Source organism: Mytilus californianus, unplaced genomic scaffold (genome assembly GCF_021869535.1).
Source record: "Mytilus californianus isolate M0D057914Y unplaced genomic scaffold, xbMytCali1.0.p SCAF_1, whole genome shotgun sequence".
Lineage (NCBI taxonomy): Eukaryota > Metazoa > Mollusca > Bivalvia > Mytilida > Mytilidae > Mytilus > Mytilus californianus.
The window spans coordinates 28,887,428-28,959,516 of NW_026262581.1; the positions used below are offsets into that span (position 1 = coordinate 28,887,428).

Here is a 72,089-nt window from a genome sequence, read left to right on the forward strand (position 1 = left end):
TTGGTGGAAAGATATTTATTTCTACTCTGACACACTCAAATGATAAAGATCCACAAAAATTTGTGAACTGCTTATTCCCGAGGGCATCACCAGCTTCGATGCTGACATGATTTATAACATACTGTTCTTAAAGTCTCCGTTGACAAAATAAGAAACAACTAAATATAGAAAATCAAGGTTCAAAATCCCATCAAGCAAAGTTGACCTATGATGAATTTGGCTATTCAGATTGCGTCGTTTTTTATCTTATAGTTCCTCACTTCACTTATTCAAGTATTTCTGCGTTATATGCTTTCAAATGTTTTGGTTTGAGAGTATCTAATGACGATATTCCAGACGAAATGTTCAAAGTGTTATGTCCATTGTATTGAAAATACTTGTTCATATGGTTAGACAGATTAATCTTATAAAACTATAAGCAGTTTATATTGCTGTGATTATGTCCACTCCGAGGCAAAACAGTTGTGATTTCGATACTTCATATGCAGGTCATTCGGGTATATTGCTGACCTGAGAGGACAATTCACTTCTTCGAAACAATAATCATTCCTATAATCATAAATTTATTTTCGTAGAGTCTTTCCATTTCAATTAGATATACAATGAATGCTTTTATTTACCTTGAATTCTCTGTTGTATATTATATACAATAATGTCAAAATATGCGTCATACCAAAAAATAATAATATATATACTTTCTGTCCTTTTCATTCAAAACAACAGACGGAAAACTCATCAATTTCAGTCAAAATGATTTTCATTTGTGTTGTCTTTCTTTGATGTTTAAAATTATTTTATTTACATTCATTGGTAAAAACCCATTTCTAAAAATAACATAAACATTTTGTTCATTGAAGTTCTGAAATGCGATTGATTACATAAACAATATTTTCAACGTTTTTCATGTTCAAAATTAATGTCGATGTAGAAGTCAATTTGCTAGTTGGGATCAGATTTTCAGATTTTGAGGTTTTGAGGGACATCTTCGAGAAAATAACCCCTTAGTTAAGAATTGTAATGATAAACTAGTAATTGCATTGTAAGTCATAACTGTGACGTTCTAGTTTACTTTGTAGATAGACTTGGACAAAAATAACCCAACATTCATACAATCGTTCAGAAATAGACCACTATAAATGCTTTGTGGAAAAGTTATTTTCCATTAAAAGCAGTAATAGCCTCAATGACTGAAAATAGTGGTAGTGGTTTGAAATGCAAATGCTATTTGATTAGTCAGAACGGTAAAAATTAAGCAACAAATGTATTCACTTGTATGAATAAGAGCAAGGAGTATAACCGTAGATGGCGTTTAATGCAACTGAAGAAAATATGAAAGAATTGGTCGGGACACGAAATCTATCTTTTTATATGCGCTCTTTTAAGTCCCATCCCAGACCACCATCTCAAACACTAAGTCAATGAGACAAAACGACATTGGAAACACAACTCTTTTATTTGTGGAGCAAAAAGATCAATAAACTGATGAATGTCTATTGTTCAATTTCCAGTCGCCAATATTTTATGCAAGTAGGGGAGAAATGGTAGAGAGGGGACATTTTGCCTTCTGTAGCAGATCCTAATATTTCAGAAATCTACAAAAGAAATAGTATAGATTCAAAAGACATTTCGTAAACGTTTGCGGTAATATAAATAAAAAATATTATCTTTTTTTATTTGCAGAATTACAATGGCTATCCCGTTTATAGACGACGAGACAGATCATGATACTTCAATGCACTTACACGAAACAGCATTGATTTTTTGTACCTTGACATTGTTTTTGGTTATTCCTGTTATCTTTTCTATGTACATGTATTATTGTTTATAACACTTTTTGTAAATTGTGTATTTCCTGCTTAGACGTAAAAAATAAAAACATACTCAGAGGAAGAGACTCGGATGTCAAGTGCATGTGAGGCGTGATAAAATTATTCAGATGATTAGAAAATTAGTTTTGACGATAAACTTTATCATACTTCTTGTATATCAAAGGATGTAAAACGAGGGATCATGAATACAACTCGATCGTCTTAAACTTATACAATATGAAAAGGACAAATTTCCCTGAGTGAAGCAGGCATTCCACGAATGACACAAAAAGTTTTTTACGGAAATTCTGAGGTAAACTCATTAACCAAAAATATCACATTAACTTTCATAGGCAGCATTTCCAACAATGTACCAGCAAGGTTTGCGTCAAAAAACAATAAAAAAAGAAGTGTATTTTCAGAATAAAAAGTGTTCGGAGTATTTCTTGATAAACCGAAGTATTCGAAATACAACATTCGAGTTGATTCATTTAAACATTTCACGAGATGTATGGCACAGCTTCGGGAGGAAATTAGCGTTGACGGATTCCTTTTAACAGGTGAAAAGTTATTTTTAATGACAATATTTATATTAAAAAAAAACATAACTTATAAACGTGTTCTATTATTCTGCTTTCTTCTCTGAAATTCTATAGTCTGTATCGAATAACATTTAAAAAGATATAATTGTATGTACTAATATTTGTGTAAACTGTCCTTTATATAGTAGGTCAAATGTATCTAAAACCTGACTTTACATCAATCGATCATTCGATTGTGAAAGATACAAATACATGCATGTGTACCAGAACAATGCTTATTAAAAAGTGTCAAATTGTAAAAATTCAACTTGTTTTGACTTTCCACCTCACAATATATGTTTGACTTGCCTTTACTGCATCACCTGCATTCCTAAGGGAAACTCGTTGCAATTGATCTATGAAGATATACAAACATGAGAAACATGAGCAAACTAGACGTTTTTATTTTCATCAGTAGAAGAGAATTGACGGTACGTTCTCAATGTAATTGGTTTAATGAGCTGAAAACCAACTGATCAATCCTTAACAATACATGACAATTGGTACGAAAAAGAATTGTTAGACTCTATAGGGCAGCACCGTCTCTAAAATATCTGAGTATTAGACTTAATAATTTCTTATATACATTTAGTAAAAATTATAATGAACCTGATGTGAAGGATTTGACTCAATAATTAGTTAACATTTCTTGACCTCAAAAATTTGAAATGAAGTAAAACATTTAAATGCGGGATATTCGTTGTATTCATGAACTCCATCTATTCGTTTTAGCTAGCTGTGTCTTTTTTACTCCACGATTCGTCCTAAATTGAAATCTTGCTTTATTTTGGTGTGTAAGAAGTGACGGTTTGTAAGTACAACGGATAACTTCTTTTCAAACAGAGAGACAATTGATATTAATGTACATTAAGCAATTAAGACTATGTTACATGAAACAGTATGAGACTGGGAATTGGTTTAAAAAAATCATTTACAATTTGTCCATTTGTCTAGAATAAAATCTTATAGATCTGTGGTGTTCACTACGATACTTGAGGCGTAACTGAAACCAAACGGAAAATCAAAACTCATAAGCCAAAGGAAATTATTTGTTTTTTTTTTTTAAACTGACAGAACCACATCGACAACACGTCAATAAGACAATCAGCAGTCTTCTGAACACTCCTTCCGCAAGGAAATAGAAACATGGTCACTTTGGTCTTTTTCCGACCGGCTGTAAAACCCTCGCCAAAGTGGATCGTCCCTTCTGGCTGTGCGGGATGTATACGTATGCAGACACGTTCGGTCAGAATGGGGATTTTAAAACCAATGACTCGTGTAAAGAGAGTGTCACACTCTCTGCATGTTTAGAACCTTGCTACAACTCTTTGCGGAGCCCGTAAAGGACATGTTGCAAAGCAAAATTTCTGTCTCTTTCCAATATTCTGACATTTTTTAGTACGAGTCAAAATTTCCCCGACCGTCAACCCAGACGTCATCTTTTACAAGACCTACCTATTGTATTTTTATTGTAAATTTGTTCTCGTCCTGAAATTACATGAAATATTTGCCACTGGACGTTTAGCAGCAAGCAATTATTCAACCAATCAATCAAAACCCTACATAAATAACTAAAGTGTGAGCAACACGAATCCACCATCACACCAGGGGTAATCTCAGATATAAAATTTGACATTATCAACATTTTTCCAAATAGAAAATAAACATTTTATGTGTATTGTTTTATATCAATAGTAATAGCGTGGGAATTTCGGTTAAAGAGACTCGGAAACTCTCAAGTTTTAATGGAGGAAAACTATCGAACGTTCCGGAAAACTTCTGAAAGTACTACACCATCGAATTCCCTATTTGTAAACATAGAATAAATCAAAAGAGCCGATAAAAATATGTCATTTTACATTTAGAACATACTCACCCATTCTCGTCCAATGGAAAATCAGCATTTTCCCTTCTATTTTTCATAGTACATGGCTTTCCATGCACTATAAAATGCTACACATGAATGACTTTTCATTGTAGATTAATTATGAAAGTGAACTCTTTAAATTTGCACTAACGAAGTGTACAACCCCCAAGGCAATGTTCAAGGAAAAAGAGCAAAAGAAAAAATCATGAGTACTGTTGTTTGTCTAATCACCAGGTATTATATATGAAATCAGGAGAATAGAACTACAAAAGCATTTTAAGTTTTGATTTCAACATTGTAAATGTTAATTAATGGTACATATATAGACCCCAACCCCGAAAAAAAGAAAAAAAAAGGAAAAGGGTCAACGGCGTAGGTAAAATACATGAAATATTTAATCTAATTTTTATACCAGACCTAAAACTCAATGTTTTAAGAAAAATAAAAGGAAGTTTATGAAGAAAAAAAACAATACATTCGTCAATAAAAAAAGTAAGCAGCTGATGTTGAATTGATTGTAAATCAAAATCTATTGGTGAAGTTTTGTCCTTCTTTAAAAATTATACAATTTTAGAAAAGCTGATTTATATAATATTTTGTGCTTTTAAAATGAAGGAATTTTAGATATACAAGATTAAATTTTACCGGAAGCAGAAGAAATCTCCATTTTTGAGTAATTTATCCTTTTATGTTATCACAACACTATCTCATTGCTCTTTCATTCCATCTGTTGAAATAACCATTACATGATTTACATCCCTTTTACTAAACATGTTAACACTTAAAGTGAGCTAATATCAAAGTTTGATTATTACAATGAGAGGCTAATTTTGTTATGTCACTCGAAGGTGTGAATATGTTCTAAATTGGTCAGACAATACTTGGTCATGTTTTATCTAACCTATAATTATTAAACACTAGTGCGTCATTCAGTTCAAGGTAACTTCTGCTATCGTGTTACACGGACACTTTTTATGAAGTTACACGGACACTTTTTATGAATAAAGTAACTCGTGCATTCAGTGAGTTTAATCTTTTAGATTTTGATTAAAATGTTAGTAAGGACTAAAAAGTGGGTACCTGTTAAGTGCGAAACGGAATAAAAACGAAAAGAATATTTTCTGAAAAACTAAATATAATATAAGAAAAAGGGTAGCGTGTTTGATCAACAGGGTGTAAATGAGAAATATGTTTCTTTAAATTGAAAAATAAATTAGTAATACCTGATTTTGACACACTTTGATTCTCTAAATAAATGAACCATATGCAGAAATTACTTGTCGACTTTGTGATTACTGCTCTAAATGTGGTTATGAATTGTATATGTAAGTATATTTGACTTACACGACGGCTTCAATAATGGTACATTTTTTTAAGAGCAAATAAAGGGAAACGGGATATTCGCTTTTTGTATTAAGCTTAGGGATAGTTTGTTATATGCACTTTTGTAAGTTATCGTACGACAACCAACTTTGAGCAAAGTACAAGTAAGCAGCCACGTCCAGTCAGAACAGAGCGTGTAAAGAGAGTGCCACAGACTCTGTACTTTAAGGACCCTTGGAACAGCTCTTTGAGGGGTTCGTTGGTGCCTGTTGCAAGGCAAAATTGCTGTCCCTATCCAATATAGTTTACCCTCATTTTTCAGTGGCAGTCTTTTTCTCGACATTCATTCCGAACGGACCCTATTACAGGACATACCTATTGTATTTGTTGTTAATTTGTTCTCGTCCTGGACATGCATGAAATATTTGCCACTGGACGTTAAGCAACAAACAATCTATCATCTACAATTGGCCGTTTATGAATTAAAAAATTATAAAGAAACTAAGGTTTCAACTACCTCAGGTAAAGTTGACCTGAGATGGATTTTGCTATTGTTTATGTCCCTTTTGGTCTATTGTGTCGGTTCTTATACAACCTTGACTTTCAAATATTCAGCTTTGGGCGTTCCGGATGTAGGTAAATACAGACAAGCGCTTAGGACGCATGCAATCAAGTGTTGTTTTCATTTATTATTGGATATTCCATGCAATTCAAATTTTATCGTCAATGGGAAATAGTACATGGGCGGATTAAGGTTTTTGTTATACTTGCAATTTTTGCGGGGAGGCCTCTTTTAGTAGAATATTTGTGTTTATATTGAGTTTTCTGATTTTTCAGATTTTTTACAGCTATTCCTTAGTATTCCTACCTATGTTTTTAAAACTCGGGAGTTCGCCACTGTAATTATATCAATCACAAACTATTATTGACTGTAAAAGCAAAGGTTGCATGGAATGAAATCGAAAAGATTATGAGTCCCCTGTACTCGGTTCTATAGACCGTTTTAAAAAGCACCTAGTAAATTCTTATATATCGTAATACTGCAAGGTTTCAGTACAATTATCATTAAATTAAAAAATGCTCAAGTTGATCAATATTGTAATATATTTTATGACTTAATGGGAATATATACTATTGTTCTCCACTAAATAACAGTTATAATCGAGGAAAAAATCAGTTTTAAATGCCAACAGTGTCTTCTTTCTTATTCCCATTTTCTTAAAGAAAAAAACAGCCCATTTGTTAAAAAAACCAGGACGCTTTAAATGTTCTCGCGAAAGAACCCGGAAAACGGGAAACGTTGGATTTTAAAAAAGTCAAGGAAATTGTGCGTAGTTTGTGCCTCAAATATGTATAGTATTCGGAATAAGATAAACAGTCATGAATAAAACCATTCTACTTGGGAAATAGCATTAAATCGATTTGATCGTATTTAATATCACTCGAAAAATAAAATTCTCAGCCGGACACTATAATACCTACCGTGTTACATGACATGATAAAATGAAACAATCAACGGCTTAGATTATACTTAAACAACAAACGAAAAGTAAATATGACAAAAAGCAACCAAAACAGTTTACCATTAAAATTGGTCACTACAACTTATTAATATGTTTATCGGTGATGTGAACTTTAAAAACATTACATCAATTCAATTACGGTTTTACTTAACAATGTGTTTTTCTTTTTCAAAATATACCAAATTAGGTTGGGCATAAGGGTAAGCATCTGCGAGCCTCTTCTAGAGAGAGAAAACATCGCATACACAAACTTAGTATGACAACACACAACATTATTTCATTATCAAAACTAGCTTACAACTGAATCGTTGAAATAATTAGAATGGTGTTGCGTACGTATTTTAAACTGATGGCACGCATCAAACAAAATGTCCACAGCTACATATGGATAGAAGGGCGCTTAGTTTACAGCGGCAACTATTACATGGATATTCAGGCTGATTTTTTTTAATGTGATATGTTTATGTGGTATGAATGTATTTATGTTTCACAAGACTATCACACTGAGTTGGATATAAATGGTCTATCCCTTAGCATTATCCTGACTCCCAGCTACTAATATGTGGTATAACTCTTAAAGGCAGCGTGTATACCGGATAAGCAGTGAAAAGCAGATACTTGTATGAAAAAAAATGATTTAATCCGACTGCAATCCAATCCACAACCTCCCACATTCGAGGCGGGCAAAACGTTCATTGCGACACCTCTAGTTCCGTATTTCTCATACGACTAATACTTGGACTTGAAATCAATAATTAAAGGCAATAAATAATCGTTATGTAATTGATAAAAGACTAAAGATGATCTTCAAAATATACGTTCAATTATTCAATTCGCCAAGCCGAAAAGCAAAATAAAAAATCTGAATTTAAATTTGATGGAATACACGTGTGTTGAACCATTTTGGTTGTGTCAGCATTAACGTACAGCAGCAAATACTTACATACTCAATCTTACACATTATTCGGCATACTGCGAGTTTGCCAGTTTTTACTGTTCTCCTAAGTGATTGGCGCTTTCATGATCAAGCACGTGTGGGCAAATGTGTAGAACAAACACAATTGTAGAACAAGATTTATCGGATTCAAGATGGGCGAGGCTTAACCGATTCGCTTATCATACACCAGTCCATCTCTAGACAGGTGTTTTGGGATAGACTCATCAATAAAGTGTCCAGTTGTGGTCATTGTTCCAGTTAAAATATGTAAACACTATTAGTCTATATGTGTATTTGCAAAGTAAATAGTGAGACACAGCTGTTGATTTTCTTGTAAAACGGAATTTAAAAATATGTAAAAATTGTTACAATTTGGAAATTAGGGATATGAAAGTATAACTATGACGACGGCAGTTGCTAAAAATACATATGTCGCTATTCTAGAACGTTTTGATACACTTTTTTTCTTCCTTTTATTCCGAATGCATTTTTTTTTGGGGGGGGGGGGGGAAGGGGGCATATAGTATAGTATTGCCTCGATAACCAGGGTAGCTACTGCAGTTCTCTTTGTACAGAAATTAAGTGGAGTGGCAGTCGGTTGTTGAAAGCTGTATATTATGATCATATTTAAGGAAGGAAAAATAGGGTACAAATATTTAATTTTTTATATTTAATTTTCATAAATCACGTTTAATATTGATCTCGCATATAGAAAGGTTTTCAACAGAATAATACAATAGCCGATACTTTAAAACACTTAGCTATAGCACATATAAATGCTATCAAATTTAAACTATTTCATTCGTCCCATATTATCATGATAATACACTCATTTGGTGACACTATTAGGTGATTATAAACCAGTAATAATAATTATAACGATAATCATCCTTATCACACACATGAAGGCCATAACTGTATTATTATATATACTGAACTGGAAGTAACGATATAATTATTAAATCAGAATAGGGTTCTTTTCCTGATGTGCACAGAGTCTTTTTGAAAACGAATATATTCTAAATAGGCAGTGGCGGATCCAGGGGGGTTCCGGGGGTTTGAACCCCCCCCCCCCCCTTTCTCTTGACGATCAATGCATTTGAATGGGGACGTATAGTTGGACCCCCCCCCCCCCTTTATCCTGGGTTGGGAACTCCCTTTTAAAAATGGCTGGATCCGCCCCTGATAGGTATAAATCTACAAGACAATTTTGTAGCCTCCGCCATTTCTACCCGACGACAATTTGTAATTTGAAAAGACATGCAGTCTGCCGCCAAAGGAGTTATTTGTCTACGTGCTCGTTCACAGTTTGTTTCTATTTTGCCTACACGCAGTTTTCCGTGAAAAATTAAGGGGTTATTTTAAGACACTCATTTTCCCTTACAGTTATTCTGCCTACGCGCAGTTACCCGATAGAAAGAGGGGTTATTTGTGCTGATTATTTTATTAGTGGTTACTATAGTAAAGTATACAATATAATATTTGTGTGTAGGTACGGTTTAGATACAATATTGTTTTGTTAGATTTTTTTTCAATACAGAATGGCTTTGGTTTTATTGATTTTTTAATACAATCCTGTCTTGTCCTAAAGTATGAAGGACATATTCATTTTCATCGTGTTTTTTTTTTTTAGTTATTGCCAAGCTCAGTTTTTCATTTTCAAAATTTGTACCTCTTTGTTCTTCCAGCAGCAATACATAAAATAATCATTGGTATAAAATTTAAATCATCATCGAAAAGAAAATCAAGCACAGGATAACTTGAAATATCCATATTCTCATTAATTTCATTTATAATATTATTTGGTCTCCAAATGACTTCAAACACTGAAACTAAAACCAGTTTTCTTTAACAATATCGGTTTTTAGTTTTAGCGTTTGATTTCATTTGTAAGTTTTTGAAAAACCGGATTATGAAACCGTATCTGGTTTTCTTGTAATCAAACACGACCTTAGACTTAGTCTCGATTTCCAGACGCATATATAAATATAGCGTCTGGGCTGATTAACTGGACTGGTCAGATATTTAAAGGGGGCGTAACTACATGTAACAATTGAATATAGAACATAATCTATAAATAGCACTTACGTTATCCCCAAAATGATAAAAAATAAAGTAAGTAGTGTACTAGTATATAATTATGTGATTATTAAACTAAATGACATTCTTGTAATTCACGCTGTGATGCCCAGTGTGCATTTTTAATACAGACATGATGTCAAATAAATAAAACGGCTTCAAATACCACTTCACACGTATTCTTGGCTTAGTGGTTAATATACATTTATTTAAGATCTATAGTCAAAATAAAGCCTTACACCGTACTTATTCAGTTTTCGGATATTTTTTTCGGTGATTAAAATACTTAAGTTTTAATCTTTCTTTTGTCATGATTTTTATCTAAAAGACTTATCATTAACTACTTTTCTAGCTTTAATTTCTACCAAAACGATTATAAACTGTAATTAACGGTGACTTTTTTTACCTGAATTTTGTACATGTACATTTTTTTTAAGAAAACAAAAAACTGAATTGGTATATGCACATAAAAGATCAATCCTATAGTTTTCCAATATAGAACGTGAAATAGTCTCTTTTTTTATATTATAGCACTCAAGCATTCTCCACTCTTTATATTCATGATAGCACGTACACCATTTTTCTCATCTCATTTTTATTTTTTGTTTTATAGCACACCATTATTCTCTATTCTTTTTTTTTTTTAATATCATAGCTCACCATTATTCCATATTCTTTATATTATAGCACACCAATATTCTCTATTCTTTATATTATAGCACACCATTGTTTTTCTACTTTTTATACCCAAAGGGTGACTGTGGAACAGAAATATGGTCACTTTTGGTCTTCTTCCGACCAGCAGTAAAACCCTTGCCAAAGTGTCGTCCGCTTGTATTTATTTAGGGATGTACAAGTACGCTGCCACGTCAGGTCAGAATTCGGACGTTAAATCCGATTGCTCGTGTAGAGAGAGTACCACGCTCTTTGTGCGCTAAGAGAGGGGTCCGTAGGTGGACTGTTGTACTCAAGGCTAAATTTCTGCCCTATACAATATACCATAATTTTCTAGTGACAGTCATAAATTCTCCGACCTGTTAATTTCTTTTCGTCCAGAACATGCATGAAATGTTTACCACTAGACGATAACCACGCACCCAACAATCAATCTATTCTTATATTATAGCACACCACGGTATTTTCTTATCTTCATACTATAGAACACAATTATTCTCTATTCTTTATATTGTAGCACACCATTATTCATTTTTCTTTATTTTTAAGGTCTTTCCTTTCTTAATGGAAAGACCTTACTGTATTTCGTTTGTTTATTAAGGTCTTTCCTTTCTTAATGGAAAGACCTTACTGTATTTCGTTTGTTTATTATTATTATTATTATTCTTTTTCCTCCGCCGTTTTCAAAGTCAAAAGTCAAGAAAAGTACGCAACATATCAAAATGATCTTTGGTACCAAGTATCAGGTTAATAGAAGCTATCTTGTATTAGGGGCACCAAAGTGTACTATTTTACCTTATAGGAGTTATCTCCCCAATTACAAAAAGCATTGTTATCGCTACTCTTCATAAACTATAAGAGTTAGCGGCAAATGGTTTTTTTTTTAAATGTTCCTTGCCACATGTCGCAACTTTAAATAATTTTAACCGAAGCGATCCAGTGACTTCTTATAGGAGTTATTTCCCCTTGAATATTTTACTTTTCAATATGCATATGAATCTCATGAACCGTAAGTTGTAAAGACCTATGGTCTTTTGATTTGAGATCATTGGACCATAACTTGAAAATATAGGTCAAGGTCAAAGGTCAAGGTCATATTTTAGATTTTTATATGTCTTTGATTTCCCTATAATTCCCGAATGGTTGTAGATACAGAAAATTTACATAGTGAAAAATTCTTGGCACATGAAGGGGCAACTTTGTTACATTATGACTGTTTTGATTTTACCAATGTGTAAGGGACATAATCAATCCCCATTGATGGTTTCTAAAAAGACATTATTAGGCAAAACTCTTAAACAAAAGGTCCCAGACCCATAGGATCTTTTGTAATGACATTGTGGACCAATGACCTTGACCAAGGTCACAAGGTCAAAGGTCAAGGTCATGTACAAAGAGGCAAATTATGTGTTTTTGACACTATTTAAAGAGTTTGATGTGTGTTTTAATGCTTTTGTAGGTTGACATTGACATTTGACCTCACTACTTGTTAAGGGATCTCATGTTTTGAGATATAATATCTAGGCTTTCAATTCCGTATTTGCATGATCCTAGTTGCTCGGTTCTATGTGTTTAATCAACTAATTAACAAACCAACCAACCAACCAGCCAATCAATCAATCAATCAATCAATAAGTCAATCATTGCATGCATGTTTCCGTCTCATGTGTTTAATATGGGATCCAAGATCTCATTTGTTTCTTTTTCGCTGTTTCAAGAGACCCTATCCAACGTGTTTAATCAATCAATCAATCAATCAATCAATCAATCAATCAATCATGCAGATCTTGAAACAGCGAAAAAGAAACAAATGAGATCTTGGATCCCATATTAAACACATGAGACGGAAACATGCATGCAATGATTGACTTATTGATTGATTGATTGATTGATTGGCTGGTTGGTTGGTTGGTTTGTTAATTAGTTGATTAAACACATAGAACCGAGCAACTAGGATCATGCAAATACGGAATTGAAAGCCTAGATACTATATCTCAAAACATGAGATCCCTTAACAAGTAGTAAGGTCAAATGTCAATGTCAACCTACAAAAGCATTAAAACACACATCAAACTCTTTAAATAGTGCCAAAAACACATAATTTGCCTCTTTGTACATGACCTTGACCTTTGACCTTGTGACCTTGGTCAAGGTCATTGGTCCACAATGTCATTACAAAAGATCCTATGGGTCTGGGACCTTTTGTTTAAGAGTTTTGCCTAATAATGTCTTTTTAGAAACCATCAATGGGGATTGATTATGTCCCTTACACATTGGTAAAATCAAAACAGTCATAATGTAACAAAGTTGCCCCTTCATGTGCCAAGCATTTTTCACTATGTAAATTTTCTGTATCTACAACCATTCGGGAATTATAGGGAAATCAAAGACATATAAAAATCTAAAATATGACCTTGACCTTTGACCTTGACCTATATTTTTCAAGTTATGGTCCAATGATCTCAAATCAAAAGACCCTAGGTCTTTACAACTTACGGTTCATGAGATTCATATGCATATTGAAAAGTAAAATATTCAAGGGGAAATAACTCCTATAAGAAGTCACTAGATCGCTTCGGTCAAAATTATTTAAAGTTGCGACATGTGGCAAGGAACATTTAAAAAAAAACATTTGCCGCTAACTCTTATAGTTTATGAAGAGTAGCGATAACAATGGTTTTTGTAATTGGGGAGATAACTCCTATAAGGTAAATAGTACACTTTGGTTCCCCTACTACAAGATAGATTTTATTAACCCGATACTGAATACCAAAGATCATTTGGATCTGTCGCGCACTTTTTTTGACTTTTTACTTTGAAATCGGACGAGGAAAAAGAATAATAATAATAATTAAAGTTCAATTCTTCTTGAATAATTGAGAGGTCTTTCCTTCCATATTTTTTTTAAATATACTGTCATAAATATACTGTCATACACTTGTCGCACTAACATACTGGTGTTGTCCCTTGATAGGGGGAATTTAGTTGTATATCCATGACTAACGCTAAAATCATGTAACACTCCCTTACACCATGGGTCCCCAAGTTGTTTACATTTTTTGAACCCCTGCAACTGAGGTTTAAGATTTAAATCTAATTTTGTCTTTCAGAAACCGTTTAAGGAGGTTATGTCCCTTACAGAAAGGTTATATTTCTTCGGTCCAAATGTAAAAAGTTGCGCCTTAATGACCCAAATATTTTTCACTATTTACGATTCCTGTAAGTATAAGGATTCCTGAGATATCCCTTAACAAGTATTAAGGTCAAAGGTTAATGTCAACCTACAAAAGCATTAAAACACACATAAAACCCTTTAAATAGGGTCAAAAACACATAATTTGCCTTTTTTGACATGACCTTGACCTTTGACCTTGTGACCTTGGTCAAGGTCATTGGTCCACAATGCCATTGTAAAAGACTTTATGGGTCTAGGACCTTTTGTTAAAGATATTTGCCTAATAATGTCTTTTTAGAAACCATCAATGGGGATTATGTCCCTTACACATTGATAAAATCAATACAGTCATAATGTAACAAAGTTGCCCCTTCATGTACCAAGCATTTTTCACTATGTAAATTTTCTGTATCTACAACCATTCGGGAATTATACGGAAATCAAAGACATATAAAAATCTAAAATATGACCTTGACCTTTGACCTTGACCTATATTTTCAAGTTATGGTCCAATGATCTCAAATCAAACGACCATAGGTCTTTACAACTTACGGTTCATGAGATTCATATGCATATTGAAAAGTAAAATATTCAAGGGGAAATAACTCCTATAAGAAGTCACTGGATCGCTTCGGTTAAAATTATTTAAAGTTGCGACATGTGGCAAGGAACATTTAAAAAAAAAACCATTTGCCGCTAACTCTTATAGTTTATGAAGAGTAGCGATAACAATGCTTTTTGTAATTGGGGAGATAACTCCTATAAGGTAAATAGTACACTTTGGTGCCCCTAATACAAGATAGCTTCTATTAACCTGATACTTGGTACCAAAGATCATTTTGATATGTTGCGTACTTTTCTTGACTTTTGACTTTGAAAACGGCGGAGGAAAAAGAATAATAATAATAATAATAAACAAACGAAATACAGTAAGGTCTTTCCATTAAGAAAGGAAAGACCTTAATAAACAAACGAAATACAGTAAGGTCTTTCCATTAAGAAAGGAAAGACCTTAAAAATAAAGAAAAATGAATAATGGTGTGCTACAATATAAAGAATAGAGAATAATTGTGTTCTATAGTATGAAGATAAGAAAATACCGTGGTGTGCTATAATATAAGAATAGATTGATTGTTGGGTGCGTGGTTATCGTCTAGTGGTAAACATTTCATGCATGTTCTGGACGAAAAGAAATTAACAGGTCGGAGAATTTATGACTGTCACTAGAAAATTATGGTATATTGTATAGGGCAGAAATTTAGCCTTGAGTACAACAGTCCACCTACGGACCCCTCTCTTAGCGCACAAAGAGCGTGGTACTCTCTCTACACGAGCAATCGGATTTAACGTCCGAATTCTGACCTGACGTGGCAGCGTACTTGTACATCCCTAAATAAATACAAGCGGACGACACTTTGGCAAGGGTTTTACTGCTGGTCGGAAGAAGACCAAAAGTGACCATATTTCTGTTCCACAGTCACCCTTTGGGTATAAAAAGTAGAAAAACAATGGTGTGCTATAATATAAAGAATAGAGAATATTGGTGTGCTATAATATAAAGAATATGGAATAATGGTGAGCTATGATATTAAAAAAAAAAAGAATAGAGAATAATGGTGTGCTATAAAACAAAAAATAAAAAAGAGATGAGAAAAATGGTGTACGTGCTATCATGAATATAAAGAGTGGAGAATGCTTGAGTGCTATAATATAAAAAAAGAGACTATTTCACGTTCTATATTGGAAAACTATAGGATTGATCTTTTATGTGCATATACCAATTCAGTTTTTTGTTTTCTTCCCAACCCAGGATAAAGGGGGGGGGGGGGGGGTCCAACTATACGTCCCCATTCAAATGCATTGATCGTCAAGAGAAAGGGGGGGGGGGGGGGGGGTTCAAACCCCCGGAACCCCCCTAGATCCGCCACTGCCTATTTAGAATATATTCGTTTTCAAAAAGACTCTGTGCACATCAGGAAAAGAACCCTATTCTGATTTAATAATTATATCTTTACTTCCAGTTCAGTTTATATAATAATACAGTTATGGCCTTCATGTGTGTGATAAGGATGATTATCGTTATAATTATTATTACTGGTTTATAATCACCTATTAGTGTCACCAAATGAGTGTATTATCATGATAATATGGGACGAATGAAATAGTTTAAATTTGATAGCATTTATATGTGCTATAGCTAAGTGTTTTAAAGTATCGGCTATTGTATTATTCTGTTGAAAACCTTTCTATATGCGAGATCAATATTAAACGTGATTTATGAAAATTAAATATAAAAAATTAAATATTTATACCCTATTTTTCCATCCTTAAATATGATCATAATATACAGCTTTCAAAAAAAGTTTTTTGGGGATTTACGTGTGTATGTTTTATCGCTTATTAGATTTTCTATTTAAGCACATCATCATTCTGTATTACGAACCATGGCAGAGCGTAAGAAGATACTTTCCCCTCAGTCACATTTTAATAGTATACAAATTGTCAAAATTTTCGAGTAGCAGATTCAGCAACCGACTGCCACTCCACTTAATTTCTGTACAAAGAGAACTGCAGTAGCTACCCTGGTTATCGAGGCAATACCATACTATATGCCCCCTTCCCCCCCCCCCCCCCCCCCCCCCAAAAAAAATGCATTCGGAATAAAAGGAAGAAAAAAAGTGTATCAAAACGTTCTAGAATAGCGACATATGTATTTTTAGCAACTGCCGTCGTCATAGTTATACTTTCATATCCATAATTTCCAAATTGTAACAATTTTTACATATTTTTAAATTCCGTTTTACAAGAAAATCAACAGCTGTGTCTCACTATTTACTTTGCAAATACACATATAGACTAATAGTGTTTACATATTTTAACTGGAACAATGACCAAAACACCTGTCTAGAGATGGACTGGTGTATGATAAGCGAATCGGTTAAGCCTCGCCCATCTTGAATCCGATAAATCTTGTTCTACAATTGTGTTTGTTCTACACATTTGCCCACACGTGCTTGATCATGAAAGCGCCAATCACTTAGGAGAACAGTAAAAACTGGCAAACTCGCAGTATGCCAAATAATGTGTAAGATTGAGTATGTAAGTATTTGCTGCTGTACGTTAATGCTGACACAACCAAAATGGTTCAACACACGTGTATTCCATCAAATTTAAATTCAGATTTTTTATTTTGCTTTTCGGCTTGGCGAATTGAATAATTGAACGTATATTTTGAAGATCATCTTTAGTCTTTTATCAATTACATAACGATTATTTATTGCCTTTAATTATTGATTTCAAGTCCAAGTATTAGTCGTATGAGAAATACGGAACTAGAGGTGTCGCAATGAACGTTTTGCCCGCCTCGAATGTGGGAGGTTGTGGATTGGATTGCAGTCGGATTAAATCATTTTTTTTCATACAAGTATCTGCTTTTCACTGCTTATCCGGTATACACGCTGCCTTTAAGAGTTATACCACATATTAGTAGCTGGGAGTCAGGATAATGCTAAGGGATAGACCATTTATATCCAACTCAGTGTGATAGTCTTGTGAAACATAAATACATTCATACCACATAAACATATCACATTAAAAAAAATCAGCCTGAATATCCATGTAATAGTTGCCGCTGTACACTAAGCGCCCTTCTATCCATATGTAGCTGTGGACATTTTGTTTGATGCGTGCCATCAGTTTAAAATACGTACGCAACACCATTCTAATTATTTCAACGATTCAGTTGTAAGCTAGTTTTGATAATGAAATAATGTTGTGTGTTGTCATACTAAGTTTGTGTATGCGATGTTTTCTCTCTCTAGAAGAGGCTCGCAGATGCTTACCCTTATGCCCAACCTAATTTGGTATATTTTGAAAAAGAAAAACACATTGTTAAGTAAAACCGTAATTGAATTGATGTAATGTTTTTAAAGTTCACATCACCGATAAACATATTAATAAGTTGTAGTGACCAATTTTAATGGTAAACTGTTTTGGTTGCTTTTTGTCATATTTACTTTTCGTTTGTTGTTTAAGTATAATCTAAGCCGTTGATTGTTTCATTTTATCATGTCATGTAACACGGTAGGTATTATAGTGTCCGGCTGAGAATTTTTTTTTTCGAGTGATATTAAATACGATCAAATCGATTTAATGCTATTTCCCAAGTAGAATGGTTTTATTCATGACTGTTTATCTTATTCCGAATACTATACATATTTGAGGCACAAACTACGCACAATTTCCTTGACTTTTTTAAAATCCAACGTTTCCCGTTTTCCGGGTTCTTTCGCGAGAACATTTAAAGCGTCCTGGTTTTTTTAACAAATGGGCTGTTTTTTTCTTTAAGAAAATGGGAATAAGAAAGAAGACACTGTTGGCATTTAAAACTGATTTTTTCCTCGATTATAACTGTTATTTAGTGGAGAACAATAGTATATATTCCCATTAAGTCATAAAATATATTACAATATTGATCAACTTGAGCATTTTTTAATTTAATGATAATTGTACTGAAACCTTGCAGTATTACGATATATAAGAATTTACTAGGTGCTTTTTAAAACGGTCTATAGACCCGAGTACAGGGGACTCATAATCTTTTCGATTTCATTCCATGCAACCTTTGCTTTTACAGTCAATAATAGTTTGTGATTGATATAATTACAGTGGCGAACTCCCGAGTTTTAAAAACATAGGTAGGAATACTAAGGAATAGCTGTAAAAAATCTGAAAAATCAGAAAACTCAATATAAACACAAATATTCTACTAAAAGAGGCCTCCCCGCAAAAATTGCAAGTATAACAAAAACCTTAATCCGTCCATGTACTATTTCCCATTGACGATAAAATTTGAATTGCATGGAATATCCAATAATAAATGAAAACAACACTTGATTGCATGCGTCCTAAGCGCTTGTCTGTATTTACCTACATCCGGAACGCCCAAAGCTGAATATTTGAAAGTCAAGGTTGTATAAGAACCGACACAATAGACCAAAAGGGACATAAACAATAGCAAAATCCATCTCAGGTCAACTTTACCTGAGGTAGTTGAAACCTTAGTTTCTTTATAATTTTTTAATTCATAAACGGCCAATTGTAGATGATAGATTGTTTGTTGCTTAACGTCCAGTGGCAAATATTTCATGCATGTCCAGGACGAGAACAAATTAACAACAAATACAATAGGTATGTCCTGTAATAGGGTCCGTTCGGAATGAATGTCGAGAAAAAGACTGCCACTGAAAAATGAGGGTAAACTATATTGGATAGGGACAGCAATTTTGCCTTGCAACAGGCACCAACGAACCCCTCAAAGAGCTGTTCCAAGGGTCCTTAAAGTACAGAGTCTGTGGCACTCTCTTTACACGCTCTGTTCTGACTGGACGTGGCTGCTTACTTGTACTTTGCTCAAAGTTGGTTGTCGTACGATAACTTACAAAAGTGCATATAACAAACTATCCCTAAGCTTAATACAAAAAGCGAATATCCCGTTTCCCTTTATTTGCTCTTAAAAAAATGTACCATTATTGAAGCCGTCGTGTAAGTCAAATATACTTACATATACAATTCATAACCACATTTAGAGCAGTAATCACAAAGTCGACAAGTAATTTCTGCATATGGTTCATTTATTTAGAGAATCAAAGTGTGTCAAAATCAGGTATTACTAATTTATTTTTCAATTTAAAGAAACATATTTCTCATTTACACCCTGTTGATCAAACACGCTACCCTTTTTCTTATATTATATTTAGTTTTTCAGAAAATATTCTTTTCGTTTTGTTTCGTTTTGTTTCGTTTTGTTCCGTTCCGTTTTTATTCCGTTTCGCACTTAACAGGTACCCACTTTTTAGTCCTTACTAACATTTTAATCAAAATCTAAAAGATTAAACTCACTGAATGCACGAGTGACTTTATTCATAAAAAGTGTCCGTGTAACTTCATAAAAAGTGTCCGTGTAACACGATAGCAGAAGTTACCTTGAACTGAATGACGCACTAATGTTTAATAATTATAGGTTAGATAAAACATGACCAAGTATTGTCTGACCAATTTAGAACATATTCACACCTTCGAGTGACATAACAAAATTAGCCTCTCATTGTAATAATCAAACTTTGATATTAGCTCACTTTAAGTGTTAACATGTTTAGTTTAAAAATGGTTATTTCAACAGATGGAATGAAAGAGCAATGAGATAGTGTTGTGATAACATAAAAGGATAAATTACTCAAAAATGGAGATTTCTTCTGCTTCCGGTAAAATTTAATCTTGTATATCTAAAATTCCTTCATTTTAAAAGCACAAAATATTATATAAAACAGCTTTTCTAAAATTGTATAATTTTTAAAGAAGGACAAAACTTCATCAATAGATTTTGATTTACAATCAATTCAACATCAGCTGCTTACTTTTTTTATTGACGAATGTATTGTTTTTTTTCTTCATAAACTTCCTTTTATTTTTCTTAAAACATTGAGTTTTAGGTCTGGTATAAAAATTAGATTAAATATTTCATGTATTTTACCTACGCCGTTGACCCTTTTCCTTTTTTTTTTCTTTTTTTCGGGGTTGGGGTCTATATATGTACCATTAATTAACATTTACAATGTTGAAATCAAAACTTAAAATGCTTTTGTAGTTCTATTCTCCTGATTTCATATATAATACCTGGTGATTAGACAAACAACAGTACTCATGATTTTTTCTTTTGCTCTTTTTCCTTGAACATTGCCTTGGGGGTTGTACACTTCGTTAGTGCAAATTTAAAGAGTTCACTTTCATAATTAATCTACAATGAAAAGTCATTCATGTGTAGCATTTTATAGTGCATGGAAAGCCATGTACTATGAAAAATAGAAGGGAAAATGCTGATTTTCCATTGGACGAGAATGGGTGAGTATGTTCTAAATGTAAAATGACATATTTTTATCGGCTTTTTTGATTTATTCTATGTTTACAAATAGGGAATTCGATGGTGTAGTACTTTCAGAAGTTTTCCGGAACGTTCGATAGTTTTCCTCCGTTAAAACTTGAGAGTTTCCGAGTCTCTTTAACCGAAATTCCCACGCTATTACTATTGATATAAAACAATACACATAAAATGTTTATTTTCTATTTGGAAAAATGTTGATAATGTCAAATTTAATATCTGAGATTACCCCTGGTGTGATGGTGGATTCGTGTTGCTCACACTTTAGTTATTTATGTAGGGTTTTGATTGATTGGTTGAATAATTGCTTGCTGCTAAACGTCCAGTGGCAAATATTTCATGTAATTTCAGGACGAGAACAAATTTACAATAAAAATACAATAGGTAGGTCTTGTAAAAGATGACGTCTGGGTTGACGGTCGGGGAAATTTTGACTCGTACTAAAAAATGTCAGAATATTGGAAAGAGACAGAAATTTTGCTTTGCAACATGTCCTTTACGGGCTCCGCAAAGAGTTGTAGCAAGGTTCTAAACATGCAGAGAGTGTGACACTCTCTTTACACGAGTCATTGGTTTTAAAATCCCCATTCTGACCGAACGTGTCTGCATACGTATACATCCCGCACAGCCAGAAGGGACGATCCACTTTGGCGAGGGTTTTACAGCCGGTCGGAAAAAGACCAAAGTGACCATGTTTCTATTTCCTTGCGGAAGGAGTGTTCAGAAGACTGCTAATTGTCTTATTGACGTGTTGTCGATGTGGTTCTGTCAGTTTAAAAAAAAAAACAAATAATTTCCTTTGGCTTATGAGTTTTGATTTTCCGTTTGGTTTCAGTTACGCCTCAAGTATCGTAGTGAACACCACAGATCTATAAGATTTTATTCTAGACAAATGGACAAATTGTAAATGATTTTTTTAAACCAATTCCCAGTCTCATACTGTTTCATGTAACATAGTCCTAATTGCTTAATGTACATTAATATCAATTGTCTCTCTGTTTGAAAAGAAGTTATCCGTTGTACTTACAAACCGTCACTTCTTACACACCAAAACAAAGCAAGATTTCAATTTAGGACGAATCGTGGAGTAAAAAAGACACAGCTAGCTAAAACGAATAGATGGAGTTCATGAATACAACGAATATCCCGCATTTAGATGTTTTACTTCATTTCAAATTTTTGAGGTCAAGAAATGTTAACTAATTATTGAGTCAAATCCTTCACATCAGGTTCATTATAATTTTTACTAAATGTATATAAGAAATTATTAAGTCTAATACTCAGATATTTTAGAGACGGTGCTGCCCTATAGAGTCTAACAATTCTTTTTCGTACCAATTGTCATGTATTGTTAAGGATTGATCAGTTGGTTTTCAGCTCATTAAACCAATTACATTGAGAATGTACCGTCAATTCTCTTCTACTGATGAAAATAAAAACGTCTAGTTTGCTCATGTTTCTCATGTTTGTATATCTTCATAGATCAATTGCAACGAGTTTCCCTTAGGAATGCAGGTGATGCAGTAAAGGCAAGTCAAACATATATTGTGAGGTGGAAAGTCAAAACAAGTTGAATTTTTACAATTTGACACTTTTTAATAAGCATTGTTCTGGTACACATGCATGTATTTGTATCTTTCACAATCGAATGATCGATTGATGTAAAGTCAGGTTTTAGATACATTTGACCTATTGTATAAAGGACAGTTTACACAAATATTAGTACATACAATTATATCTTTTTAAATGTTATTCGATACAGACTATAGAATTTCAGAGAAGAAAGCAGAATAATAGAACACGTTTATAAGTTATGTTTTTTTTTAATATAAATATTGTCATTAAAAATAACTTTTCACCTGTTAAAAGGAATCTGTCAACACTAATTTCCTCCCGAAGCTGTGCCATACATCTCGTGAAATGTTTAAATGAATCAACTCGAATGTTGTATTTCGAATACTTCGGTTTATCAAGAAATACTCCGAACACTTTTTATTCTGAAAATACACTTCTTTTTTTATTGTTTTTTGACGCAAACCTTACTGGTACATTGTTGGAAATGCTGCCTATGAAAGTTAATGTGATATTTTTGGTTAATGAGTTTACCTCAGAATTTCCGTAAAAAACTTTTTGTGTCATTCGTGGAATGCCTGGTTCACTCAGGGAAATTTGTCCTTTTCATATTGTATAAGTTTAAGACGCTCGAGTTGTATTCATGATCCCTCGTTTTACATCCTTTGATATACAAGAAGTATGATAAAGTTTATCGTCAAAACTAATTTTCTAATCATCTGAATAATTTTATCACGCCTCACATGCACTTGACATCCGAGTCTCTTCCTCTGAGTATGTTTTTATTTTTTACGTCTAAGCAGGAAATACACAATTTACAAAAAGTGTTATAAACAATAATACATGTACATAGAAAAGATAACAGGAATAACCAAAAACAATGTCAAGGTACAAAAAATCAATGCTGTTTCGTGTAAGTGCATTGAAGTATCATGATCTGTCTCGTCGTCTATAAACGGGATAGCCATTGTAATTCTGCAAATAAAAAAAGATAATATTTTTTATTTATATTACCGCAAACGTTTACGAAATGTCTTTTGAATCTATACTATTTCTTTTGTAGATTTCTGAAATATTAGGATCTGCTACAGAAGGCAAAATGTCCCCTCTCTACCATTTCTCCCCTACTTGCATAAAATATTGGCGACTGGAAATTGAACAATATACATTCATCAGTATATTGATCTTTTTGCTCCACAAATAAAAGAGTTGTGTTTCCGATGTCGTTTTGTCTCATTGACTTAGTGTTTGAGATGGTGGTTTGGGATGGGACTTAAAAGAGCGCATATAAAAAGATAGATTTCGTGTCCCGACCAATTCTTTCATATTTTCTTCAGTTGCATTAAACGCCATCTACGGTTATACTCCTTGCTCTTATTCATACAAGTGAATACATTTGTTGCTTAATTTTTACCGTTCTGACTAATCAAATAGCATTTGCATTTCAAACCACTACCACTATTTTCAGTCATTGAGGCTATTACTGCTTTTAATGGAAAATAACTTTTCCACAAAGCATTTATAGTGGTCTATTTCTGAACGATTGTATGAATGTTGGGTTATTTTTGTCCAAGTCTATCTACAAAGTAAACTAGAACGTCACAGTTATGACTTACAATGCAATTACTAGTTTATCATTACAATTCTTAACTAAGGGGTTATTTTCTCGAAGATGTCCCTCAAAACCTCAAAACCTGAAAATCTGACCCCAACTAGCAAATTGACTTCTACATCGACATTAATTTTGAACATGAAAAACGTTGAAAATATTGTTTATGTAATCAATCGCATTTCAGAACTTCAATGAACAAAATGTTTATGTTATTTTTAGAAATGGGTTTTTACCAATGAATGTAAATAAAATAATTTTAAACATCAAAGAAAGACAACACAAATGAAAATCATTTTGACTGAAATTGATGAGTTTTCCGTCTGTTGTTTTGAATGAAAAGGACAGAAAGTATATATATTATTATTTTTTGGTATGACGCATATTTTGACATTATTGTATATAATATACAACAGAGAATTCAAGGTAAATAAAAGCATTCATTGTATATCTAATTGAAATAGAAAGACTCTACGAAAATAAATTTATGATTATAGGAATGATTATTGTTTCGAAGAAGTGAATTGTCCTCTCAGGTCAGCAATATACCCGAATGACCTGCATATGAAGTATCGAAATCACAACTGTTTTGCCTCGGAGTGGACATAATCACAGCAATATAAACTGCTTATAGTTTTATAAGATTAATCTGTCTAACCATATGAACAAGTATTTTCAATACAATGGACATAACACTTTGAACATTTCGTCTGGAATATCGTCATTAGATACTCTCAAACCAAAACATTTGAAAGCATATAACGCAGAAATACTTGAATAAGTGAAGTGAGGAACTATAAGATAAAAAACGACGCAATCTGAATAGCCAAATTCATCATAGGTCAACTTTGCTTGATGGGATTTTGAATCTTGATTTTCTATATTTAGTTGTTTCTTATTTTGTCAACGGAGACTTTAAGAACAGTATGTTATAAATCATGTCAGCACCGAAGCTGGTGATGCCCTCGGGAATAAGCAGTTCACAAATTTTTGTGGATCTTTATCATTTGAGTGTGTCAGAGTAGAAATAAATATCTTTCCACCAATCCAGCCATCGATCAATTCTGAGAGCCCAGGCATGTACAGTCATGGTTTTATATGCCTTAACATCGACAGTTATGTATTTCAATTCATCTGTTTGTTCTTAATTGGTTTTTAGACTTTACTGGATTGTATCGGCGTAAAGCTATTAGAAATAATCTGCTATACATGATGTTTACCGGAAGGTTCTCGGAGAAACCGTTTATATTTTATAATTCAGGCAAAAAGAGTAGGAGGGATTGGCATGATGATACTTTTGATGACGTAATGTTCATTTTCATTTGTTGATAGGGAGTTATTTTTAATTTTGTTTATCCTGCAATCTGTGGTGCAATATGCACATGTAACCGTTTTTTGAACAAGCCAATAGGTATTTGCCATTTGATAAGCTGGGCTCGTGTAGACCCCACCATCTTAATCCGAACGAAGTAGGAATGGTAAAACACATTATGCATTATAAACGTTTTGGAAATATGCAGACAACATTCAATCCAAAGCGCCTGTGTAAATTCTCTTTTAGGGAATAGAAAGAGAAAAATACACCATTAAGCAGTAAAATGTTGTTAACGTTTAATTTATTAACGTGTTGTATTGCCAGGCTTTCTCGCTAATGGGTACGTAATTTAAAAAACTAGGTTTCAATGGTAGATACTAGATTTTTCTGTTAAATTTATGCACAAGTTTTATATGTTTTCGAGACGATTAGGAGCTTGGCATATTGTGTAGATATTTGTCTTCTATTGAAAACTATATGTCTAGATGTCCTTTTATAGTTTTGTCATTGGATCGCTGTCTAATTGACGCGTCCCCCACTACTCCGTTTTTAAAACAGTTTAAGTTCCGTTTTATGTATATACTTTGAAATCGGTTTATGACAAAACGTATCTTCACGAGTAATCGACTACAGATTAATTGCTTTTTTTTTTATCTCAAGAATATGAACTGAGGAAGAATAATCGAAGAAAGATGTGCTAAAAATTATGATACAAAGAAAAATTGTATATCGACTTTTAAAAAAAGAGTGTCTTGCTTTGAAAGTTAAATGGGCATATTTAGTTTTGTCTCACATCTTTTCTTGCCCATACCCCTTTTAAAACGTAAAGCTATCTATTGTCGTACATACAACACAGAAAAAACGAAGGAGCTAACAACTCAGTCAAAAAATAAAAAAAGACTTAGGTAATAGACCGATAGTCTTTGATTTTTAAATTCCAACTTGAAATGATGTACAAGGCAACCAGTCAACAAAAGTTCTGACACAGAAAAACCAAATATAGCGGTTTCAGGAATTATATAATTTTCTATATATTTATGTCTGTTGTAAATGTGAGATTTTCTTTCAAACATTAGAAAACTATTATAAAAGCTTCTTTTTTTTTGGCAAAATGCTAGTTCTCGATTATATATATATTGGCCACAATAATAAAAGAAAATACAAGTACGCTGTCTTAATCGTTAACCATATATTTTCCTGTTATTTACAGTGATCATATTCTTCCAAATATAAAGAAAGGTCTATTAAAAAAAAACACCCTTTTATTGTTATTAATTATTTTTCAACAGATTTCGTACATTTATATAAAGTACAACGGATATACGAATATACAAATATTTGGATATAAAAACAAATTCTTTTTACCTTTAAGTTTACAAACCTACACATTGATGAAATGTCGCTTATTTTTGAACGACACATACATGGTGTATGGTTATTGTTTTTTAATCATTTCCTCAATTTATTTTTAAACTGTACATTTGTACATGTGTTTACGTTACCTGCAGTATTGATTATAAAGTTGATCTTCCTTATCCTTCATTTTAAAATTACAGATATAAAGATAAAACAAATAAACTTAAAATAAAATGTTGTTTTGTTTTGTTAAAAAAAATCTAATGAACAATATTATGCCGAGTCAAAAACTTCACAACATTATACATGTTACATACACTTGCAAATGTATATGATCTTTATGTAGCATACACACCACTGATATGATAATGGAGCAGGCAATTCACGAACGTGAAGATAAATCAATGTTTTACCTCCCCCAAAATTGTTCATATGCGATTTTCTTTCTTTAAAACAGAGAGGAACAAATAAGATAAACACTCAAACAAAACTGGAACAGTGGTAATCTGTAGGAAATGAATTTTATATAGACTTTAAAAAAAGAGTGTCTTGTTTTAAAAGTTTAATGGGCATATTTAGTTTTGTCTCACATCTTTTCTTGCCCATAACCCTTTCAAAACGTAAAGCTATCTTTTGTCGCACATACAAAACAGAAAACAACGAAGGAGTTAACAACTCAGTCAAAACATTAAAATACTTAGATACTAAACCGATAGGCTCCGATTTTTAAATTCCAATTTGGAATGATGTACACGGCAACCAGTCTACAAAAGTTCCGCCAAAATTAACAAATATAACGCTTGGTTTCAGGAATTACATTTCTATTGTATATGTGATCTTTTCTTTCAAAGATAAGAAAATTATTATAAAAGTTTTTTTTTTTTGCAAAATGCTAGTTCTCGATACTATGTATTTTGGCCACGCTTTTAAAGGAAAATATAAGTCGTTATTAATATATTTTCCTGTTATTTACAGTTATCATATTCTTCCAAATATAAAGAAAGGTTTAATTAAAAAAAACACCTTTTTATTGTTATTAATTATTTCTTAACAGATTTCGTACATTTATATAAAGTGCAACGAATATACGAATATTTGGATATCAGAATATATTCTTCTGACCTTAAAGTTTAAAAACCTATACGTTGATTAAATGTCGCTTTATTTTTGAACGATACATATTTCATATATGTGTATTGGTTTTAGTCATTTCTTAACTTTATTTTTAAACTGTACATTGTACATGTGTAACTGCTACCTGCAGTATTAATTATACAGCTGGTCGTCCTCACCATTCATTTGCAAATTACAGCTACTAAACATGCTAAAGATAAGAGATAGACTTAAACTAAAATGTTCTTTTGTTAAAAATAATCTAATGAACAATATTATGCCTAGTCAAAAACTTCACAACACTATGCATGTTATATACAATTACGAATGTATTTCATCTATATATAGCATACACAGTCGATCTTATTTCCACTGATATGATAATAGAGGAGGAAATTCACGAACGTGAAGATGAATCTATATTTTTACCTCCCTCAAAATTGTTCATATGCGATTTCCTTTCTTTAAAAAAGAGAGGAATAAATAAGATAAACACTCAAACAAAACTGGAACAGTGATTATCTGTAGGGAATACATTTTATATCGGCTTTACAAAAAGAGTGTCTTGCTTTAAAAGTTTTATTGGCATATGTAGTTTTGTCTCACATCTTATCTTGCCCATACCCCTTTCAAAACGTATACCTATCTTTTGTCGCACATATAACACAGTTACCAAACTCATGATCAGTCAAAAGTTTAAAATACTTAGGTACTAGAACGATAGGCTTCATTTTTTTATTTCCAATAAAAAATTATTTACATGGCAACTAGTTTACAATAGTTCTGACAAAAATAAACAAATATAACGCTCGGTTTCAGGTATTATTTTTTTTATTTCTGTTGTAAATGTAAAAATTTTCTTTTAAACATAAGACAATTATTATAAATTTTTTTTTTTTATTTAGCAGAATGCTAGTTGTCGACATCATGTACATTAGCCACACTTTTAAAGGAAAATATAAGTACGCTGTCTTCATCTTTATATATATATTTTCCTGTTATTTACAGTGATCATATTCTTCCAAATACAAAGAAAACTATATTAAAATATCACCTTTTTTATTATTAATTGTTTATTAACAGATTTCGTACATTTATATAAAGTACTACGGATTTAAAAATATACGAATATTAGGATATAAGAATTAATTCTTTTTACCTTAAACTAAAAAACCTATACGTTGATTAAATGTCGCTTTAATTTTGGTCAATATATATATGTTATATATCTGTATTGGATTTAGTTATTTCCCAACTTTATTTTTAAACTGTGCATTTGTACATGTGTTTACGTTACCTGCAGTATTGATAATAAAGTTGATCTTCCTTACACTTCATTTTCAAATTACAGATACTAAAGATAAAAAATATAGACTTAAAATAAAATGTTGTTTTGTTAAAAATAGTCCAATGAACAATATTATGCCCAGTCAAAAACTTCACAACATTATGCATGTTATATATAATTGAAAATGTATATGATCTAAATGTAGCATACACAGTCGATCTTATTTCCACTGATATGATAATGGAGCAGTATATTCACGAATGTGAAGATAAATCTATGTTTTTACCTTCCAAAAAATTGTTCATATGCGATTTCTTTTCTTTAAAATAGAGAGAAATAAATAAGATAAACACTCAAACAAATCTGGAACAGTGATTATCTGTAGGGAATACATTTTATATCGGTTTTACAAAAAAGAGTGTCTTGCTTTTAAGTTTTATAGGAATATTTAGTTTTGTCTCACATCTTATCTTGCCCATACCCCTTTCAAAACGAAAAGCTATCTTTTGTCGCACATATTTCACAGTTAACAACTCATGATCAGTCAAAAGTTTACAATACTGAGATACTAGAACGATAGGCTTTAATTTTTAATTTCCAATAAAAAATTATTTACATGGCAACTTGTTTACAATAGTTCTGACAAAAATAAACAAATATAACGCTCGGTTTCAGGGATTATATTTTTATTTCTGTTGTAAATGTAAAAAAATTTTTTTAAACATAAGACAATTATCATAAAAGCTTTTTTTTATTTAGCAAAATGGTAGTTGTCGACATCATGTACATTGGCCACACTTTTAAAGGAAAATATAAGTACGCTATCTTCATCTTTATACATATATTCTCCTGTTATTTACAGTGGTCATATTCTACCAAATATAAAGAAAACTATATTAAAATATCACCTTTTTTATTATTAATTGCTTAATAACAGATTTCATTTCATACATTTATATAAAGTACTACGGATATACGAATATACGAATATATAGTATACGAATTAGGATATACGAATTAATTCTTCTTACCTTAAAAATCTATACGTTGATTAAATGTCGCTTTAATTTCGGTCGATATATATATGATTTAGTCATTTCCCAACTTTATTTTTAAACTGTGCATTTGTACATGTGTTTACGTTACCTGCAGTATTGATTATAAAGTTGATCTTCCTTACACTTCATTTTCAAATTACAGAATAAGTGTTAACAGCAAACATGATCGGTATACAAAGTTGTTATGAATGCCAATATGACAGAACCCTTATAGCAATAATTGCCCTGAAAAGACGATTTTAAATTTTTGCCTTTTATTCCAATTTTTAACAGGTGAGCGATTTAGGTCTTATGAGCCTCTTGTTTTAAAATAATTTGTCGATGTAATTTTGCTTGTGTTTTAAATCAAATTTAAACAAATTATATCTACCGCGATTAAAAGTTTTGTTTATACCAGGTAAAGAAGACCTTTGCCAGTGCTTTTTCTGTGGAGGTGGTTTAACAAGCTGGGAACCTTGCTTTAAAAGTTTTATTGGCATATGTAGTTTTGTCTCACATCTTATCTTGCCCATACCCCTTTCAAAACGTATAGCTATCTTTTGTCGCACATATAACACAGTTACCAAACTCATGATCAGTCAAAAGTTTAAAATATTTAGGTACTAGAACGACAGGCTTCAATTTTTAATTTCAAATAAAAAATTATTTACATGGCAACTAGTTTACAATAGTTCTGACAAAAAAAAACAAATATAACGCTCGGTTTCAGGGATTATATTTTTATTTCTGTTGTCAATGAAAAAAATTCTTTTAAACATAAGACAATTATCATAAAAGCTTTTTATTATTTAGCAAAATGCTAGTTGTCGACATCATGTACATTGGCCACACTTTTAAAGGAAAATATAAGTACGCTGTCTTCATCTTTATACATATATTTTCCTGTTATTTACAGTGGTCATATTCTACCAAATATAAAGAAAGCTATATTAAAATATCACCTTTTTTTATCATTAATTGTTTATTAACAGATTTCGTACATTTATATAAAGTACTACGGATTTACAAATATACGAATATTAGGATATAAGAATGAATTCTTCTTACCTTAAAAATCTATACGTTGATTAAATGTGAATTCACTTTGGTCGATATATATATAATTTATGTGTATTGGATTTAGTTATTTCCCAACTTTATTTTTAAACTGTGCATTTGTACATGTGTTTACGTTGCCGGCAGTATTGATGATAAGTTGATCTTCCTTACACTTCATTTTCAAATTACAGATACTAAAGATAAAAAATATAGACTTAAAATAAAATGTTGTTTTGTTAAAAATAGTCCAATAAACAATATTATGCCGAATCAAATACAAAGAAAACTATATTAAAATATCACCTTTTTTATTATTAATTGTTTATTAACAGATTGCATACATTAATATAAAGTACAACAGATATACGAATATACGAATATTAGGATATAAGAATTAATTTTTCTTACCTTAAACTTAAAAACCTATACGTTGATTAAATGTCGCTTTAATTTTGGTTGATATATATATAATTTATGTGTATTGGATTTAGTTATTTCCCAACTTTATTTTTAAACTGCATTTGTACATGTGTTTACGTTACCTGCAGTATTGATAATAAAGTTGATCTTCCTTACACTTCATTTTCAAATTACAGATACTAAAGATAAAAAATATAGACTTAAAATAAAATGTTGTTTTGTTAAAAATAGTCCAATGAACAATATTATGCCCAGTCAAAAACTTCACAACATTATGCATGTTATATATAATTGAAAATGTATATGATCTAAATGTAGCATACACAGTCGATCTTATTTCCACTGATATGATAATGGAGCAGTACATTCACGAACGTGAAGATAAATCTATGTTTTGACCTTCCCAAAAATTGTTCATATGCGATTTCTTTTCTTTAAAATAGAGAGAAATAAATAAGACAAACACTCAAACAAATCTGGAACAGTGATTATCTGTAGGGAATACATTTTATATCGGTTTTACAAAAAGAGTGTCTTGCCTTAAAAGTTTTATTGGCATATGTAGTTTTGTCTCACATCTTATCTTGCCCATACCCCTTTCAAAACGTATAGCTATCTTTTGTCGCACATATAACACAGTTACCAAACTCATGATCAGTCAAAAGTTTAAAATACTTAGGTACTAGAACGATAGGCTTCAATTTTTAATTTCCAATAAAAAATTATTTACATGGCAACTAGTTTACAATAGTTCTGACAAAAATAAACAAATATAACGCTCGGTTTCAGGTACTATATTTTTATTTCTGTTGTAAATGTAAAAATTTTCTTTTAAACATAAGACAATTATTATAATTTTTTTTTTTTTATTTAGCAGAATGCTAGTTGTCGACATCATGTACATTAGCCACACTTTTAAAGGAAAATATAAGTACGCTGTCTTCATCTTTATACATATATTTTCCTGTTATTTACAGTGATCATATTCTTCCAAATACAAAGAAAACTATATTAAAATATCACCTTTTTTATTATTAATTGTTTATTAACAGATTTCGTACATTTATATAAAGTACTACGGATTTACAAATATACGAATATTAGGATATAAGAATTAATTCTTCTTACCTTAAACTTAAAAACCTATACGTTGATTAAATGTCGCTTAAATTTTGGTCGATATATATATAATGTATGTGTATTGGATTTAGTCATTTCCCAACTTTATTTTTAAACTGTGCATTTGTACATGTGTAACGTTACCTGCAGTATTGATTATAAAGTTGATCTTCCTTACACTTCATTTTCAAATTACAGATACTAAAGATAAAAAATATAGGCTTAAAATAAAATGTTGTTTTGTTAAAATAAATCCAATGAACCATATTATGTGGAGTCAAAAACTTCACAACATTATGCATGTTATATTAAATTGAAAATGTATATGATCTAAATGTAGCATACACAGTCGATCTTATTTCCACTGATATGATAATGGAGCAGGAAATTCACGAACGTGAAGATAAATCTTTGTTTTTACCTTCCCAAAAATTGTTCATATGCGATGGCTTTTCTTTAAAATAGAGAGAAATGAATAAGATAAACACTCAAACAAAACTGGAACAGTGATAATCTGTAGGGAATACATTTTATATTGGTTTTACAAAAAGAGTGTCTTGCTTTAAAAGTTTTATTGGCATATGTAGTTTTGTCTCACATCTTATCTTGCCCATACCCCTTTCAAAACGTATACCTATCTTTTGTCGCACATATAACACAGTTACCAAACTCATGATCAGTCAAAAGTTTAAAATATTTAGGTACTAGAACGACAGGCTTCAATTTTTAATTTCCAATAAAAAATTATTTACATGGCAACTAGTTTACAATAGTTCTGACAAAAATAAACAAATATAACGCTCGGTTTCAGGGATTATATTTTTATTTCTGTTGTCAATGAAAAAAATTCTTTTAAACATAAGACAATTATCATAAAAGCTTTTTTTTATTTAGAAAAATGGTAGTTGTCGACATCATGTACATTGGCCACACTTTTAAAGGAAAATATAAGTACGCTGTCTTCATCTTTATACATATATTCTCCTGTTATTTACAGTGATCATATTCTACCAAACATAAAGATAACTATATTAAAATATCACCTTTTTTATTATTAATTGCTTAATAACAGATTTCATTTCATACATTTATATAAAGTACTACGGATATACGAATATACGAATATATAGTATACGAATTAGGATAGACGAATTAATTCTTCTTACCTTAAAAATCTATACGTTGATTAAATGTCGCTTTAATTTTGGTCGATATATATATAATTTATGTGTATTGGATTTAGTCATTTCCCAACTTTATTTTTAAACTGTGCATTTGTACATGTGTTTACGTTACCTGCAGTATTGATTAGAAAGTTGATCTTCCTTACACTTCATTTTCAAATTACAGAATAAGTGTTAACAGCAAACATGATCGGTATACAAAGTCGTTATGAATGCCAATATGACAGAACCCTTATAGCAATAATTGCCCTGAAAAGACGATTTTAAATTTTTGCCTTTTATGTCAATTTTTAACAGGTGAGCGATAGAGGTCTTATGAGGCTCTTGTTTTAAAATAATTTGTCGATGTAATTTTGCTTGTGTTTTAAATCAAATTTAAACAAATTATATCTACCGTGATTAAAAGTTTTGTTTATACCAGGTAAAGAAGACCTTTGCCAGTGCTTTTTCTGTGGAGGTGGTTTAACAAGCTGGGAACCTTGCTTTAAAAGTTTTATTGGCATATGTAGTTTTGTCTCACATCTTATCTTGCCCATACCCCTTTCAAAACGTATAGCTATCTTTTGTCGCACATATAACACAGTTACCAAACTCATGATCAGTCAAAAGTTTAAAATACTTAGGTACTAGAACGACAGGCTTCAATTTTTAATTTCCAATAAAAAATTATTTACATGGCAACTAGTTTACAATAGTTCTGACAAAAATAAACAAATATAACGCTCGGTTTCAGGGATTATATTTGTATTTCTGTTGTCAATGAAAAAAATTCTTTTAAACATAAGACAATTATCATAAAAGCTTTTTTTTATTTAGCAAAATGCTAGTTGTCGACATCATGTACATTGGCCACAATTTTAAAGGAAAATATAAGTACGCTGTCTTCATCTTTATACATATATTTTCCTGTTATTTACAGTGGTCATATTCTACCAAATATAAAGAAAGCTATATTAAAATATCACCTTTTTTTTATTATTAATTGTTTATTAACAGATTTCGTATATTTATATAAAGTACTACGGATTTACGAATATACGAATATTAGGATATAAGAATTAATTCTTCTTACCTTAAAAATCTATACGTTGATTAAATGTGAATTCACTTTGGTCGATATATATATAATATATGTGTATTGGATTTAGTCATTTCCCAACTTTATTTTTAAACTGTGCATTTGTACATGTGTTTACGTTGCCGGCAGTATTGATGATAAGTTGATCTTCCTTACACTTCATTTTCAAATTACAGATACTAAAGATAAAAAATATAGACTTAAAATAAAATGTTGTTTTGTTAAAAATAGTCCAATGAACAATATTATGCCGAATCAAATACAAAGAAAACTATATCAAAATATCACCTTTTCTATTATTAATTGTTTATTAACAGATTTCATACATTAATATAAAGTTCAACAGATATACGAATATACGAATATTAGGATATAAGAATTAATTCTTCTTACCTAAAACTTAAAAATCTATACCATGTATACGTTGATTAAATGTCGCTTTAATTTTGGTCGATATATATATAATTTATGTGTATTGGATTTAGTTATTTCCCAACTTTATTTTTAAACTGTGCATTTGTACATGTGTTTACGTTACCTGCAGTATTGATAATAAAGTTGATCTTCCTTACACTTCATTTTCAAATTACAGATACTAAAGATAAAAAATATAGACTTAAAATAAAATGTTGTTTTGTTAAAAATAGTCCAATGAACAATATTATGCCTAATCAAAAACTTCACAACATTATGCATGTTATATTAAATTGAAAATGTATATGATCTAAATGTAGCATACACAGTCGATCTTATTTCCACTGATATGATAATGGAGCAGTAAATTCACGAACGTGAAGATAAATCTATGTTTTTACCTTCCCAAAAATTGTTCATATGCGATTTCTTTTCTTTAAAATAGAGAGAAATAAATAAGATAAACACTCAAACAAATCTGGAACAGTGATTATCTGTACGGAATACATTTTATATCGGTTTTACAAAAAGAGTGTCTTGCTTTTAAAGTTTTATAGGAATATTTAGTTTTGTCTCACATCTTATCTTGCCCATACCCCTTTCAAAACGAAAAGCTATCTTTTGTCGCACATATTTCACAGTTAACAACTCATGATTAGTCAAAAGTTTACAATACTGAGATACTAGAACGATAGGCTTTAATTTTTAATTTCCAATAAAAAATTATTTACATGGCAACTTGTTTACAATAGTTCTGACAAAAATAAACAAATATAACGCTCGGTTTCAGGGATTATATTTTTATTTCTGTTGTAAATGTAAAAAATTTTTTTTAAACATAAGACAATTATCATAAAAGCTTTTTTTTATTTAGCAAAATGGTAGTTGTCGACATCATGTACATTGGCCACACTTTTTAAGGAAAATATAAGTACGCTGCCTTCATCTTTATACATATATTCTCCTGTAATTTACAGTGATCATATTCTTCCAAATATAAAGAAAACTATATTAAAATATCACCTTTTTTATTATTAATTGCTTAATAACAGATTTCATTTCATACATTTATATAAAGTACTACGGATATACGAATAAACGAATATATAGTATACGAATTAGGATATACGAATTAATTCTTCTTACCTTAAAAATCTATACGTTGATTAAATGTCGCTTTAATTTTGGTCGATATATATATAATTTATGTGTATTGGATTTAGTCATTTCCCAACTTTATTTTTAAACTGTGCATTTGTACATGTTTTTACCTTACCTGCAGTATTGATTATAAAGTTGATCTTTCTTACACTTCATTTTCAAATTACAGAATGAGTGTTAACAGCAAACATGATCGGTATACAAAGTCGTTATGAATGCCAATATGACAGAACCCTTATAGCAATAATTGCCCTGAAAAGACGATTTTAAATTTTTGCCTTTTATTTCAATTTTTAACAGGTGAGCGATTTAGGTCTGATGAGCCTCTTGTTTTAGAATAATTTGTCGATGTAATTTTGCTTGTGTTTTAAATCAAATTTAAACAAATTATATCTACCGTGATTAAAAGTTTTGTTTATACCAGGTACAGAAGACCTTTGCCAGTGCTTTTTCTGTGGAGGTGGTTTAACAAGCTGGGAACCGAACGACGACCCCTGGATAGAGCATGCCCGCTGGATTCCAAACCGTCATTTTGTGCGACAGTGTAAGGGGGATGGCTTTATAGATATCCATATGAACAGAATTTCACCAAATGCAGTACGTTCATTGCATTGCCATATCTATATTTCTATTGGTAAATGAACGATATAATTGAATGATAAAATGATATTTTGTTTGCCTAACGTCAATTGACAAAATATTTTGTCCATATACAGACGAGAACAAATTAACATAAGGCATGGTATTGGTTGCAAAAATTTGATAGTTTTCATTTAAATGCAATATTTCTTATTTAATTGGTATATTTCTTCATTTAAATGCAATATTTTTTTATTTGAATGGTATATTTTTTCATTTAAATGCAATATTGTTTATTCAAATGGTATAATTTTTCATTCAAATAGTATAGTTTTTCATTCAAATGGTATAATTTTCATTCAAATGCAATAGTTTTTATTCAATTGGTATAAAATGTCATTTGAATGCAATATTTTTTATTCAATTGGTATAGTAGTTTTTTATTTATATGCAATAATTGCATTATGGAAAATTCTTTGACGTCATAAGGTCAAATTTGCAACAACGTTTGTGATTGGTCGGAAATTGTTTGGATTTCTCCCCTTTCTTTCTAAACATGGGTGACCAATAATTAAAAAACGCGTCAGAATATCGCCCCTCTAACTAAATCTAACGTTCGTGCGAGTCTTGCACTGGCTTTTAAAATCTTGTGGTCGTAACTAGTATTTCTATGCAAAATTTCGATGGTCAAAATGTTCGGTCCACTTTTCAAAAACCGTTTCATTGTATATGGATGTATATGAAAGTTTATCGGTTTTTTTAAATAGATAAGACACCGTTGGTTTTCCCGTTTGAATTGTTTTACACTACTAATTTTTTGGGGGCCCTTTATAGCTTGCTGTTCGGTTTGAGCCAAGGCTCCGTGTTGAAGACCGTACGTTGACCTTTAATGGTTTACATTTACAAATTATGACTTCGATGGAGAGTTGTCTCATCGGCACTCATACCACATCTTCTTATATCTATATACAACGTAAACCAGACGTTTCTCAGACTGTTTTCTTTTTTTAATAAATCCTTTGCCGCGCGTTATGTACTGATTGATAACTCAGTCTGGGAGAACAAGATTTATTTCAGTACCAGTTGTAATTAGGTTTGAGCAAACTTCCAGTAATTGCAAATACTCTTACGTCGGTGCTTTGTGTCTATTGTCTTAATGTTTTTTTTTTTGGTTGTCTCGTACCGATCTTTTGAGTTAATTTGCTGATTTGTGCAGGTTGTTATTTTATTGTACTGTTACACCACTGTCCCAGCTTCGGGATGGGTTGCTCACAAACATGTAATTGTACTGTTACACCGCTGTCCCAGATTAGGGGGAGGATTGGGATCCCGCTAACATGTTTAACCCCGCCATATTCTGTATGTATGTGCTTGTCCCAAGTCAGTAGCCTGTAATTCAGTGGTTGCCGTTTGTTGCTTTGTTATACATATTTGTGTTTCGTTCATTTTTTTGTACATTAATTCGGCCGTTAGTTTTCTCGATTGAATTGTTTTACATTTTTGATTTCGGGGCCTTTTATAGCTGACTTTATAGAATTTAACATTTTTCCCAACAGTTCTTAATTTAGTCCTGGTATCTATAATGAATTTATTCATACATATTTTACAATCAAAAACATGTCAGCAGATTATAGCTTTAACAGTTCCTTTAATAAATGCTCTACAGATTGGACATCTTCTTAAAGCTGGAGCACAGTTAATGCATGCAGCCATGTGACCACATTGGAGAAAAACGATGGCCACAGGTTCGTCTAGACAAATCTTACAGGTTTGTTGATCTTTTAAATTCCTGTTTTCTTCCTCGAGGCTCCTTATAGATGCTGAAAGAAAATTTTACATATAAATAGACGGGTACAATCATAATTAAGTTCATACCAATGTTTGTAATAAATACTTTCCCCGAAAGATAGAAAAGGTCAATGAATATGAAACTAATAAAAGTTGAGGTCTAAAACAATTGTTTTTACATATACAACTATATATTTGTCTATGTTCCACTGAATGCGAATAATTTAATATCAGGTACTAATAACAAAATAATCATTAAAAAACCAAGTATTACAAAAGAAAATAACAATATTAATCAACGTTGTAAACATTGTAGATTAACTTTTATAAATTTCCAACTTTCAATTCGTCATAAGTGTCGTTTATATCCAATGGTATCTAATAATACATCTCATGGTTGCATATGGTTATACATATCTGTTTATCTGTGTTATGTTCTTTCTGGAATACCTCTAAGGTTGATAGATATAAATATACTCACATTCCAGTGTTGGGTCAATTTTCTCAATCTTTTCTGGGGTTTTGTTGGAATGTTCTTTATCGTCTGCTTCTTTTTCTGGAGTTGTATTATGACTAGGAATTGTCAGGTCAGAGGTGGTATGGTGATTTTCACTCGCTTCTTTTTCATAAATGGTATCTAGCAAAAGTGAAGCCGTAATATCTGTAAAACAACAAAGATTCAATTTCCGTTTGATGCATATCATCAAAGTACAAAAATGTAGCAAACAAACAGAAACTTATGTCAATGTTCTGTATTTCTTTCATTCATACTGTACGTATAATGGAGGTGTAAAGTAAACGAGTTTATGCTGCAATGGACCTTTCAACTGTACAAATACAGGTGTACAGATAACACTAGACGATAAACGTAAACTAGACGTTTGTACATGTAGTCTCCTGGTAGCCTGCGTCTGTTGCGAACGTGCGGTTATTATCAAATTATTGTGTACATCAGAGTTCAATTTGGGGTCCTCACTGCAGTCCGCGTTCAAGTCATGTAAAACTAACCGTTTAAGCTCAATGTTAAATTGCAGGATAAGAATAAACTTCGCACAGTGTAGGAAAGCATAACATTTACTTATAATCGCTACGAAAGAGGATAAAAACTCGGAGAGCGTTGCTTTTTTCTCTGTTTCTAAAGCTCGGCAAATAAGTTTTATATTTTCCTATGCTGTACGAATATTGTATATATCAATATAAACAATACAATAGAATTGTGTCAAAAATATTCTGGCTGATGTGGTCGTTTGTACTGCTCAGGGTATTTTTGTATTAGTGTTATTTATTTTTTTGGAGACATTATACACAAAGTTATTCATGAAGTGATTTTTAGTAAATACTGAATAAATTGCTACGAAAGAGGATAAAAACTTGGAGAGCGTTGCTTTTTTCTCTGTTTCTAAAGCTCGGCAAATAAGTTTTATATTTTCCTATGCTGTACGAATATTGTATATATCAATATAAACAATACAATAGAATTGTGTCAAAAATATTCTGGTTGATGTGGTCGTTTGTACTGGTCAGGGTATTTTTGTATTAGTGTTATTTATTTTTTTGGAGACATTATACACAAAGATATTCATGAAGTGATTTTTAGTAAATACTGAATAAATTGTTTTTAAAGTCAACGAGTGCGAATTTAGGGGAATATTCTCCTACTTCCTAATACTACTCAAGATTGCATAGAGATACAAGTATATTACATAATATTTATTTACATTTACAAAAAGTGTAACAATCTAAATTCATATTGTCACTTGTCAGTTGTGTGTTTTAGTGGTTGATATTTCACGCGATCATTACACACCTTCATATCATATGATAGAGGTTTTATTAAAACTTATTTCTGTTCATAGCACACTCTATATTTATTTCTGTAAGTGATCTTTGCTTAAATAAGACAGAATTGTTTTTGGAAAGAAAAAATACTGCCTTTCTTTAAAAACATATATACATCAACACAACCTATATAACAGTGTTAACTTATGAAATAATTTTATTTTGAAAGTCAAGGTATTTTATTTTGTTCATTAAAGAAATATATAGAAATCATTACTGAACAAGTATTGGGTCTGATTTATAGAATTATGGTGAAGTTAGAATTCAATTGGCTACAATGAAATGTAGAAATTTAAACAAGATACGGACAGGAAAAGATAATTAACTACAGTATGGGTATCCAAGACTCGGTTACGTTATTGCATTATGCTGACGTTATATATGATACTAACAAGCACTCTATACTTTTTTTAGAAGGTTAAACTTGTAACAGTTAGAATGGGAAAGACAAAGTGATCGTCTAGAATAGTATAAATTTGTACATACCATGTATTCCAGATTCTTTCAATCGTGTATAAGCTGTCTTTACAACATCAGATTCGTATCCAAATTCAAGAATAGTTTGCACTGCTGGGTTATTTATTTAACCATCTATTCCAATAGACGCTTTCTTCTGTTTGTTTTCTGTCACCTGTAATATTAAGGAAAAGTAGCTGCATCTGAAGGAATACACATTAGGAGTGTACGTGCACATCATACACACAATTGTTTTTGATTTCTGCCTTAGTTAAAAGGTATCGGTAAATTGTTTTTTGAAAACACTTCAAATTTATCTATTTTCTAGCTTATTTATCAAACTGTCATAACTGCAGAGTCTGATTATCGATTTGTACTTACATTTTCAGCAGTTTCAGGATTTGTCCCTCGCTGTACATCAGCAATGAACGTTCCCCCCTTACATTGTATGACAAATGGACACATGGGATACCATCGAGCATGTTCTGTCCAAGGCAAATCTTCTTCCTCCCATCGTCTTAAACCACCCCCACAAAAGAAACATCTGCAGTGATCCTCGGTACCTAAATATAACATTTAAAATTCATTATAAGTTAAATTATAAAATTGAATAAAAAAATGTTCTCGGAAAGGCAGCGCAAAATTGTTAAAAATATACATACCTGCTCAATAAGATGTCATTTATCGTTTAAATTTGGAAACTGCCTTTCCGTTTTATATCTCCAATTTCCTGGAAAAAATTCTTAGAAATGATTGTATTTCTATAACTTATGTAAAATTTCGTTTTTAAGTAAAGCCTAAATTGTCTAATATCTGTATCTTCATGCAATTGTCGATATTCACAACTTAATCATTAAAAATCGAACTACTTCTAATAATGTTTGGTACACTCAATTAACAGTTAATTACCAGTATAAAAGAAACCTGCATTTACCAGATCCTCTGGTGTTTGAGACATGTATAAAGGCCAGTTAGTAAATGATGAAAATCGAGTTGTCTTTATAGCATATTTAGGATTTGGTGTATAAGCTGTCTTTACAACATCAGATTCGTATCCAAATTCAAGAATAGTTTGCACTGCTGGGTTATTTATTTAACCATCTATTCCAATAGACGCTTTCTTCTGTTTGTTTTCTGTCACCTGTAATATTAAGGAAAAGTAGCTGCATCTGAAGGAATACACATTAGGAGTGTACGTGCACATCATACACACAATTGTTTTTGATTTCTGCCTTAGTTAAAAGGTATCGGTAAATTGTTTTTTGAAAACACTTCAAATTTATCTATTTTCTAGCTTATTTATCAAACTGTCATAACTGCAGAGTCTGATTATCGATTTGTACTTACATTTTCAGCAGTTTCAGGATTTGTCCCTCGCTGTACATCAGCAATGAACGTTCCCCCCTTACATTGTATGACAAATGGACACATGGGATACCATCGAGCATGTTCTGTCCAAGGCAAATCTTCTTCCTCCCATCGTCTTAAACCACCCCCACAAAAGAAACATCTGCAGTGATCCTCGGTACCTAAATATAACATTTAAAATTCATTATAAGTTAAATTATAAAATTGAATAAAAAAATGTTCTCGGAAAGGCAGCGCAAAATTGTTAAAAATATACATACCTGCTCAATAAGATGTCATTTATCGTTTAAATTTGGAAACTGCCTTTCCGTTTTATATCTCCAATTTCCTGGAAAAAATTCTTAGAAATGATTGTATTTCTATAACTTATGTAAAATTTCGTTTTTAAGTAAAGCCTAAATTGTCTAATATCTGTATCTTCATGCAATTGTCGATATTCACAACTTAATCATTAAAAATCGAACTACTTCTAATAATGTTTGGTACACTCAATTAACAGTTAATTACCAGTATAAAAGAAACCTGCATTTACCAGATCCTCTGGTGTTTGAGACATGTATAAAGGCCAGTTAGTAAATGATGAAAATCGAGTTGTCTTTATAGCATATTTAGGATATTTTGGTTTTTCAAGACAAATGCCGATGTTCATTGATGCTGAATCTGAAGCCGAAGATCGCACCGAATCTACAACTGTTTGTGTTAATGTTCGTTGTGGAGCAACATGTGTATCTGGTATACGAATGAGACCAGTTGTGTCGTTTCTAGAGTACACGGTTTGCGTCTGGTTCGTTCTTCTCTGTGATGAAATGGCTTCACTGCTTTCCGTCTGCCTATCAGAAACATTATTCACTTGGTTTTCGGTTAGTTCACTATTTCGAGATGACATTGTATCCTTGTCAACTGGAACGATATGTCCATGATTTCTGTCAACTGTAACGATATGTCCATGATTTCCGTCAACTGTAACGATATGTTCATGATTTCTGTCAACTGTAAACGTATTTTCATGATAAACTCTTGCTTCAATTGCACGTTGTTCCTCTACAGATTTACAATGTTTCTCATTGACTACTGATAAATTTTCGGCATCTGCTGCATTACCACAAGCGCCTGTGGAAGATTCTGCTCCACCATTTGCAGAAATAGTCCACACATGATGTTGTTTTGAAGTAGCACTTAAATGTTTTATAACAAAAGGACATTCTGGTGCCTTTTCTTTGTTAATTACTTTTGGATCATCTGTTGATTTCCAGTGTTGTTGTTTTGACCCGCAAAAATTACAGATTACTTCGTCTCCGTGTCCTTCATAGTAATAACCAGCTTTGGCCAGCCTTATTACTGAAATATTTGTGTTTGGATAAGATGCAAAACTTGATAATCTACACCACTCAAACTGCATAGATTCCTTTAAAAAGCTGGATTGTTTTGATTGCTGTTGATCCACAAATTTGTTATATTCCTCAGGGTCCAATAAATACGTCTTGAAAAACGTTTTCGGATAAAAATGAAATGATCTCACAAATCTGTTCAGCCATGCTTTACATTTCGGCATGTAATAATCTTTTTCTGACTTCAATGTCATCCATGTCATTTTATTATGATGATCATGAATTAAACTGTGACTATCCATATGTTTTTCGAATGTATCCATAAACTCACTTTGAACTGTTTTGACAATAGCCATGATCGACACAACAAATTATAGTAACAAGCACGGCATAGTTGGATGTTATTGTCTTTTGTTTAATGACAATGTTCCCCGTATAGGTTGAGGTTGACTTTTGCCACTTCTCATCATCAGTACATGATGATCATGTCCGGCATTGGACTTGTCCTTATCTTGGTAGATGATATCATATTCTTGTCCTGTTCCTAGGTTTTCATCATTTATTGGTACAGTCATGATTAAGGTTAACTTCTAATTCTCTACGTTGTTTGTAAAAAGAATATCGGTAATGATATATAAATGGTCATATAACAGATGTATGTGAGATAAATACGCCTATAGATATTACATAAAATCATGTACATGTGATCACGCATGATCGTTTTCACGTGGTTTGAAAACAACTTACATTACATGAAAATAGACAGTAACATGCACGAACGGGCGTTTAATAGAATCATTCTAAACAAACTTGTATTTACGCACTTGTGTATTTACAACATGTAAATGACTTTGGTATTGGATTTTTTTCACATTTAAGAGAAGCTAAAGACACCAAAGGGACATTCAAACTCATAAGTCAAAAATAAATTGACAACGCCATGGCTAACAAAAAGACAAACAACAGTACACAAAACACAACATAGAAAGCTTAAGACTGATCAACAGGAACCCCATCAAAAAATAGGGGGTCTCAGGTGCTCCGGAAGGGTAAAATTACCGGTCATTTTCGACAGTTTTGATGAAGTGAACCCAACATTCTCCGACTAAATATCTGAGGCAGCATATAACGTTTTCTTTTCTGAACTAATTTAAATCAGACTGCATTATATTTGCTGTTTTTAATGCTATTTGAATTTATTCCAAAAACAGTTTCAGATTCAATAACCCCAAATTCAGGCAGAAGTCGATAAACCAATTATTTGACACTTCGTTATATTTGTCTTGGTCTTCCTTGTTATGAAGGACCCAATAGGAGTTGTATGTTAGAAATTAGAATGTCAACAATTTTAAAATATTTAGCAGAGATGCACAATAGAGCTCATAGCATTCCTGCAAATACAAAGATATATGAATAGCTGAAAGAGCAATGCTTAAAGGGAAACAAGGCAAAACAAAGGGTATTCTAACAAGGGTATTGCAAGACCTGTAGAAATTACTGTGAATTCAGAAATTATTGGGTGCATTTATTATTGCGATTATTGAAGAATGGAAAAAACTGCATATAGATATTTGTATCAGATACTAGTATTAGAATGGATGTTGTTATTATTGCGTTACTCACCAAGTCGCCTCATTCACATTTATAAAACCTCGCAATAATTTCTGAATTTGCAGTACTTCGGTACTGGCATGAAATTACGGATATTGTGTTATCAAAATTTGCTGTTCCAAAAAATGTTTTGAAAATATTTGAAATTAAGGAATATATCTTTCTCGTGCAATACTCTGATTTCTGTCCCGGCTTTGGCTATACTTTTTGTCGTTTGGTTTTATCAGATCTTCAATTATTTCGTTTTCTTCAAGTTTTAGATATCCAAATATTTTGGCCTTGTTGAAAATCATGCAAGTGCCATTACGAACAAAGAGTCAAATGCACACGCTGTGGATTTATTATGTAATTTCCGTCGTTTGTTCGTCATTATTTATCGTGCGAAATTTTACAGTCGGATGTTTATTAGGTTTATATGATGGCCACGGTATGTGGTAATCAAAATATGATATGGGTAATTAGCATAGGATAACTAATCATTTTTGTAGAATTTAAAAAGAATCATAAGATTTCATATTACACTTCTCTTTTTCGTTTAGTTGAATTAAAAATCAAGTTTTGAGGTATCCATCTTCTTTCTCAAACATGGTAGTTTTATACTACGTCAATCATCAGAATTTCATGAGGCAGCAAACGTTTTGTGTCCTATTAGGAATGAATAAATATTACACTTTCAGTGTACCCTAAAATAGAGGACCACCATGTCTTAGTTTATGTTCTACTAGTAGTATCGAAGTTTTAAACATACCAATTCTTATATTATTATTTTTTAAGGCAACATCTCTTTTTCCATAGAAAAACAAAGGATATGGGGTATCAATCCATGACACAAAATCAGTATAAGAACAGCAATAAAAAAAACACACAAAAAGCAACGGAACAGCGCTTTGATTGCTGTATTTAATCTCAAAGTCACATTGAGACCTTCCACACGGAGCAAAAAGGCTCTCAGCTCACTGCAAGTGCAAAAAGAATTTGAAAAGAATTCGTAAAATGTTACACCATCAAATTGGGCACGGTCAAAAAGGAAAGTACATATTTAAAACAAAGTAGTTCTTACGTATAGGTGTAAACATAAAACTATGCAAAACTATTTTTGGTAAGTTATATAGATATCAAATGAAAGGTGAAGGACTGGTGATCCTTTCCAGTTTTCCAACAAGCATCTTCCCTATAAAATCGTATCATTTCAATAGATATAAGAAGATGTGGTATGAGTGCCAATCAGACAACTCTCCATCCAAGTCAAAATTTATAAAAGTAAACCATTATAGGTCAAAGTACGGTCTTCAACACGGAGCCTTGGCTCACACCGAACAGCATGCTATAAAGGGCCCCAAAAATTATTAGCGTAAAACCATTCAAACGGGAAAACCAACGGTCTAATCTATATAAAAAACGAGAAACGAGAAACACTTATGAACCACATCAACAAACGACAACTACTGAACATCAGATTCCTGACTTAGGACAAGTGCAAACAAATGCAGCGGGTTTAAACGTTTTAATGGTACCAAACCTTCACCCTTTTTCTGAAACAATAGTGTAATATCACAACATAGAAAGACACACTATAAAATATCAACTGAAATAGCTTAACTCAATCAAAGGACATATTAACACCAGTGAACATACACTGAACAAATAAATTTGACCTACGATACAATGTAAATATAAAATACATAAACTAAGGGAAGAATAATAAAAGTAACATGTTATACCGCTATGAAATGTTAAACAATTTAAGAAAAACAATATGCTCGAACAAAAATATCAGCCATTTGCAATTACTTTAAACACAGGTAAATGAAAATAATTTTGTTGTTAGGTATACGTGTACTACGATAGCCTATAAGGGTCACAAAAAAAAATATTTATCGCGTAATTACGAGATAAATATCTTGTAATAACGAGAAAACTATCGCGTAATTACGAGATAATTATCCCGTAATTACGAGAAAACTATCACGTAATTACGAGATATTCATTTTTTATCTCGTAATTACGAGATAATCATTTTTTATCTCGTAATTACGAGATAATTATCGCGTAATTACGAGAAAACTATCGCGTAGTTACGAGATAATTATCGCGTCATTACGAGATAACTATCACGTAATTACGAGACAATTATCTCGTAATTACGAGATCATCATCGCGTAATTACGAGAAAACTATCGCGTAATTACGAAATAAGGAGTTTTTTATCTCGTAATTACGAGATAATTATCGCGAAATTACGAGAAAATTATCGCGTAATTACGAGATAATCATTTTTTTATCTCGTAATTACGAGATAACCATCGCGTAATTACGAGAAAACTATCGCGTAATTACGAGATAATAATTTTTTTATCTCGTAATTACGAGATAATCATTTTTATACGCCCGTTTACGGGACGTATTATGGTATACCGTTGTCCGTCTGTCCGTCCGTCCGTCCGTCCGTCGTCAACATGTCGGACATTAACTCAAAAACGCTTTTACTTATTTGCATAAAACTTTGGTGAATTGTTTATGTCTATTGACGTGAGCTCCCTTTAGATTTTTATATATTTTAGATTTTACGTTTCCGAGTTACAGGGTTTTATTCATAAAAAAGGGGGATTTTCCAGTTTTCGGACAAAAAATAAAAAATGCTTTCAGCAGTTCTTATAAAACTTTTGGTGAATTGTTAATATCTATTGATGTAAGCTCTGTTTAGAATTTTATAAATTTTCATTTATCATTTCTGAGTTATTGTTTTTTATTCATTAAGAAAGGGGTGATTTTCCAGATTTCGGACAATAACTCAAAAATGCTGTCAGCAATTCTCATGAAACTTTGGTGAATAGTTTATATCTATTGATGTAAGCTCCCTTTACATTTTCATAAATTTCTAATATGACATTGAGAATTAATTGAACTTTATTTGTTTATAGTCTGACAACAGATTTACTAAGTATTGCGCAACAGCACAGTGTATTGCACAACAGCAAGAAATCTTTAATTGAATATAAATTCAATTCATATAACCAATTTCAAGTTCTTTGACTACATTTATTCAGAAACCTATAATATGTCAAATATTTAATTACAAAACCTGTATCAAGCTTGAATATTGTGTCCATTTTTGCCCCAACTGTTCAGGGTTGGACCTCTGCGGGCGTATCCAGCTGCGCTCAGCGAAGCAGTTTATTTTATCTCGTAATTACGCGATAGTTTTTTCGTAATTACGCGATGATAATCTCGTAATTACGCGATAATTATCACGTAATAACGCGATAATTATCTCGTAATTACGCGACAATTATCTCGTAATTACGAGATAAAAAACTTCTTATCTCGTAATTACGCGATAGTTTTCTTGTAATTACGCGATGATTATCTCGTCATTACGAGATAGTTTTCTCGTAATTAGGCGATAGTTTTCTCGTAATTACGAGATATTTATCTCGTAATTACGAGATAAATTATTTTTTTTTGTGTGACCCTAATAGGCTTTCGTAGTGTACAGTTCAAATAGAGAAAGGAAATATTTTTACAAATAAATAATTTTGATGTGCAAAGTAAAAATTTATAGTAATACCAAACACTTATCAAAGCTGGTTTATAGGCCAGATATAACCCTGAATAACATTAAATAACAAAAAAAGCAAAAAAAGCATTACAATTAGTATCAACAGGTCAAATAAACAAGAAAGTACGATTTGAGAGTACTCGCAGTTACTGACAGCTAGTTAAAATCCAAAAAACAATTAATAATAAAAATTCATGCATCAGAGACTAAAATCAACTAAAACACATCCCAGGGATTTAGTATTTTAACGTCATGGACAGTCAAAGAAGACATGACTAGTGCAATGCCAAAAATAAATGTATCGGCAGGCAGTAGGATAGTTAGGAGTTCAAGTAACCTCTTTATAGATCAAAATGAACGTGGGTGTGTCTTTATACATCCCGTTTGAAAAGAATACAAATTTAGTTATGTTTTAATTTGCTGATGACAAAATCGATATTAGTGCCAATGTAAACTATATTCAAAGATCTAATTACAACATTGGTAAGATAACCTTTACTAATAAGTTTGTTTAAAGGTTCGATGCGTTTACACGGATCACATAGTGATTTCCGCGCTTTAAGTACAATATTACAGTAAAATTTAGGATGTGAAATACCGTTTTTAATCAGTTTTCTACAGGTACAGCCAAATTTACTAATCAAATCTTTGTATCTATGAAAGAATTTAGTAAAAGTTGTACGTAATATATGGTAACGAAATCCCTGACTTAATAATTTACCAGTGACGCATTGATTACGTTCGTTAAAATCTATGACATCACTACACACACGGGCATAACGAACGAGTTGGGATATATAAACAGCGTATGATGGAGCCAAAGGAACATCGCCGTCTAAAAAAGGAAAATTAACAATAGGGAATGAAAAGTCGTCTCTTTTGTCGTAAATTTTCGTATGGAGTTTTCCTTTAGAGATTGAAATGTCCAAATCTAGAAAAGGACATCTACTGCTGTTTATGTTAGATTTAGTTAAAGTAAGTTCTATTGGGTAAATTTCGGTAGTATATTAAAAGAACTCTGGATTATTTAACGAAAAAATATCATCTAGATAACGGAAGGTATTGTTGAATGTATCAACCAAATGTAACAATGACGTGTCTTTACTGAGTTTGGTCATAAACTGAGATTCATAGCAATACAGGAATACATCTGCTATTAAAGGGGCGCAGTTAGTGCCCATATGAATACCTACTACTTGTCGATACACTTTATCGCCGAAACGTACATATATGTTGTCCAGGAGAAAATTTAGAGCTTCAATCATATCTTCACATTTCCAGTAAGTGTATCTAGCATACTTTCCTTTTTTCGTTACAGAAAAAGGCCTTAAGCGAGTTACAACAAATAAATTTGTAATGAGATTTTTCAAAAGACCATTTAATTAAATATGAAAACTTTTTCTTGATAAGATTGTGTGGAAGTGTAGTATAGAGAGTAGAAAAATCATAACTGTCAACAGAATTAAAAGGACCATCAAAAGCATGTATTTTATCTAAAACCTGTAAAGAATTTTTAACATGATTAATACCATTATTTTCATAAGCTTTATTACAAAAGTTAATAACAAGTTTTTTTATAGTAGTAAGGGAGGTAGTTAGAAGCACTGATAGATTGATAGTAGAACACTTACTAGATGCGGAGATGAAACGGAATTTAAATGTTTTTTGTGCAATTTTGGTAACCAGTACATAGTAGGGACTTTCAAATGTTCGGAAGAGGCTTTAAGCTGGGTACCTTTTTACAAGTAATTTGTGACGAGACCTTTGTACTTGTAACACCGGTTTGTGTTCTGTTAAATTGTTAAATTGTTTTACTTTCCGTTCCTTTCTTGGACAATTCTTTAATGCTGTATTATTCTTTTTTATTTTTTATGCATTTTTTGTATCATGCATGCATATATATTCTGCATGTAAAAGAAACAGATATGCCGTAACATGGAAAAGCTTTACTAGGAATAACTAGTCAGAGCTTAGAACATAGACCCTCTTTTTTTCTTTCTTGTATGAGCATTTTTTTAACATTTCAATATTTTTTTTATCTATTTAACCCGGACTAAAGGCAGCACTTATAAACTAGTGTTTAAATTGTAAAATTGTGGTTAAATGACGAAAGCAAGCACAAATGGAAATAAGTTAAACAAAAATCATGAATGTATTACAAATATTTTAAAACAAATAGAAGAAAGGGTGAAAAAAGGGTACCCATACCCAATCGCCTATTTATCGTGAATAATACTTGAGGGTCTGGGTGGAGTTTACAGAATATAGAATTATGGGGGAAACGCAGAATAACGAACAAAACATATAACATAAAGAGAAAAAAAAGACCAAAAATATAAAGAATAGAAAATAAAAGAGTGATCAAATAGAGAATAATGAGAAAAAATATAAAGAATAGAAAAAAATTTTGTTGAAAAATTAAAGAATACAAAATCGATTGAGTCAGGACCATCTATCCAGACCCTTATACTTTTGTAGTTGTCCAATTTTTTAGCATATTATGTTATTTGAATGATATAAAATGAAAACACATTAATAACCGCTATGAATTGACACAGATTCAAATAATTTACAACATTCGATTTTTTTAATTTATGTTATCAATTTTACAGGGGTGTAGCTAGGTATCAAATAAACTGTAGGCACAAATTGGCTTGGGGTCTGAGGGCCGCCGGAAAACGGTTTTCAGCATTTTAGTTGCAAATTTTGTGTACAAAAAACACATAAAATTTACTGGTAATTTTTATCATGATATATAATAAACATGAAAAAAAATCGAATGATATACACAATTTTACAATAAACCGTCTGACTGATTAATTAACCGGCAGCACAATCGGAAATATAAAAACAATATTTGGAATATGCATTGTCCAGCGTGAATCAGCGCAGCCCTTCATTAAGCCGAAACCCTGTTTATAACAAATAGTTTCATATCTATTCCACTCTGATTGAGGATAGTTGATATCATACATCAATTGATAGTACATATTGACGATCCTACATTAAAAAATAGGCACATTAACACTGAGACTACTATATGATCATACTATCCTTTGGACTACGCATCGACCATTCATCTTTTGATACTTAAATATTCACCATCCCCCAGGCACACAAACACACAAACACATACCAACTCAAACTAAATGGCATGATGCCTCATGCAGAAGTTCTGTTCTGTTCATACTTTTTTAGAAAATTCAATAATTTATATTTTCTGATATATACCGTGTACTGTAAAATCTCTGCCTGCATAGGGATTAGAATAATAATATCCATTACACGTAGATCTGAGAGTACTACTCGAAGTTACTGAAAGCTAGTTGATTGATTGATTGCTAAACTTCCAGTGACAAATAGTTCATACATGCTAAAGAAAAAAACAAATTTACAATAAATACAACAGGTACCTAAGTCCTGTAATTAGAGCGAGGGTCGTCCAGGATGAAGGTCTTGAAATTTGGAAATACCATGCATTGGAAAATTAGGGTTAAAGGATAGGAACAGAAATTGTAGTAGACCACCTATACGAATTCCTCAAAGAGTTGTTGTAAGTTTCTTAACGTGCAGAGAGCGTGGAATTCTCTCTACACTAGGCATCTGACAGACGTGACTGCATATTTATACATCCAAACGCCCAAATTAGGCAAGGGTCGGATGAAGACAACATGGAAGGCTAGTTGAAATATAACTAATTAATAAAAAAAAAATCATGTATCTAAGAATAAAATGTCAGGGTTTTGAGCATGTTGAGGTTCATTCAAGTATTTGTTGATAGAAGTGAAATAATCTGAACCAAAGTTCTAGTTTTTAGTTTCTATATAAGGTGGAATATATTGACATACTGTTGTTCGGTGTGAGCCAAGGCTCATGGTGGAAAGGCCATACTTTGATTATAATGGTTCACTTTTTACAAATTTTGACTTGGATTGAGAGTTGACTCATTGACACTCCTACCACATCTTCTTATACCTATATTCAATAATATCCAAAACTCCATTCACTAAGGGTGATAGACTAGTTTAAAAATTCATTTGATAATTAGATACAGAGTTTTGACGAGTTCACGTGCATCTACAGATAACATTGTATATTATTTTTTTAATTTTAATTAGAAAAAAATATTTGTGAAAAAGTTATGTGTAGGCACGTGCCTAAAGTGACTAACGGCAGCTACGGACAAACTAGTGTCGCATATCTATCAGAAGTTGTTAAAATATATTAATTACACCAAACAAATCGCGGCTTAAAAGCCTTTTATCAATTTTATGTAATGCACGCGTACGTTGATTGTAGGCCCCCTAGTGTTACCACATGTCGAGAAGACTTCAAATGGAAACACAAGATAATTAATTACAAGACGACATGGATCAATAATTTTGTATATGTATGATCACTTGGTATTATTCTCTATGTACGTGCAACGAAGATGACAGACAAGTGGACATTAGAAGGAGGGAAGTTGAAAATAGACGGGAGCTGTCTTCCAGTTTCGTAAATATGCAACATTCATCACAGTTCAAGAAATCAGAGGTTAGTTTTCTCAGTAAATTAGAGGTGGGATTAGGGGTGGGGGTCAAGGATACTGGGATCCCCTCATGGAGCGACATTTATGCGTAATACATACTAGACGTTTTACAAGTCTCACCTCTAACGTTGCCCTGCTCGTGCCCCTTTTGAAATCCTCGATCGATCCGCATCTGCGAATATCAATTTTCATAAGTTTTTACGATCGCACTACATAGATTAATATCGATCACTGTATAATAAACAAGAACAACTTTTAATATAACATTTAGATACATGATAGAGCAGTGACACCCACCTCTTGATTGGAGAATATATCAAATTTCATTTTAAATATAGAAACTCTCTACTCGCCATTATAGACTCAGTTTTATCGATTACTCCCCCTTTCAATATCCCTGGATCCGACCCTGAAGACTATACCTTAGAAAATTGTATGATAAATTTTGAGGAAAATCTAGAGACTGAGGTAATTTAAAAGTTTAAACATTTAACTGGCTTTTTTTAAACAAGTATCTTAGAATGCTGAAATTATGAATCATAATTGATGTTTTATAAAAGTGTCCTTTCTTATCTCTTTGCAAAAGGTTTTGAAAGTGCAGAAGATTAAGTTAATATAACTCATATCGGCGTTTTATGTTTCCGGAAATTGGCATTACTTTTCCAGGAAAAAAAATATGACGTTTCCGGGAAAAAAAAGTTCACGTTTCCGGAAAGAAATACCTTACTTTTGCGGGAAAATAGTTACGATTCCTGAAACAAAAATAATTATTACTTTTCCGGGAAAATATTTAAGGAATACCTATTGAACGAAAGCAAGGTCATAATAAATTGTAGCCAACACGTCGTACAAAGTCCACAGTATTACATTCACCATTTAAAAGTTTTGTGGTTTTTTTTTCAACAAGGAAGTCCATCTTCTCCTTTTCATATTTTCGAACGGGTGCTTTAATAGATAAAGTTCTCATCTTTACGATGATATTGTTTGCAGTTTTGATAGCACATCGACAAAGACTAAAAGGTTAGGATGGCTAGCGTAAAACTGCTCGTTTAAGTGGAAATTAAAATACTCGGAACCATTGGTTGGTGGAAATCTCGAATTGCCATCTATATAAAATTCCTATATGTAATCTGCAAACTTCATGCATTTATCGTCAGATGGAGCGTCTGCTATTAATTCTACAAATCATTCTTCAATATTATTGTTTGGCAAGTAAGCGAAACCAAAGAAATGTGTCAGCAATTTTTTCCAAAATCCGAATCTTTGTCCTTGTAGTCGTAGTCAACTGGTAATATCTTATATATTGTAGATTTAATATCAGAAACGTTTTTGTATAAAAGCGTAAAATAAATAATTATCTAACATATATTCAAATATTTATGATTGAATTCCAGGTAAATTTCCGGAAAAGTAATAAATACAAATTCTGGAAACGTATACTTTAAGTTTTCGGAAACTTAGTATTGGAACTTTGAAAAATTAGCGGAAACGCAATACACCCACTCATGTTTTGACAATAGTTTGGCCTTAATTGCAATTAGTGTATTAGAAGTCATTATGTTAAAAATGCGTGCAATGTATCGGTTAGTCTATGAAAAGGAATATACTATGAATTTTAGAGCGAGGGGCTTGATATGTGGTGTGCAGTTGTACAATCATTTGCATATCTTATTTCTACGGCGATTAGATCCGGCTGCTCCTTCATCGTCTATTCTCTCTGAAACATTTGCTTACTTTACATGTTAAAGTTTTTGATAAGGTTAGTTTAAGATGAACCATTATTGGTAATATTACAATGCTATTTGGTATCTATAGCTTTATTAGAATTTGCACTTCTCATTTCTCTGGAGATTATATGGGTCCACCTCAACCATGATTCATTTAGTATAAAGCTATTGCATGTGTAGCATGTTAAAGTTTGAGTTTGGGTCAGTTTCAGGAGAACCACAGACTAATATGACATTTATGTAAAATGTTGATATCAGAAAGAAGTTGAACTATAGTTTGAAAATCATTGCTTATTAACTTTTATACCCATCTGCTCATCGTCAATACTTATAATATTCAACTTCTTAAATAATTCAAAAGTTATCTGACGCTTTTTTAAAAAACAGTCATATTTGACGCAATTTTAATATGCTTAGGGCAAATTTTTCTACGCACCTATTTAATTTGCTTATGATGAAATGCCACTTAATACTAGTATCCCATTTTGTTCTTGCAACAATTTCAATATGCACAAAAAGGGTGCATTGTGCAATCTGAGTCAACTTTTTATGTTCGGGAGTTAAGCCACTTTAAAATGTAAATTTTAGGGAAAGTTGTATGACATTTATGAAAAGATTTAAAAGAACAAAAACAAAAAGAGACCTCTAGATCTGCTCCTACACTCCTAACACAGCAATCACCTAATCTGTATTGTTGTCTGTTCTTCCACCCATCTCTTCTTTTAACAACCATTTTCATTACATTTTTCTCAGAAATTACTTGGCAAAATGACGTCATAATTGGTCAAGATTTTGACGGGGATGAATTGGAAAGTGTGATTACTTTTATGGACATCTACTTCCTATTTTCTCACACTTTGAGTTACAAGTGGGTATGCTTAGCATGAACACTCCACATCTTTGCAGGACTATTTGCCCTTGGGCACCTTGAATCTGATATAGTTTTCAGCAAATTAAAGTTATGCTTATTGATTTACACTAATTACTAATTTAAAAACAAAGACTAGTACAGAACATAATAAAGAGCAAAAATCATTCTAGGAAAACTATCAGAATGAGGATAATAAAGAGGTATGTTGTATTATCTCCATCAACCTATTAACTCTGTTTGTATTTTTTAAACCAGGATCTGTCAATATGGTCATGTTTGATGACTAGCACATCAATATTACAAATTAACTCTTAATGTTTAATGAAAGAATTTGTCCTTATCCTAAGATTATTATAAAGAGTAGTTTAGCAATTTTATTTAATGTTTTTGAGAATGACTAGGGGTTAATTTAATTGTATCAAAAGGCAATACTTATGCTCTTGAAAAAATGCATCATTGGAAAATTGTCATATGCAGTATGATAGCTACAAGTAAGGTGGTAGATATCGTTTATTGATTAATAGATTGTTGTTTGGTGAATATACAAGATTCCTTTTAAAAAGATGACAGAGTTGAAATATAACTTTATCAGCATAAAAAAGCTTTTTCAGTTAAGGCAACGTAAAAAAAAGGGACAGATGTACAGTTTGTAACGTGATATCGAGTTCATGTTTTCTTTGAATAGAGGATTATATCACTTTTATGCTTGGAAAATTATTACTGGTATTGATTCAAATATGTTATGAATGAATATGTGTATGACCCCTCCGTAGCGGTGGGGGCATCAAGTTTTACCCATGTCTGTCTGTCCCGTCCGTCCGTCCCGAACGTCCCCAAACTTGGTTGTTCTCTAACTTTAGTTTATCTAAACCAAATGATATAAAACTTATTCAAAATGCTTACATGTATTACCACAAAATACATATCAAGCTCGAAATTGGGTGGCGTTACTTTTACCCTTCTTGAGTTATGCCCCTTTATAAACATAAAAATTACTGGATTTTTCGCTTCTGTTCTCTAATTTTAGTTTGCCTCAAGCAAAATTAATAACTCGTATACACAATGTATACGTATTACAATAAAACACAGATCTACCGTTCTTGAGTTCAGCCCCTACATAAACATAAAACATTGCTGAATTTTTCTTTTCCGTTCTCTGACTTTAGTTTGCCTCAACCAAATGTTATAAAACTCATACACAATGCTTATTACCACAAAAACAAATCAGGCTCGAAATTTACTCGCATCACTTTTATTGTTATTGAGTTATGCCCCTTTATAAACATAAAAATCGCCGAATTATTCATTTCCGTTCTCTAACTTTAGTTTGCTTCAACCGAATGTTATAATCACAAAACAGTCTTAACTTCGTGAATCCTGTATCTGAATGTGGAAGTTGACTCGTACATATTTACAAGCGGGGGCATTTGTGGCCCACAGACACATTTTCAATTTATTTTTTATATGAACTGTTTTTTTTTTTTTTTATTTAATCTTTCAGATAGCTTTGGTTGAACGAAATAATGAAAACATGTATTTGGGAATATTAGAAGATACAAAGCTGACATTTACAAAGACAATTGTTGGAAAAGTAAAGAAGAGTTTTAAGATGAAAAATTCCAGCTATATCATTAAAAGATCAGATGTCCAAACGATTGATACCAAATACATTATAACGAAGACAGACTTGTGTGAAAAAAACCCAGAATGATTCTAACAGATGACCATTGACAAAACATTAAACAAAATGTTCAGGATTATATAAGCAAACAAAAATGACTTTGATGTATTTTTTAAAATGTTTGTATGCCATCACATGATAAATCGAAACAATAAGGAAATTGATTTTTGGCCATATAGCATTACTTTTGTTTTACATGCTTTCTGAACTGTTCCACTGGAATATTTGTGATAAGATAAATTGGACATAATCATAATTGCAATAATTTTGGAATATTTAATAGTATTGAAAATGACAGAGGAAAAAGGTATAATTCATGAACAAAACAATCTTTATCAGTTTGGCTGTCATGACTGTAATAAATAAGACCGTTGGAATTTTCTTTTAAATTTTTTTTTTAAATTTAATCATGTCGAGTACATTTATAAATGACTATACCATCCTGTTTTTTTTTTTTTATCATGGTTGAAATATTGATGGAGTAATTATTTTCTGTTTCCTAAATGTACTTATTTAATTATCTTGTGAATATATTTAATATCAAAATTCACAATTTTTAAAACATCCTATGTTGCAAAATAGATAAACATTTCAAAGGATTTTCAAAATAAAGTTTATTTCATTTATATCATAAAAATCATAAAGCAATTTGAATGTAGAATAAATTTATTATGTGTCTCAACCTTAACATAATTACTGTACTTTCATAATAAATTTATTTTATATATTATTATATAAAACAAATATCACATTGAATGTAGAATAAAATTATTCTGTGTCTCAGCCTCGCCATACAGATAAATTTACTTTCAAAATGAATTTATTTTATATATTATTATAATCATAAATTTTAAAAAACTTAGAGTGTAGAATAAATTTATTCTGTGTCTCAGCCTCACCATATAGATTACTGGACTTTCAAAATAAATTTATTTTATATATTATTATAATCATAAATCACATTGAATGTAGAATGAATTTATTCTATGTTTTTCTCGAACTTATAATAGATGTTAAGGCTTTATAAAATAAATTTATTTCATATATTATTATAATCATAAATCACATTGAATGTAGAATACATTTATTCTGTATCTCAGCCTCACCATACAGATAACTTTACTTTCAAAATAAATTTATTTTATATATCATTATAGTCATGCATCACATTGAATGTAGAATAAACTTATTCTGTTTTTCTCGAACTAATAATAGATATTAGGGCTCTATAAAATAAATTTATTTTATAAATTATCATAAATACAGAAAAGTACCATGCATTTAGAATACATTTATTCTATGTTGCATCCTTTACAGAGAGTTGACTGAAAATGTACAGCTAAGTGTAGAATTCAGTATAAATTTATTTTGAAATGTAACAAATAAATACTAATATAACAGAATTGTCTTCGTTTTTCATCTTTATTACTCAAATACATGGGTTATAGAATAAATTTATTACATTCTGGTCCAAATTTAGCCCCTAATTGCACTTGTCAGAAATTAGAGGGAAAAAAGAGGAAAATTGTTTTTTTTTATTGTTTATTGTTGTATGACGTCAGAGAGTGAAATAACCACGTTTATTTTACATGTGAAATTATCGGTTTTTATTTGACTGGGAAATCAATGTAATTTATTGCTACCAATGTAATAATTGTTTATAGCATTACGTGACAAATCTCATTATTACATGTAGTTATGATTAAGTAAGATTACGTAACTCATATTATATCGTTTTCATGCGAATGGTCAGTTGGATACCAGCGGTCAAACTGTACGGACGCCGTGCATTTTACAGTGACATTCATTGTATTTAGTATAAAACATTTATTGGAATTACCAGTTGTTTTATCTTTTTGGAATATTTACCATTCAACTTTTATTGTAATTGTTTTGCACTATTGAGGAAGTTATATATAAACCATCGTAAAGTTTAACTTCGTTTTGTTGACTTTATAGCCAGTGAGTTTCCCCCCGAATTCTTAATATAACAGGAACGACGAAAACCACTGTTATACATTTCCCCATTTTAATCAACGGAATAATTTTGCGGATAAACTTTGCATTGGAATGGACACAGTCATAAGGGGAATCTATAAATGGTTCCGGTCTCGGGATCAGGAGTTACTGCTCATGCTTCGAGATAACTAGACCCACCCATGTTCATGGGAGAGATTTATCGACATTGAAAGAAAACGTCCGTACTCTAATGAATCACAAAATCTCTATAAAAATTGCACATACACAAAATATGTAGAACCCGGTTGTCATCTTAAATGTGAAAAGATAGTAAAATTCCAGCTATTTGAGTACAACTTTTCTTCACTTCAACAGAGTCTGAAGAATAGTTTAAATTATATGTTCGCCATAAAGATGTTTATTGATTTTTTCGTACATCTTTTATATTTGTTTTCCTATATTGATACCAAAAACGTAGACACACGTGTTTTTCCAATTCAGAAAAGTAAAAGATAATAAAAAATATACCAATCCGCAAGTGAAATGTCATAAAGAACAAAAAGTTCTAAATCCCCCACCCACTGTACCCCCTAAATTTAGATATTGTCAACATACTCCTTAGTTAACCGCCCCTTTCTTAACACTAATTCTTACTGAAAACAATTTCTAATTGTTCCAACCTAGCCATTGCAACGACAATTGCGAAAATGTTTTTGCATGTCTAGTAAAATTTATTAAACGATGTTTGTCAATTTTATCATACTACGTACATTTACACCCTGTTCAACCTGGATAACACCATGTACAATATCTAATGGGTACACATTACTATATAAATTGCTTGAAAACCACGTTGTTCAACTGTAGAAATGCATCATAGGAGTTAGACTTTGTCTTGGAACGACGGTTTATATTTACACTTTGAGGCGACCCAAGATTGAAATGCTACCTATAAGTGTAATTGTAATCTTAATCGTAGGCGTATGACAGTTTCCGTAAATGTCTATTATGAAAATATTTGGGGTCAATGGAAAAAGTCCGTTCATGATGATTCTGATTTTTCTATTGGAAAAGCTTGCAAATATAAGCACTATCGTAGGTTCTGGGACAAAGAGCTTGACTTTTTAATTAAAAGCGGAAGAGAAAGTAACCGTCTAAAAAGAATTCACGACAAAACCCGTGACTGTAATAGCGAGACGGGCAAACTTTTGACTAATACGTATAAGCTCAGGAAAGTTAAAGTCCAAGAAGCTATTAAAAAGAAAAAAAAACGCTCTAAAATTGAAACAATTTAATGACAAATGTGTTGATTCCTCCAATAAAGTTAAAGGCTTCTTGGACCTTTTAAAAGGTAAAAATAAAAGTACTGTCCCTTAAGCAAATTATGAACCCAAAGAATAAGTCCGAACTTTTTACGGACGAAAAAGATATAAATGCTGTTTTGAGTAACCATTTTAACTCTTTCGGTAGAGATTTCTCTTTAAAACGTAATATGCAAAATCAGGTCAAGGAAATTCTTTCGAGTGTAGAACAAAATGAAGTTTTTCCTGACTCGCATATCTCAGTAAAAATTGAGAGCAGATAGATAAAATTATAAGAAACCTTCAGTCGCGCAAAGCTAGTGGTATCTGTGAGATTCCCAATTGATTTGTAAAGTTTGGTGGCGATGCCCTTGCGGATTCACTTGTTGATCTCTTCACTGTTTTTACTGACATCGAAGCTGTAGCTGATGATTGGCATCATCAAACCCATACTCAAAGCTGGATCTGTCTTTCATATTGATAACTATAGGGGGATTACTCTAACGTCTAATGTGTACAAGGTATATTCGAATATTTTGGAGGAATCTGTAATGACCTACTTAGAAGAAAATAATATTTTAGGCGAGGTTCAGGGGGCATTTAGAAAAAAATAGAAGAACAGAGGATCATATTGTTACTCTACAAGGTATTTATTTGTTCTATTCGAAAAGCTATAAAATATAAAAAATTTCCAGCTTTTCTAGACCTATCAAAAGCTTTCGACAGAGTCTGGCGTGATGGCTTTTTCTACTTATTGTGGAAAACCGGCATTCTAGGTAAGTATTGGAAACTGCTCAAACCACTTTACAGTAATGTATCAAACAAAGTTTTGTTAGGTGATTTTATAACAGGTTTCTTTGATCAAGAATTTGGTCTATGTTATGTCTTGTCTCCGGCTCCCTTTTTCTGTTCTAATGAATGACCTCGTAAGTATGTTCGAAGTCAGCAATTTTGGTGCCGAACTATCCCCACAACTAGTGAATTGTCTTTTATTTGCTGATGATGTAGTCCTTATCGGGAAGTCCGAGGAGGAACTACATCGTGTGCTTGATATTACAACTACTTTTGCTTCAAAGTGGAGTCTAAAATTTAACCAAAACAAATTCAAGGTTATGATAATACATGTAGGTAAGCGTTTAGATAACGATAAGAAATGGCAATTAGGTAATCTGCTCCTTGATGAAACCAATGAATACAAATATCTCGGAGTTTATTTTACCCGTTCATTGACATTTGCCTACCATATTAATTGTTACTTAAACAATAACTTCGAACGCAAGCTAAATTATATGACTAAGTTGCTGAATGAGCACTTATCTTTCAATCGTTTATCCTTTGGAGATGCCCTCAGGAACTCGGTAATACGACCATCTATCGCACACGGTTGTGCTGTATGGCTGCCGTCGTCAGCTTCAAGCAAACAAATTCTTGAAACTTGGCAATATAAATTGGCGAAATTTATTTTCAGTACTAATATGAATATCCCTAAGTCGGCTTTTTTTGTAGATTAATGTTGAGAACCAATAAATGATTTCCTTGATAGACAAAGGGTGTCTTATTTTGCTTGAATTCATGACCTAAATAAGAATAGATTATGTCGAATTATATTTGACGAGCTAAAGGGCTTAACGCTGCATCGAGGATGGGACTATCCACAGTATATAGAAAAAAATTTCAATACGGTTGGTCTTGATAATTTTTACAATTCAAATGTTGGCCTGAATATTTTCAAACAGTTTTTAGGAAAGTTTGTTCTTAAAAGAGAATTTCAAGTTATAAGAAACAAAAGCAGTCTAAATGCGTTCTCTAAATTTAACCTTGCGCCTGGTAGACAGCCTTATTTGTCAAACTTGCTCGATTTTAAGTCTACACTGTTTAAATTGTTAGCACGAACAAACTGTTTACCCATGAATCAAGTCTTGTATAGAATGAATATGAGCGAGACTCCCATTTGTCAAATGTGTTAATGTAAATATGAGGAGTCCTTGGAACACTTCGTTCTCGAATATTGTGAATATACCCTTATACGAAATAAGTATTTTGCCGATATAAATGAGTATAACTGCTCAAAGAACTTTTGAGTTAATGTCCAAAAACTGGAAAATCCCCCATGTTTATGAATAAAATCCCATAACTCAGAAACGTAATATATAAAATGTATAAAAATAGAAAGGAAGCTTAAGGCCATAGACATGAACAATTCACCAAGGTTTCATGAAAACTGCTCAAAGCATTTTTGAGTTATTGTCCGAAAACTGGAAAATCCCCTTTATTCATAAATAAAACCCCATACCTCGGAAACGTAAAATCTAAAATTTAAAAATATCAAAAGGGAACTAATTTCAATAGATATCAACAATTCACCAAAGTTTCATGCAAATTGGTTAAAGCGTTTTTGAGTTATTGTTCGGCATGTTGACGACGGACGGACGGACGGACGGAAGGATAACGGTATACCATAATATGTCCAATAAACGGGCGTATAGAAATAGTAAATATAATGTAAAATCTCATCGTTCATTATATGTATTGCAAAGTAAACGGGTTTTTATATGTGAACTGATATTCCGTTCTTATTATTGTCTCATGGAATTTTACTCGGTAGCTCAACCGTTTACGTTACTGATAGAGAAGGTTCGGCCTGTCCTTTCGCTCCAGGTCTGCGGACAGCATACTGAGAATACTAAGATCAAACACAAAACAACAATTGCCAGATGTCAGAAACCTAGAAATGCAAGAGGTGACGATTGTGCCAAGCAATGTATTCGTTCGTATAACAAATAATCAAGATCAATAAAACAGTTTCATATTCCATAGACAAAGACAATACAGTAATGCACAAATATCGCGGTATCTCCTTATGAAATGTAATCCTTGAATATTCAATACATTTTCGAACCTCATCTTCTAGGACAAAACGGGGCAAAAACTAATGCATTCGCAGTGAAAAAAAAACATGATAAATTACCAAGTAAAATGAAAGTGTTTTGGCCTTAGTGCTATACAATTGAATAAAATAAATAATTTCACACACAAGAATCTCAGACGTAACCGATTACTGAAAATATCAAGAATTATACACTAGTCTTTCTTAACAAAAACTAACTTCAATCAATCAATGACGTAACAAATTTTGACCTTCGAGATAAAATGAATATATACCCAGTGGTTCTCGTCAACATTGTTAGACTAGAACATGAACTTCGTAAGTCCATGTACCAGTGACAAAAGTCAGTTCAATAAAAAAAAAAACATTGCATTATATCAATTCCGTTTAATTCTTGGTCCAACCAGAGCAATGTCTGAAACACATTATTCAGTAGCATTTACCATTTAAGACTTTAAAAAAAAAACATGCGATAATACAAAATTCACTTCTAGAGTAAGACTTGAACTATCCGAAAATTGACGACCGTTTCTCTGATATATCTATCGGATTCACCATGATCTTTTTTTTAATATCGCAACCCAAAATGAACCTCATCTCTTTATAAACCCGAAATCATATACTAGTAGGTTGCACTTTGTAAATACAGCTGTTTCGCAAATCACGCCTCTTTTCGGGAGATATATAATATTCATAGATATTTTGTTTTGTTTACCTACTGGTTCCCAGATATGATCGCTATTTTTCATCTCGTGGAGACATAACTTGGGAATGTTACCAGTATAAATACACATGAATAGCGATGAAATTGAATTCTGAGGAAGACCCAAAGTGAAGAGAGGGGTAGTACAGAATTTTAGTATAAGTTTTAAACTCTTACAAGTTCGGGACCAGTGGCGGATCCAGAACTTTTCATAAGGGGGGGCCCGCTGACTGACCTAAGGGGGGGGGCTCCGCTCCAGTCATGCTTCAGTGATTCCCTATGTAATCAACCAAATTTTTCCCACGAAAGGGGCGCCTGGGCCCCCCAGGGCCCCCCTGGATCCGCCTATGGGGACATATAGATGTTGAAAATATGCAGCACAGCCCTATATTTTGACCTTTGAAAAAAATAGTAGTACATATGAACTTTCCATTCTAGGATATAGTTTTTTACGAAACTTCATAGTAAAAGTGGTACAGTTTTAGCTGTAAAAGGAGTTCCTATGGGAAATTGCATTGTCTATATTTACAGAAGTGCAACCTAAAATATCTGGCTAGTATACAATTCTTTCTATTTTTTGGGGAATTATGAATTTAGAAATGTTTGACTCCAGTCAATTGTAAAGAAATAATTATTTAAGTCAAAAAATGAAACTGAAAAAATTAATTAAAACTTCAACTTACCAAGGGTCAGTAACACGAAACTTCTCTTAAAGTCATAGTTTAAAATAACACAAAGAGTGCGCTAAGAATTTTTTAAGAGTGTAATCAGAACCATTATTTCCTCGCCCTTTTCTTTTTGTTCACATCGGGTATGAGAATACCCTTCAGGCGGTCTTATTTTAAGCACACTTACTAACTTTCCGTCCTGTCCGTCAACGTTTTTCTCTCTTTGATTTAGTCATTGCCAAATAAAAATCTTTCGTGCGTTTTGAAGTAACAGGCTTTTTTGCTGACATAGTCTGCTAAATTTTTGATCCTGATAAAGTAAATAACGTGGGAAATTTAGGAGAGAAAAAAATATGATGGCTCAGTGCAAAAACCATACATTTTCATTGGTTATCTATGATCTATGAATAAATGAAAGATTTCATTCACATTTTCGAAACCCCGAACGACGATGTTTTATACTTTTTTGGGGAAATTTGAGGATCTTTGAAAAATAAAAAGATGTGGTATGATTGCCAATGGGACAATTGTCTACCAAAGACTACATGACGTATAATTTAACAACTATAGGTCTCCGTACGGCCTTCATCAAAAAACAAAACCCATACCACATAGTAAGCTAGATTTGGCCCCGTAATGAAAAATGTAAATCAATTCAAACGAGAAAACTAAAGGCCTGATTTATGAACAAAATAATAAATGAAAAACAGATATGATATACAGCAACAAACGAAAACCATTGAATAACAAGCTCCTGACTTGGGACAGTGTATATAAGATAATATTCTATAATTTTAGGGGAAATTTGATGATCAGTATATATAAGACAGTGCTTTAAAGTTATGGGGGGAAATTTGAGGATTAGTATATATAAGATAGTGTTTTTAAGTCTTCAAGGGAAATTTGAGGATCAGTATATATAAGGCAGTTGGTAGAAATGTACATTATAAAAATTTCCTTAATGTTTTAGTGTCTGACTGGGTCTCTTTTTGGGGAGTATCAGGGGAAAATGAGGCTCGACATTATAATGGGGGTTAAAAATTGAAAAAAAAAAATTCTTTTCTAAATGAAATCTTTCTTTTATTCAAAACAAACACATAGTACAAAATAAAAGGTACCTGTAAAGTGCGAAACGAAATAGAAACGGAACGGAACAAAACAAAACGAAACGAAACGAAATAGCGCAAAACGAAACGAAATACAGCAAAACGAAACAAAATGAAACGAAATAAATATTTGTTTACAATTTCAACTTAAATGTCCCCGCTCAATGTCTTTATTTGTACCAATATAGGGAAAGACAGTGTGAACTGATGTATATGGGTCCGAAAAATGGGATTATCGGGATATGATTGAATGGTTAGAATGTTTTTTCTGTGGATTGTTTTTGTGTGAGCAGGTTTACTTTCAGCTAATATTTACATGTAAAGAAAATTACACTTCGTAATGTTGGTTTATTTGTTGTCGTGAACATGAAATATTTGCTCCCGGCCTGACGTTAAGCCGCGATTCACCCAAATCGATCGAAAGCATTAATAATAAATCATTGTTTTCGCTTTATTTCGCTGTCAGGTCTAGGTATGAATGTGTAAACCTAGGTTGGTTACGAGTGATCATGGTTGTCTTCTCAGGTGAACTGGGAGGGTTGGGGGATAACTTTTGTTTGTTTATGTGAGGAAAATTCTGGGCATTTTTGTGAGTTTCAAGAAATTTCGGGTTGGCATTGGTCTTTTGGGTCTGCAATGGTCTTGAAAGCTGATTTTTGGTAGCCTTTTTGTCAGAATGTCAGATTCCGGGTACGTGTTTTGTAATTCTATGCAAATTCCCTTTTGTCACATGTTTGTCTAGTAAGTAAAATTTTATTGGATGTATGTCAATTTAAATTCGAATAATTTAGGGTATGATCTGTTCATTTTCTTGATACTTGATTAATGGTCTCTTAAATTAAATATGCAAATGCTGGATAATTTCTGATCTTTTTAGTGAACTCAATCGGATTATTTCGGGTCGGGTTTTACAATTCCAATCAATTAAGGATTGGAGTACGCCATGGATGCTATCCTCAGTGAGATCAACTTCTCCACTATGCACGCGATAATAAGCAGAAATTGCTAAAATTCCGAAAAATAAAGCCCATTGAAGTGGAATTTATCTTGGGTTTAAATCTCCTTTCCTCCGCCGAGTGTGCGTATACTTAGTATTCTTACTGTATATAGCTATAGTACAGTCTGCTGGTGAAGAAAAGTGCGGTTTAGGAACATTTGAGTAGCCATTTAACGGCATACTTTTCTTTGCTCTTAAAAATGGTTACATTTCAATGAAATTTCATGTTGCGTTTCTGTCATATATGATATACAGCATTTAGCAACGTGTCGACCACACTAACATTCTTTTCAGTGATATTTTTGAATAAGGCAATAACGAGCAGGCCATCTATTATACATATTTCATAGTTGATACAACCTCGGAGTTAAGTAAGATAGTAACTTTATAAGTGGTTGTTTCTTTTTTTTTTTTGGCACAGACTGCTTAATACGAATACAACTTTGTAGAGAAGATAGATGAACCAGATAAGTTTTATGAGAATTCTTCAGATCTGAAAACAACAATGATGCATGTAAACATACGTGATACACTGTAAAAATTGTGCTTAGAATTTAAACGTGTTGCAAGACTTATGTGCTAAGGAAAGTGTTTAATTTCTAAACATAAAAAAATAAACATGTTTTGGCTCTCAGCACTTCGCAATAAACGTGTTGCTGTGCTAAACATGTTTAGCTACTTTGTCAAGTATATGAAGCTACACGTGTTTTAATTCTAAGCACTTTTAATATTTAGACACTTTCCTAAACACGTTTAGAATTACAACATTAGGCCAAAGACGGCATTCATATCACGTGATAATTTTTGAGCGGGAAGAAGAAACAAAGAACCCGAAGTCAAAGGCCACACTGACCGTAACTTGACTGTTTCAGAAAGGTAAGGAGTTATTATTATACTGTCTTTTATTTTGTACTGCAAATTTTAAATGATTATTGACAATTACAAGCATTATTTACAAGTACACTACCGTATAGTCAATACAGGAGAAAAAGGGGGGTGGGGGTTCTATCTCACGAAACAAGTGCTTGTAGGAGCTTTAAGTGTTTAAACTATTTTGTGTAAAGATATTAAGAGTTGTTTAATGTTCTATCATGCAAGTGTTCACTTATTTTTAATTTATGTGCTTGGAAAAGGAGTTTGTGAGGATCATTTTCGTTCGGTACTCCTCGGCAGATTATACTAATGTAACACGAAGGGTAGCACAATCTGCCGAGGCTTACCAGGATGTGGTCACGTGCATCATTTGCAAATCCGGTGTCATTTCAAGTTCATCGTTTTCGTAAGCACTTCCGAGATGAAGAATCAACACCTTTCTTCAAAATAAATAGAATGATGCTTGTTTAATGCAATATCTAGAAGAGGTTTTGCTATTCCTATAATTTTATATACATGTATTGTTTTATTCTAGATTGATGAGAGAAGTGAAGAGAAAATCATCATCTGTCTTGATATGCTACAAGAGGAGATGAGTGGCAAATCTGTTGCCAGGTAAGAATCAGAAGTGTATTTGATTTTTAAAATGCCAATATATATTTGAACAAAAGAATAACATTAAGCATGAAAAGAAGTTAAATATTAAAAAAATATATCAATTGATTCATCAGTAAATGTATGCTTTTTTACCACCTTGGTTTTTACGTTGTTATCTGGATCTTAAATCATGCTTTTACTTTTTGGTGCTGTAGTTCATATAATTATATTTTAATAGTAATTCTACTTAGTTGCTTATCATTTTTTTTTCTATATTTCAGGCCAGTGACCAGCAGTTGGGTACTAAGAAAGGAGAAGCTCCATGACTTATTGTACAAGTAGAAGTAGGAGTGGTCATTGGCACTATTATGTACATGTACCTTGTTATGAATTTATGTTTGATTGTTCAATGATTAACTGGAAATAAATGATAACATAAATTCTTTTGTTTTATTTGTTGTAATTTTGTTTTTTAAAGCTAGATTTAGTATTATGATAATTTCATTTCAAAAAATTCTAGAACATGACATTTACTACTTTACAAATATTTGAAATGAAGAAAAAATGCAATAGTCAAATGACGTGAATTGAAGTAAAGAAACACTCATTAAGATTGAAAAGGTATTGGTCACATCCAATTTGATATGGAAATTCCATTTTCTTAATTTGATGCATTGGCTGTTTTTGTGATGGTATGAAAACCTGTTTTATTGAGAGCTATAAAGTAATAAACGTTTGACATTCTAGCCTTCCGGAAAATTAGTTACATTTAGGCATAATGAAGTAACGGCTTCTCACACTAAAATGATTAACATGTTTACATTCAAAACACTTCACAGCTAAATATGTTTCCAGACAAAACACTTCATAGCTAAACATGTTTCCAGATAAAACACTTTACAGCTAAACATGTTTCAAGATAATACACTTCACAGCTAAACATGTTTACAGTCTAAACACTTTTCAGCAAAACATGTTTCTAGTCTAAACACTTTACTTTCGCGGATATATTTGTTATGCAATGCTTTTTGAACTGTTGTATTTCCTGTCTATTTGTATAACGATTTCAACATTGGTACGGATATTTCATTGTGTTCTAGTAATATGCAATTTAATATGCATGTCCTATACCGAAAAATCAAAGTTCATTGCTTCCTACAGTGGACAATTTACTATCCATGTCCGTATATTGAAAAAAATCCTAGAATTTAGACATGGATAGTAAATTGCACATTGCTAGGAAATAATGAACTAGTATTTTCCGTTTACGGACATGGATTCACCATTTATCTTTTAAACAAACATCAAGTATAATTAATTCGGAGGATGAAAATTACTGACCCATTGATATTTGACCTCAGTGAAATTCAGTGTATGCCATTAAAGGGGCACTAGCTACGAGATATACAAAAAATCTGAAAGTATGATTTTTTTTGTTCAATCATTAATGGAAGTGAAATAGTGAAATAATAATTGGCTTTTAGCAGCCGGTATGGTTCAATTTTGTTAAATTAAGCTAAGAAACATTGAGGATGCATTATTCACTTGCAAGTGAATAATTCGACCTCATTGAATCCGTATTCATGTGAACTTCAATTTAACCCTTTAGCTAGAGATGGATAACGCATGCATTGTGCGTGTTCGGATATTTAAAGGAACAGAATGTCAACATTGAAAGTAAAACAAAGGTAAATCATAGGAACAGAATGTCAACATTGAAAGTGAAACAAAGGTAAATCATAGGAACAGAATGTCAACATTGAAAGTGAAACAAAGGTAAATCATTTGATTGACTGATTCGATCCACAAAAAATCATTCTTATACATGTAAAAACGATCATTAACATATATTTTTAATCTATAATATGAAATTAAACAGACCTAGAAAATTCCAATTCCACGAGTTCGATTTCTATTTATATCTATATTAATGTTTATATCGCTTTGATGACCATCGGAGGTCTTTGGAGGTCAACTCGATAATTAATTAGATGGCGTCAAGACTAAAATACACACGAAACGAAGCTACATATTATCGAGCCCATGTCCTGTAAATTGTTTATTTTAGACTTTTTATAATTTGGATAAATGTTTTACATGCTTATAAATCAAATATGAGAATTTGAGTCAAATCGGTGAACATGAATTTGACAGCTAGTGCCCCTTTGATATAATTTAAATATAAAAGGGGACCCAATCCAGCGGCACGTCTGTGTATGCCTTCATTTAGTCATAGAATCCCAAATCAAGATTGAGACCCACGTGCGTGTCCTCAATATCCCAGATCTGAAATACAGTCCCATTTATATTATTTATCTCAGGTGTACCACCCCTTTTTCTTTCTAGGGTAATATTTTACCGCAAAAACTTTTATCATTCAAAACGACGTGTGAAAACTTAACAATTAGGCAGTAAGCACCGGTAAGTACGACCCTCCCTGAAAATAAACGTTCGTCCCTCTGCCGGTTTCATTTGATTTGTTCCAACTAAAACAAAGAAATTCAGATGCATGCAAACTTTGAAACACAAAAACATACTGTTTTATAAGAAATTTGGCAGAGATTTAAGTTAGAATTATAAAATAAATATTTATTTCGTTTTATTTCGTTTTCTTTTGCTGCTTTTCGTTTCGTTTTGCGCTATTTCGTTTCGTTTTGTTTTGTTCCGTTCCGTTTCTATTTCATTTCGAACTTTACAGGTACCCCAAAATAAACTATTACAGATTCAAATTTCCGTGGTCATAGAACAAATGTCTTGAAAAGCGAACCTGATTTCTTCGTCTGTTAATTATTCATCCTATTTAAAACAAGCGCCATTTTCATTCAAAGATTAGTTTAGGGGTGGGTAGAACCACACGTTACATTAAAACGTGTTAAGAAAGAATCGCTCGTAAATGCTTAGGTTGATGCAAAGTGTTTTTAATAAAGATCAAGAAAAATTAAGATGTTTTCGAGTTACCCGAATTGATAGGTTTGTGATAAGGGGATGCAAAGAACTAAATCCGTAAGAAATTTGAATGTCTTAATCATT

The 72,089-nt window shown here is 32.0% G+C and overlaps 1 protein-coding gene and 1 long non-coding RNA gene across 4 annotated transcripts; both read right to left on the reverse strand.

The window, feature by feature from the left end:
* Nucleotides 1-22,480: 22,480 nt before the first annotated feature.
* On the reverse strand, nt 22,481-35,305 carry LOC127701513 (uncharacterized). The gene is made up of 2 exons (XR_007982072.1): nt 35,050-35,305; nt 22,481-23,452 (listed from the first exon to the last, which is right to left on the reverse strand). It is a non-coding gene; the product is annotated as an uncharacterized LOC127701513 (long non-coding RNA).
* Nucleotides 35,306-39,511: 4,206 nt separating this feature from the next.
* On the reverse strand, nt 39,512-44,433 carry LOC127701244 (uncharacterized). 3 transcript variants are annotated; one of them, XR_007981927.1, is made up of 4 exons: nt 43,168-44,433; nt 41,674-41,855; nt 41,323-41,467; nt 39,512-39,658 (listed from the first exon to the last, which is right to left on the reverse strand). XR_007981927.1 is itself a non-coding variant. In XM_052205070.1 (3 exons), the coding sequence occupies exons 1-3, from the start codon at nt 44,342-44,344 to the stop codon at nt 42,386-42,388; spliced, it is 1,407 nt and encodes a 468-aa protein (XP_052061030.1). In that variant the 5' UTR covers nt 44,345-44,433; the 3' UTR covers nt 42,316-42,385. The 3 variants fall into 3 exon arrangements, 1 of the variants encoding a protein (XP_052061030.1); XR_007981916.1 differs by lacking the exon at nt 41,674-41,855 and adding an exon at nt 42,640-42,821; XM_052205070.1 differs by lacking the exons at nt 39,512-39,658; nt 41,323-41,467; nt 41,674-41,855 and adding exons at nt 42,316-42,433; nt 42,640-42,821.
* Nucleotides 44,434-72,089: the final 27,656 nt, after the last annotated feature.

Bases quoted from the DNA above. Each gene is read 5' to 3' on its own strand.
- LOC127701244 (XM_052205070.1), bottom strand. From the start codon at position 44,344: ATGGCTATTGTCAAAACAGTTCAAAGTGAGTTTATGGATACATTCGAA. The intron at 42,822-43,167 runs GTAATTAACTGT...TGTTATATTTAG, and splicing joins TGCAGGTTTCTTTTATACTG to GTACCGAGGATCACTGCAGA. The intron at 42,434-42,639 runs GTAAGTACAAAT...TTAATATTACAG, and splicing joins ATCCTGAAACTGCTGAAAAT to GTGACAGAAAACAAACAGAA.